This window comes from Impatiens glandulifera, chromosome 1 (genome assembly GCF_907164915.1).
Source record: "Impatiens glandulifera chromosome 1, dImpGla2.1, whole genome shotgun sequence".
NCBI classification, from domain to species: Eukaryota; Viridiplantae; Streptophyta; class Magnoliopsida; order Ericales; family Balsaminaceae; genus Impatiens; species Impatiens glandulifera.
In genome coordinates, this window is record NC_061862.1 from 74,110,115 (window position 1) to 74,182,203 (window position 72,089).

Below are 72,089 nucleotides of genomic sequence, written 5' to 3' on the forward strand. Positions count from 1 at the left end.
ATGTTCTTGAGGACTGAGGCTTGTTAGCCTAGGACCGATAATTAATCTATAACCGAGAGGTCCAACCGATGTTCTTGAGCTATGAGCGAGAATTCTGACCGATTTTCTTGAGCTAGGAACAAGAAATCGAACCGAGGATTTTCACCTAGGACCGAGACTCCATAACCCTAGGACTGAGAGTCATAACCTTGTACAACCGATTTTCAAAACTCAAACGTTATACAACCGATTTTCAAAAGTCAACTTTATAAGTACAAATAGTTTTAAAACGGGTACAGAGGATGAAACGCGAAAGTCTTTTCCCGAGTATCACCAAACTACGAACTAAAACAAAACTCTAGTCAATATGTCACTAGTAAAAAAACAACCTATACCGATCGGTATACTAATCGGTACTAACCTCCAAACCGATCGTTATAGGCCTATAACGATTGGTCATATACCAATCGCTCTCAATTGGCAGAAGTCTTTGTGTTATTGCCTTAATTGGAAATAACGATTGGTAGAGGAATAGAGTTTAGAGTTTAGGGTTTATTCACTAATCGCTACTTCTCATACAGGCTATAGCAATTAGTTTATTCACCGACCACTACTTCTCAAATAAGCTATAGCATTTGGTTTATTCACCAATCGCTACTTCTCAAATAGGTTATGGCGATTGGTAATTTAACAAATCGGGTATTGACCTTTAAAAAATAAAAATAAAAAAATTATTTAGTCTATTGAAACTAAATCTTGAAATCCTATATCTGCAAAACCTCTCAAACGATTTAACATTTTCAAATAACCAACAAGCTTCAAAATAACTCATACCCAACAAGATTAAACCAATAAATAACATAATCAAACTAATTATCATGTCACTTGATCATCAAATTCTCAAGAACACAGTCGATCAAAATGTCTAAATATTATTATGCCCATAAAAACAAGCAAATGTCTTACATTCCTATAGATCATTCTAATGAACCTGCAAATGTTGCACTTACATACAAAGTACCCAAGGAATGTCTTTTGGTCCATTAAATCAGTCTCTAACACCAATAAAATTGGTTAACCTATGTAACACTGAATGTCTTGGATACCCTTTCAAGCATTTCCTTGAGCTCAAACCACATGAGATCCAGGCTTAAAATTATCTGGATCTCATCCACTAACTCCATATGTTGTTGGGATATTACCTGTCCAAAAATGAGGCATATTGATCTTGAAGCAAGTCTTCACAGAGAAATAAGCAATACACGTGATAGATCCTCTTCTAATGAAACAATATTTTTATCCATATCTACAATATTATACATTATGTGTTAATATCCACCAATAAGTGCATATGGTAACAGCAGTTTTATCAACACTTAAAACTGCAGTATTCCACATTCTGTACTAATTTTCTACCTACAGTTTATAAATCATAGTGTTACTATCTATTTATAAGCCAAATTTCAATGCATCCAACTCTTCCTAATAATAATATCCCATCTATAGATAAGACATCACATAGTTGTAGAGTACGGTAAATAAAATTGAAATACAATTTCTAGCAAAACAGTTTAACTTGTACAATTCAAATGTATGCATTATTTTCATTAATCATCTAGAGAAGAAGAAATCTCTATTACCAAATGCAGTCAAAATCCAATTATCCAGAAATCATATTATAATCACGATCATCATAAATAAAAATGATACAATTTTCAAATGTGATTGTGACAAAGTAGCAACTTTCCAACAATACCTTATTAATGTTTAACCAGTTGTTTATGCATTCAGAGTGGTATGAATGCTTGCAAGAGAGGGCAGTTAAGGTGTCATCCTCTTCATAATCCAACCGACATATCACACACCTGAAATATTAACATGACAAACTTCAAAATCATTTGCATCCATCATCATCATCTCAAAAGTTCGTCATCTCATCGGTTCTTTTTCTTTTTTAAATAGTTACGAAAACCATGGACAAAAAGAATTTATGATGATAATATATTGTTCATCAAATCATAACTGTATAAAGTATCTATAACTCACAGGTTACATTAGAATTTTTTGTAGTCTTGTAACTAAATGAAGGTAAGGAGGCAATTACATCAGTAGAAAGTCCTCTTCTCTCCCTCCCAACTACTTCACCCATTGCAAGTAGTTCTTACAACAAACATAAATTGCTACATTAGATAACCAACTCAATACTTCAATTCATCTACCAGCAAGATTTCAATCAGGAAATAACCTCATACAAAAATTCATCAGGGTCAACTTCATCCCACTTGCCCTGAAAATGGAACAAAAGGGCTCTCAACACAATGGCATATATAAAAGACATCTCATTGATAATTAAAGTCTCTGCTTGAAGAGATCCTCTCAACAACAATAATAGGAGAGAACAGTACCTGGAAATTATTATCATCATCATCAGCATCATCTTGTTCATTGATATCCTCAACCACCTCGAATAAAACAATAGAGTTTATATATATATATAAACCATGATCTCTAAATGTAGATGGACATATGAATTTTAATAATTGACACTCACCATCATTTAGGCCAGCTAGGGACAATAATCTAACTGCTACATCTTGATCTTCAATGTCTTGTATGTCTCTAGCATACTCCTCATCATTTTCTACATCCTATTCTACATTAGGGGTGAGCATCAATTGGGTTTACCCAAACCCAAAATATTAATTTGGGTTGGTTAATTTTGGTTGGGTTGAGTTTAATTTGGGTTGGGTTAGGATTACCCAAATTACCCAAATTAGTAATAAGTATATTACAGCCAAACCGACCAACAAAAGATAGATATAGATAGAGTCGTACATATGTAGCCTACCATAGAAGCACGAGAGTCAAGGTTGTTGTACCTTTTGCATGCTTCACCATCTAAATTGATTTCTTCTAAAAGCTATCAAACTAAAAAAAAGCAACCAGAAAACACAAACAAATTTCATAAAGTGTAGAAATAGAAGTTGTCGATTCAATAACGAAAATAAGGTAGAATGAAAGTCTCACATCAACGGTTTTAGGAAGATCAAAAGCTGAACACTTGACAAGACATCGAGAAGACCAATCTCTAGTCTAAAGAGGTTTGATTCAAGAACGCATGTGTCAAGCCTATTCATGGAGATTAAAGTATGCAATAACCAGAAAACAATCCATATCGCTAGTATACAAAGAGACGAAATAAACCCTAAAAAATGAACTGGAAAACTGAGATATCTAATCCCATATGCATGATTATCAAAACTGATCAAAATTGGCTAGGACATAAAAGATTAAATCATCTTAATTTTAAAACCATTAACAATATTTGTTCGCATAATATTGTTCTTGGTTTACCTAATTTTAGTTTTTGAAGGACAAGGTTTGTCCTGCTTGCTAGTTAGACAAACAGAGCAAATCATCGTTCAAAAGTAAAGGGAAATCTCAGTCCAACCGATGCTTGAAACTTTTACATATGGATCTATTTGGTCCAATTCCTGTAAAGAGCTTGGGAGGAATGAGATTCCCATAGTCATTATTGATGATTTTTCATGATTTACATGGGTTGTATTTTTGCAATTTAAGGATCAGACAACTGATAATTTGATTAAGATCCTTAAGAGACTTCATAATCTTAAATCTTTAAGTATTATTCAAATTAGAAGTGATCGGGGAACCAAATTCACCAACAGACACTTAACTTTCTATCTCGAGAAATCTGGTATTAGACATGAGTTGTCTAGTTCCAAAACTCCACAACAAAATGGTATTACTGAGAGAAGAGTCAGGACACTAAAGGAAGCAGCGAGATCGATTCTTGCCGACCTAGGTGTTCCTTAGAAGTTCTGGGCAGAAGCCATAAACACATAATGTTATACACAAAAACGGTTAATAATTAACAAGCGCTTTGACAAAACACCTTATGAACTGTTTTATGGAAGAATTCCTACAGTTTCTTACTTTCGAGTATTTGGGTTTAATTGTTTAGAGTTTAGGGTTTATGGTTTAGTGTATCATTCATAACAATGAGAAAGAATATTTGACCGCTTTTGATACTAAAGGAGATGCTAGAATAATGATAGGTTACTTCTTAGTTAGCAAGGATTTCAGAGTGTACAATAATCGAACACAAACGGTTGAGGAATACTTCCACGTTGTTTGTGATGAATCTGTTGAAAACAATTCTATTGACCCCATTGACCTTGCTAACAAATTAGAAGCGGAAAGTCTTGAATCTGATAGTGAAGATGAAGCTTCTGTCCAAAGGACTTATCCATCTGATCAAATGGCTGATCCGGTTGAGAATCAACCATACGTCCAAACTCTAGTTCAACAGGTTGTTGACAGTTCGGACGTCGCGGAGCCAACTAATCCGACGTCTAATCCTTTTGGATCAAACTTCAGATGGAACAGAAATTATCCACCATAATTGATAAATGTTTAAATTTGTTGGTGTTTATATTTTTATATTTTGTTTTGGGGTTTTATACTTTTATTTTTAGTTTGGTTAGATTTTTAAGTTGTGTTTTGATTTAGAGGCTAACCTAAGATAAAACCAAACTAAAACTTATAAAAGAAAACCAAACATAATCAAAACAAATACAAAGTAAATGAGATCTTGGCCAAAAGAACCAAAACCATAACTAAAATAGGCAAAGGGGGTCGGTTGTTGAAGGAAGAGTTGGGAAATATGCGTCGCTGGAACGGGTCAGCCAAAGGGAGCGGTTAAAGCATCGGTAGTGGAGCGTCGCTGCAGTTCTTCAATTGCTGGAATTATTCCTAGGTTAGAAGAGTCACTTGAAAAACATAGGCATTAACATTGTTCCTTCTTCATGGAAGGACGACCCTAAAATCCAAATAACACAACTAAGTAACCCGAAACTGAAAGAAATCTAAAATATTTGTGTGTATAAACCTTTTTTTTTAAAACATACAGCAATAAAAATACATACATAATTCAGATCATAACAATAACAATCCAATACAATAACAATCCAATACAATAACAATCTAATTTAATAATATGGGAAGCATGCCCGCCTGTCATACAGGTGACCTGAGTTCGAATCTCACCAGGTGCAGAATTAATAATTAGAGTTTGCAATGTGATTTATAAAATAATTTCTAAACGATTTAAAAATATCATAGGAAAAATTATAAATCTTAACCAATCTGCATTCATCCCCGGTAGGACAATCTCTCATAATATTCTTCTCAAACAAAACCTTTTAAAAGGCTACGGGAATAAGAAAATATCCATGAGAATGACTTTCAAGATAGATATCAAGAAAACTTTCGACTTTGTTAGATGGGAAGCCATTTGAGACTTTCTTGTTGTATATGCTTTTCCTATGATTTTTATTGATTGGATTATGCAGTGTGTTTATCATCCTACTTTGTTGTTAGCGTCAATGGAGTCCACGGAGGCTATTTCAAGGGTGAAAACAGGGTAAGGCAAGGGGACCCCCTCTCTTCTTACCTTTTTGTAGCTATCATGGAGATCTTTGAGAGCATCTTCGCGATGTTACGAAATAATCGTCCATACATCTTTCACCCATTCTGTGAGGTAGAGGAGGTAACCCATTTATGCTTTGCTGACGATTGATTCCATTAAAATTATTAGGGCTGCACTAACGTTCTTTTCTGAGGTTACAGGTTTAACTATTAATGAAAACAAATGTGACATTTTATGCAGGTGTGAATGACGAAATGAAGCAGGACATCTTCAACATCTTGGGCATTAAGGAAGGCAGTTCTCCCGTAACGTATTTAGGAATTTTGTTAACTGCGAAGAAGATCAAAATCTCACACTACACGCCGCTGATTGTTAAGGTAAAAAATACGATATCTGGCTGGGCAGCGAAAAACTTTCTTATGCAGGGAGGATCGAACTTATCAAAATTGTGGTCATGGGCATAGTTGGCTATTGGGCGCAGCAAATGGTTATTCCGAAGAAGGTAATGAAGGAGCTCGATACACTGATGAGGAACTTTATCTTAGGCAGTAGCAGAAGAGGAGGAAACAAATTCAAATGGACCGCTCTCTGCAAACCGAAGGACGAGGGAGGCATCGGCTTGAAGAACTGTATCGAGTAGAACAAGGCTCTTACCTTCAAGCATTTGTAGGCTTTGGAGCGCAATCAGGAGTCACTATGGATCAAATGGGTGCATACGAGGTTTATGAAATACGAAACTAGCATCTGGACCTGCAAAATTCATGAAGGTATGAGCTGGTCACTAAAAAAAATTCTTAAACTAAGAAGCGATATTACAGATCTTTATGACATCCGGCTAGGGGACGGGAAAGGCAATCTATTCTGGCACAACCCCTAGTTCGAAAACCAGCCTATCATCCACAAGGAAGAGTTTCAAAATACCCGCATCAGAAGGGACTGCACAGAAGCGAAAATCAGAGACATTAAAGACGGGAATTGAGACTCACTCTTGAGAAGAAATCCAGAAGGACAGAGGATACTTGATCATATAAGTAACATACAACTACACGACAGACCGAATATTCATGAATGGAAAGATGAGGTCAATAGGAAGCTGGTATCGAAGAAAATATGGGAGGTAACATGGGAAAAAGATCAGAAAGTAGAATGGGCTCCTCTTGTATGGTCAACGAAGATTATCCCTAGACACCAGTTCATTCTATGGCTCGCCTTCTAGGAAAGACTCAGCATTTGTGATCGTATCAGCAAGTATATGAGCATCTTGGACACGAACTGTCTTCTATGTAGAGGAAATGAAGAAACCAAAGATCAACTATTCGGGAGCTGCTGTATTGCTTTAGAGCTTTGGGACAGATTCTATAAAAGTCTGGAGCTGATCAGTTTCCCGAGCGAATGGAATGAAATCAAAGATGCAACACTACTCAAAGCCAAGGGAAATAAATTTGCAACAAGCGTGTTCAAATGCGGTTTTGGAGCAGTGGTGTATAACATTTGGCAAGAACGGAATGCAAGGGTATATGACAGAACCCGTAGGAGCGTTGAAGAGTTATGGAAAGATATTGTATCTGATTGCAGCGCCCTCGCGAGACGTGGACAAAAATTCCAAGCACGGAGCAGAACTGGAATATCTGTAGGAACTGGAATTTACCGTTTTTGAAACTCACTAGAATTGAAAGCATTGTAATTAGATAATTCATTTACGTTTTTAACTTATTAGCTTTTATTCAGAATGTTACGACTTCAAAATCATTCTTGGCCTGTTTAGAATGATCTCTTAAACTCGTGTTTTTTTTCCATTTTTGGAAATTTTTAATGAAATGACGCTAAGTCGTTTTTTCAAAAAAAAAAAAAAAATCAAGCAAGAACACTTCAAGAACTTCAAAATTTGCATTTTTTTTTTGTCATTTCAAGCTTCTTAATTTTTATTTTCGGTTACTCTGAGAATTGTCTGATTTTTTATACGTTATCCTAGTCACATTAAATAGTATTCCTACAAATTCACCTAAACGTGATGAGAGAAAGGCCAAAAATAAAATACACAAAATCAAGAGCTTGACACATGTTTATATTTAGGTCAATTTTTTGTTTTATTTAATTTTCGGTAGAAACCTCTTAAAATTGTCTAATTTGTTTATATCTTATCCTATTCACATTAAATAACATTTCTACAAAATTTTTGATGTGAGAACGGCCAAAAAAAGAAATCACAAAATCAAGAACATGAAGAACAAACAAGTTCTGGGTCATTTCGGTTTTTTAATTTAATTTTCGGTCAAAGAAAACTATAAACAGTATATTATTGGTTGTAGATGGTTCTAGTATCATCCAATTATTTATTTTATTTAATTTTTATATTTTTAGATTGTTAAGGAATTAAAATATTTAGAGAAATATTGTTGCCACACTTTTTAACTACAGTAATTTATTCTCGTAGCCATCGTTTAGGGAGGGGGTCTCGTTCCTGTAACTAAGTTTTTAGTTACAGAACCAATAGTGATGGTTGGAAACATGCTAACTTACGATGACTATTGATTATGGATGACTGTAATGTGTGACATAGCGAGGATATTTCTTGTCGTCATTGCTTAATTTTGTACTAATATAATATGTTCGAGAAATAAATGCTTACATCATCGTAGAGTTGTCAATTCTACAAATACTTTATTAAATAATGGTTTAAGTACTTATGTTACAACGTTTATGTTTATAAGAGTACTTTAAAAATAAAATAAAAAGTTAAACTACTAATTTTCTAGTATTATTAAAAATTTATACTCATTACAATATAAATTATAATAATTTAATCCCAAAGCTTTAACATACCTATTAAAGGATTACAATTATCAAAACAACATTTTGAAAAAAACTTATTTTAGAATAGCAGAACCCTCTCCCTACTCGTGTAGAAAATTTGATGAAATGACCATGATAATGGGTTTAATTCTTAAAATGAAACACGCTTGATAATTGTAAAAATGACATTTTTGGCCTGCAAAATTTCTGTCTTGCCCCGTATGTGATGTGTAATATGTATTACACGTGAGGTGAATTATACATATTACGCGTGAGAAACATTATAATTCACCTCATGCGTAATATGTAGTACGCGTGAGGTGAACTATATATATTACGCGTGATGTGAATAATAATACATATTACACATGAGGAGCATTATAATTCAGCTCACGTGTAATATGTATAATTCACCTGACGCGTCATACATATAGAGCGCGTGAATACACGCGCAAAAATCTAATATATAAACCTAAAAAGGGCGTTCTGAAAACCTCTTGTTGCTCATACCTCCTAGACTCTCGAATCTCCAACTCTCAACGACTCTCTCCAACCCTAAACTCTCCAACTCTAAAATCCTAAACTTCGTTCAACATCACCATGACCCTTTCCTCACCAAGGTGCTCCTTCTCTTTATGTCGCCCTCGACCTCTCAGGTTTCTTTTCCGTGCATTACGCTTAAGCAGTAGTTGTTTGATCTCTTATTTTTTCACTTTTATCAATGAATGAATGAATTCATCTGATCAATTGGATTTAGTTTTGATTGTTTGAATTCATCTGATAATTGATAAGAGCACTAAAGATCTGAAATGCGTACGAATATTTATTATCTATTTGTAACCTTTTTTGGTTCGAGGATACAAATTATTAATATTGCGCTTAAATGACAAATGAAGTGGTTATAGATTGGTGATTCAAATGATAGATTAACATCAGCCTTTGCTTTACTTTTATATTGGGGAGGAATAAGGAAGTTATTTACTAGGGTTTTTATTCGCATGAGGATTTACTTTTGGTTATTATTTATCTTGTTCCATTACAACTAGAGAAAACCATGACATTAATTGAGCTTGTAAATTCTGCTACAAGCGAGAAGCTTCCAGAGATGTACTGGACAGGAGCATTAAAATTTGTGAATTAATATCACGGGATGATCATGCTTTACCGGCAGAAATTCTAAATCTCCATTGGATATTGAGAATATCTTTTAGAACTCATCCAACTATCTCGAATGCTTGTTTATTCCTAAGAAGACAGGCCAAAGAGATTATTAAAGTTATTAAAAAGAGGCTTGAAAGTAAAAATGAAAATGTACGGTTTGGTTTGTAGTTATGGTGATTAGAAGTTTTTTTTATATGAAAGATTGTCAATTTTATAATCGAACTATAACGGAATATTTATGTATATATTGAACTAATTTTTGTTCGTTCATACCACTGTAGTTGAGTTTAATGTTCATTTATGTCACTGCTAGATAAAAACATCCAAACCCGTTAAATTTTCCGTTAAATGATGACACGTGTGATTAACATGTCATTTTTTAAAAATTAATATATATTATAATTTATTTTTATTCACTATTTCTAAATAATAAAACTTAATTTACATTTTTAAAGACGTTAATCAAATAAATTATATATTTTGAGAAAGCATTAACAATAATTCACTTTTTTTTAATTAATATATTTTTAACATTTATTTTTATTAACATTTTTAAATAATAAAATCTGTTAATAAAAATAAATGTTGAAAATATATTAATTAAAAAAAATGAATTATTGTTAGTGTCTCTCAAAATGCTTAGATTATTTAGTTAATGTCTCTGAAAATATAAAGTTTTATTATTTAGAAATTATGAATAAAAATATAATAAATAAAAAATGACATATCAATGACATGTATCATCATTTAACGGAAAACATAACAGACTTAGATGTTTTTGTTAAATAGTGATATAAATCAACATTAAGTTCAACTACAGTGGTATGAATGAACAAAATTTTGTTCAGTGATATACGTGAATATTTTGTTATAGTTCGGTGATAAAATTGGCATTCTTCCCCTTTTTTATATCAATGCATTAATTAGAATAATAAATATAGATAGTCCACAAGACAGGTTTAATTAAACAATCATTTCATTATGTTATTATTGGAGATCTTGACGAATAATCTAGGAGAAGAGGTTCATAAGTATGTAATTGATGTAGGGATTCTTCTTTTTCTTGTGAAGATAGTGAAGAAGAAGGTACACCAACATTTTGAAAATATGTTTTGATCATTATATGAATAATCATCCATCAATGAATGTTGATTTTGATGATTACAGTTTGACTTGCCTGTAGGAAAGGGAAGGCTTGTATGCAATATGAGAAGGAAGAAGAGCATCATCATCGTCATTCAAAGAATCATCGACCCTTTTTGGATTGTTGGGATGACCTATCATAAATCGACCCATCTACCATTAAGCATTGATGAGCCTCAAGAGCAGCAACAACCAATTCGCCAGACCACCCGCCAAGCCTATCGACAAACAGAAGTTCTTTCAAGAAATGAAGGTGGATGGGTTGGGTTTAGATAATCATGTTCGTTGACTTTCATTCCACAACCGCAATGGAAGCGGACAACAGAAGGAAATTGATGTACACCCACCACACCGGCAACAAATATTTTCGCATAAAGAGCGAGATATGCTAATTTTTAGTAAGAGTATTCAATTTATATAATATCTAACATATGATATATGTATGTAATTTGTACAGGAGACAGATATGGGATACCCCCTAGTCAAGTAAAGTTCATCCTACAAACACACACTAGGAGAGAGACTACCGATGTCCAACTCACGCGCCTTCTCCGCTAGTTCAGAAGACCGTCGTAAGTTGGTATCTTTTCTATCGTTTTAGTTTGCATGTCTAATTTTCAAATTACTAAAATTAATGTTGTAAATGATTATAGACTGTGATGCGCGAGCGACTCGAAGCAAACCATAATTTGTCGTCGCTCAAGGTGTTTGAGTCTACTTTGGGATGATAGGGACACAGGAGGGTGACCGGGATGGGATCGAGAATATGTCCCACTCACTTTAGACCCGATCAAAGGGGGAGTTATTCCTCTAGCATCAAGTCACATGTGTCACAAAAAACGCTGATAGAGGAGAACATGATCCTGTGAGAAGAGATGGAGAAAATGTGCGCAAATCAGGAAGCACAATAGGAGGCACAAGAGTAGAGGATGAACGTTATACAAGCGCAGTTTGTAGCAGATCAAAATGCACGGAATGAGGCGTTACAAGCGAAGGTACGTGCATAACAAGAGGCCTTAAAGGCTCTTATGTCTATGATTCCCCCTCCTCCCCCAAATCAATAAATCACATACAATTTAATTTGAGATTTTTGTCGACTTTGGAACTGAATTTGATTTATGATATGTCTTTTTTTTGGTAAAAACATTTGAAAAGGTTTTTAAAATTCAAAAATAAACAAAAACCAGAGAGGGACAATTATTAACGTCGACGTTAAGGAAGGCCGACGTTAATAAAAGAACAATAAAGAACCCGAGAGCAATAATTATCAACATCGGCGTTAGGAGGAAGTCGACGTTGATATTCATTATTATTAACCATGGCTTTAGGGGAGGAAGACATGGTTAATAATTATGAATATCAATGTCGTCGTTAGGAGGAAGCTGACGTTGATAATTATACATTATTAACGTCGGCGTTAAGAGGTAGTTGACGTTGATATTCATCACTATTAACCACAACTTCCTCCCTTAAAGACGTGGTAAATAGTAATGAATATCAACATCGACGTTAAGAGGACGTCGACGTTGATATTCATCATTATTAAACACGACCTCCACCCCCTAAGCCGTGGTTAAAGATCAAAATATTTTAGCGTCGACGATAATAATTATTAACGTTGGCCTTAGGCCTTTTAACAACGGTTTTCACCGTCTTTAATAGTTTTTTCCCACTAGTGCCATCTCCCTTTCAAAATATTATTTATGCACGATAAAAATTATACATATATGAAAAACTATGATTGCAAACCATATAAATAAATAAACATACATAAACACAAAAGTTCTATCTGCAATTTCTTAAAAAATCTGATTTTTTGGAAAAAAGTTGATTATTTGGTGTTATTTAGATTAAATGACTAAAATGACGTTTATACGTGTTTTTTTAGGTAACATGGAAACGTATTTCTTCAGTATATTAAATATGAAAGAAGTTTCACTAAAAGTAACGTAATAGTTGGCCGCACCGCCATTGAAACTCTATTGATTAAGACGGACCATATTCATTTTTCTCCTGAAAGTGATGTGAAATGCATTTCTCTTGAGGAGACATACACAATAACATACCCATTTGAGTACCCATTTGAGAATGTGATGGTTCTTCTTCAACCACCGAAAAGGTGTGGGTCTTCTTCAACCGATGTTGGCTGCTGATGTTGAACGGAGAGTCGTGAGGTGGGGAGAATTGTGGGGATGAGGATTGAGGTTTCGGGAGAGGGAGAGTCATGGCGCTTGCGTTCAAGAGTTTAGAGTTTAAGGAGCGGTAGGGAGAAAGGGGAAGAGCTGTGCTGATGTTGAACGAAGTTTAAGGGTTTTTGAGTTGGAGGGTTTAGGGTTTTTAGGGTTGGAGAGAATCGTGGAGATTTGGAGAGTCGTGGTGGTATGAGAAACAAGAGGTTTTCTGAATGCCCTTTTGAGAGGTTTATAAATTAGAGTTTTACATGTGTAGTCACGATATAAGGGTATCCCTCGATCTATGTCTCATTCCATATCTTAACACGTGTTTGCGAGACATGTGACAATATGAAAAGACTACCGTGAGGAAGCTCGATGTTCGATGCGTCAACCTTGGTTTACGTGTTAGACATATTTTAAAATGAAACATTTAGTTTTTAAAAGATTTTGAAAATATCTGGAGCGGTAAGAAATTAATTATGTAAAAATAATTAATCATTTGTTCAAATTTTAATAATCTGGGAAGGTAAATAACAATTTAACATTAACCCGATTTAAATTAATTAAACATAATCAATTTAAAGATCATTTGTTTGAAAATCAGAGTCTCCAAGAGACTTTATGAAAATCAATAAAATGATACGTGTACAAACGTATTTATACAAGAGTTTCTGAAAAAGGTGGTTCGTTGTTTGTTTATGCTCGGGAAAGGTCTTTCACGCTATGTCCCCTGATAGGATCGGCTTTATCAATAGAGACGGGGGGTCTAGCGATTGATGAAGGCTTATGAAAAACGGTTTGAAAGAAATCTTGTTAGGGATTTAATTCGCTTTCTATTCTACGCAAACCCTTGTAAACAATTGAAACAGAATCAAGGCAGAATTGTTTACTTATGTTTGAAGCTCAACATGAAGAATATAAAGATGACAGAAATGAAAAACTAAGATTCTGAAAAAGTGTTGAAGCCCAGTTTACATGGATTCCCTTTGAGATGACGCACATATAGTCAAAATGATCTTGACTATAGAGATTGAAGGACCCAACCTTCCCTTGGAACGCTTTTACTATCACATCATTCAGCAAAATAAAATGAGGTTTGAGGACCTTCTTGCTTCCATTTACATGAATCGTCGAGCCATCGACAGAAAGAGCCTTCTTCATTTCTTTCATTATTTCTGATGAGAGAAGCCTGTTGAAGGTATGACCCTCTATCAGAAGTTCAAAGAACTCCGCATAAATAGCCTCCTCGAAGGATATTTCCACGCCATTAACGGTTGTTACGATAGAGTTGTCTACCATTGTTGCACATTTGAAAAACTCTCGAACTTCCTTTTCGTAGAATATGAATGGACCTCCAAGATTCTTTCTTAGAACAGAATACTCTAGGGTTCTGAACATATCCACCACCTCCGGCTGATCGAAAGTGTAGACTGATGGAAAATCCACCTGCAGTGTACAATGACCCAGCGTGATTTTTTTGTTCACAATTTTTCAGAAGAGTATGAACAAACACAAGATTAAGAGAGGTTTTGAGAGAGAGAGAGATGCAAAGAAAATTAGGGTTCTTAAGAATCTCGAGAGATGAAAAACTTTCAATCTCATGCAAAACTGTCCTTATATAGACAGAGAAAAGATATATAGAATAATCGTCGCTTTTCTAAGGGGTATGGCCCATCAATTAATATTAGACGTCCTTTTCAAAGAGTCATTATTAAAATGAGGGTATATTAGTCATTCTCTCATAACTTGAAAGACACGTGTCTTCATCTTGTTAGGAGATGACTATTTAATATTTGAGTGGAAAAAACAGATAGCTCTTCACGTGAGATAGTTATCATTGACCAGTCTAATCGGCACGTAGTTAGACGTTTTTCTTACTGCACAAATCCATACAACTAAACGTCTATTAGACGGATGGGTCCATTAGACGATTACGTCTAATTCCATGTTGTAGAGAATATGTCTAATTGTCTTTTAGACGTGTACGTCTAATTATGCATGAACATCACGTGTTATATGTGTGCTTGGTTAGACGTGAACATCATCTTGCTCATGACGTAAAAACGTCGAACGTTTATTAGACGTGTACGTCTAACCGCGTAGGTTTTAAAACCTCAACATATAGACTTAGATGTATAAATTGTGAGCAAAAATACGTCTATGTACAGACCGTTTCTTTTAGACACCCTTGTCTAATAGATCGATTAAGGTCATTCGTCTAGAGAGTATCTTTACTTTCAAAGTAATTTTCTCTCTCATTTTGTATTGGGACATAAAAGCATAAGAAACAGTTTTTGTGGTCCAAAGACCAAAAATTATTTTTAACAAATAAAAATATTTAATCTGCTGGAATGACAAAGGCCATTGTTGACAAAGGCCATTGTTGAGCTGTATACTCAAAAGAGTATTCTTCCTTCCTGCTTCCTTCCTACAATCCTCCTACATCACCTACAAAAGAAACTATTTACACACTTTGGTATCCATATTCAATTGGGTCCTCGATCAATTAGTCCCTTAGGAATCCATATTTGAGTTATTCTCCCATTTTGTGTTGTGATTAATGCATAAGATTTTGACTTAGCAGATGACTTCCTGCTAGCCACTAATCCCCTAGCTTTTGAAGAAGACTTTCTTTTAAAAATCCTTTACTTTGAGTCAGGTTTTAGATTGCCAGACTTGCTAGCTGCTTCTAGCTTATTCTTCATCCAGCTAATAATCGGCGGAACATAGATTATTTCGTTTTTCAAAGCTACTTCTTCCTGAATATGATCAGATTCAATGTCAGTCATACTCCCTTTGACAAAACTTATTGGCTTAAACTTATCAGTTGCTGAGTTTGACTTTTTGCAGGACAGGTTAGGGTCATCATTGTCAAATCCTAGACCGGATCTAGATCCAAAAGGTTTTAACATGCTGATCTGATGTTTGACAGCATCTCCAGACCTTGTCCATGCACTAACAACATAGTTTAACCTCTTGTTTTCAAATGAAAGAGTTTGAATCTGTTCTTTGAGCATCTCATTCTCAGATGAGATCTTTACAACCTTCTTTTTGAAAACATTTGACTCTTCACTTTGAAATAGAATCGGTTTATGTACATCTAGTGAAGATTTAGTTTCATTTAGATATTCTTCTAGCTTTCTGTACTCGATAATCCATTTCATCTAGTGCAACTACCAGTTGTTCCCTTGAAAACCTTTCGGAAGAGAAGTCAAATACCTCAGTCTCCTGAGTCTTTTCTTCATCTTCTCTTGCCATGAAGCAAGCCACCTCTTCTTCATCACTTTCACTGGATGAGAAGTAGGAATCACGGTTGTTTCGTTGGTTCTTCCCGTCACCTTCCATAAGATCCTTCAGCTCTTTTCTATCATCCTTTGCATCTTCACGTTTCGGCTTCCGGCATTCCGATGCATAATGACCTTTACTACCACAATTAAAACACGTAACGTTAGATTTAGATTTCTTATTGTCATTAGAATTTGAAGAGTTAGAGTTAGAGTTGCTCTTCTTCATGAAGTCGTCAAACTTCTTCACGAAGAGAGACATGGCGTCGCTGCTCAGTTGTTGAGCCGCCGTCTTCACATCCGGAGCGGTTGGTGGCTCTTCAGCAGTCACCAGCGCCTTGGCAATGATAATGGATGTGGATTGATCTTCTTTCATCCTACAGTTCAGCTCGAACTCATAGGCCTTGAGATCAGCAAAGAGATAAAAGAGAGAGATCTTATTAAGATCTTTAGATTCTCTCATTGCCATCGTATTTATGTCCCATTCTCTTGGAAGAGCACGCATGACCTTAATAGCAAGCTCCCGGTTGCTATAGGTCTTGCCTATGATGGCTAGGGAGGAGACAATATTGCTGAATCTGGTGTCAAAATCGTTCATTGTTTCACCAGGACGCATCTTGAAACTATCAAACTGATGAGTGGCAACCATAATCTTGTTTTCCTTGGTTTGCTCGTTGCTCTCACACAGTTGTGTGAGTCTGTCCCGGACTTCTTTGGTAGTATCGCATTCGATAATATAGTTGAACATGCTATCATCGAGAGATCTGTATAGAACATCAAGAGCCATGTTGTTGAGGTTGTTCTGCCTCTTTTCTTCAGCAGTCCAATCAGCTTTCTCCTTATCAATCTTGATAGGACCTTCTGTGACGACACTCCACATGTTGTCATGAAGAGAAGAAAGATGAACACGAACTCTTTTCTTCCATACAATATAGTTTTCTCGAGAGAATGTTGGAATGGCTGTAGCACTGGCATCTTTGGTTATGGTCGACATTTTTCAGGAAAAGCTTGAGAATAGAAACAGAGTTCTGATACCAATTGATAAAATTGGCTTTATCAATAGAGACGAGGGTCTGGCGATTGATGAAAGCTTATGAAAAACGGTTTAAAAGAAATCTTGTTAGGGATTTAATTCGCTTTCTATTTTACGCAAACCCTTGTAAACACTTGAAATAGAATCAAGGCGGAATTATTTACTTAGGTTTGAAGCTCAAGATGAAGAATGTAAAGATGACAGAAATGAAAAGACACAGCAGTTTGTTTATGGATGTTCGGAGCTCTCCTACGTCACCCCTTCTTCCAACCACCGGAAGGATTCACTATAATATGATTCGAATCAAATACAGTTTGCACACACTTAGCTCACTATTGAACAGAACGCACTCTGTTCAATTTACAAGATGAAGAATATCACTCAGTTAAAGGTGTTTTTGATTCTAGCTCTCTCTTGATTCACACATAGTACAATTAGGAAAGCAGCTCACAACTTTTAATATTCAAAGAATTGATTACACAGTAATTTCAGCAAGATGATCGAGAGATTGTCCGTTGTCATTGAGATTTGATAAATACTGGGCAGAGACCAACGGTCGAATCTTCAGAGTGATACGTGGCACTCTTCCATTGGAAAGCCTCCATAGTACAGAGCAGGTTCTGAGCACAGGGATCGTGGCCGTACATAACAGGTAGTGCACCGAATATTCCATCAGAGATGTACCTACAAAACAAGTAATGTGAGGGATATTCTCTTACGTGTCATTCGTTGGTTGGTTGTGTCTAGCTATCGTACTGATCTTCACTAGAAAGTGGAGCAGGAGTAGAGTACAGCTATAGCACATGGGTAGGCGGGTGCTAGCTTCAAGCATACTGCTTAAGCATAACATTATACGTATTTCAGTTAGATGACCTCGTCTAATGAAATCAAACATCTAATTACAATCACTTCAGACTAATCTGAAAGAGTTAGACAACACGTCTAACTTTCACAAATTAGATTTCACATCTAATCTTTCACAAACCATTAGACTGCACGTCTAACTCCACGAGTTAGACTGCACGTCTAATTCCGGTTCTACTTCAGACTTGTCTGAAGGAGTTAGACTCCACGTCTAACTTTCTCTTTCTATTAGACTACACGTCTAACTCCACGAGTTAGACTACACGTCTAATTACGGTTCTATTAGACTACACGTCTAACTCCACGAGTTAGACTGCACGTCTAATTCCGGTTTTATTTCAGACTTGTCTGAAGGATTTAGACTCCACGTCTAACTTTCTCTTTCTATTAGACTGCACGTCTAATTCCGAATATATTAGACTGCACGTCTAATTACGGAGTCTATTAGACTGCACGTCTAACTCCACTAAGTTAGACTGCATGTCTAATTCCTCTAGTTAGACTGCACGTATAACACCGCTTAGTTAGACTACACGTCTAACTTCGCTAGTTAGACTGCACGTCTAACTCTGTGCATCTAATGCCAAATTGGTCTAATGAATTTCATTTGAACCAAGCCTCATGACATCTGATTTCGATACACCTTCATCAAAACGCATAAATCATTTCACCATCAAAATCCCAATAGTCAAACTATTTCAACACTTAGTCAAAATAATTTGACCCAACATCCCCTACGCACGCTTAAGGACGGTTTTCAAAATTCTTCTAAAATAAACAAAGTCTGGCTTCTATAAATCTAATTATAATATTTCTTATCTGTAATTAGTACTCCATGGGTCCTAAATAGAGATAGATTTTAAATAATTGTACAAAATTGTTCAAATAAGAGGTGTACATGTTGTGTCAATGTTCAGATTAATTAAAACCTGAAAATATTAGAGGAGAATGTCATAATTTAAACATAAATTCTAAACGAGCCCTTATCCAAAACATTGGTTTAGGAGATATCCCGAAAATGTGACAAAATATCATTTTCTGATCTTTTAAAAATGAGTTTGGGTTCCAAAATTACAAAAATAACTTTGAATTTTAAAAAGTGGAACTAAACATGCCTTAGGACTGGATTCTTAGGGTATGAGTTCGTTTTGGCCGATGTAGGCTCGGACAGGATCGGTTAAGACTAGGGTAGTTCGGACCATGGATCGATCTTATGGGTCAAGGGATCGGAGAGCGCAGTCTTGGGCTCGGAGGCTCGTTCCCAAACTCGGATGGCTTGGTCGAAGACCGAGGAGACTCGGTCCCGGGTTGAGTTTGTTGGTCTAGGGGCTATGTCCTAGGGTTAGGTAGATATCGGTCATATGTCTAGGGTTAGGTTCAAGTTTGTTGGTCCTAGGTCAAGGGTTAGGTTCAAGTTTGTTGGTCCTAGGCTAAGGGAGGCTTGGTCCTAAGGTTAGGTTTTCTCGGTCCTAGGTTAAGTGGAGGCTCGGTCCTAGTCCTCGGTCCTAATAGGTTAGAAAGCTCGTTCCTAATCCTCAGTCATAGCTGAAGAACGTCGGTCGTGGCCCTCGGTCTTAGATGAAGAACGTCGGTTGCGGCCTCGGTCCTCACTGAAGAACACCAGTCGTGGCTCTTGGTCTTAGCTGAAGAACATCGGTCGTCTTCCTTGGTCCTAGATGAAGAACATCGATCGTGGCCCTCGGTCCTGACTAAAGAACACCGGTCGTGGCCCTTGGTCTAAGCTAAAAATTTTCAGTCGTGGCCCTCGATCCTGGTCTATTTTCTCGGTCCTAGGCCAAATTCTTAGGACCGGGTGTATTATTTTGGTCCAAAATTTTAGAAGTCCGTAATTTTTTATTGGAATGATGAAATCAAGATTTGTAAGCTACAGTAAGTTCATATGATCATGAAGAACAAAATCCCTAACATAAATCATGATTTTTAAGTCCTTACAATGATCAATTTTAAAACATCATTTCTAGATCAAAGTTTGGGATATTTTAAATTAGGCATTTTCAAGGCCTAATTTTTCTACCATTAGCTTTGAAATGATGAATATAGTTGATTTAAACCAAACAAGAACATAATAACATCATTAAAACAGTTTTTAAAGATTGAATCAAAATCCAACTTTTTTCAAAAACTCAATTCGATCAAACATGATTAAAGTGATGAAACATTTGCTTAGAATTCATCCTAACATGTCAATTAACATGTATAGCAACTAATTGGATCAACAAATCCAGATTAAAAACAAAAAACATGAAATTTCAAAATTCCAGATTTTAAGCTTCTTTTTTTTCAAATTTTAGTTTGATCAAACATGATCAAAACTTGATTATAGTTGTTTGGAAATTATTCAAACATGTTTACAAACATGTATAACAAATATTTGGACCAACAAATCTAGATTTAAACCAATAATAGAAATATTTAAAAAAACAGTTTTCAAATCAAATTTTTCGAATTTTTATTTTTGGTGGATTTGATCTTCTTTCTTTCTACAAAAAGCTTATACATGACATAGATAATGATTTTCAACAAAGAAAATATATGATAAAGCATAAGAACAAGATCAAACTGATCAAACAATAAAATTTGAAGAAATTCAAAATTTTCAATTACAAATCGGAATTCAATGCTTCTGGATTCATACCAATAGCCGGAGAACACTCTTGAGAGGTATTGGAAGTGATCAAAAAACCTGGATCGAAGCTTGACTCACCGGAGAAATTTTGACAAAAACTATTCTTTGCCGGAATTTACAGGTCTTCGTCCGAAGTGGATTGGGGTGTAATTGATAGCTATTGTTTGATGATTTGATCTAAAGACCTTGGGGGAGTATTTATAGGGAGGATAGGTCGGTCGAGGAGGGATAATTTGAGTCAAAAATACCCTCCGGCGCTCTTATACCTAAACTTATCTCCGGCAGCTAGCAGCCCTATCATAAGCGCTAACAAGAGGAACATGCAGGTGAAAAAATCAGTGAATTTGATCACATGTGGCCAAAGCTAGAGCTTTTGAAAGAAACGCGTCGACAACGAGCGAATCCGACGACCCCTACGTCCCAGCGAAGAAGACGAACAAAACAACGTCATTTTGTGTAACGAGACGCCGAGTTCCATCTGATTCCATCTGTAGTCAGCCCGGTTGACTAACAGGGTTAGTCTTTCCCGTTAGTTGATTCAGTGCGGGTGCGCGCACGTGGCTCCGCTACATCTGGCTGCGTAAGAGCGTATGGGTTGTTAGATGAGATCTGGGCGCTCATCTGATGGTCCAAAATCCTGCTGCATAAATTAAACATAATTTCAGCTACACATGATTATGTATTATATTTTATTTAAAAGGTTATTAAAAATCGGTTTTTAATCCTTTTTTAAATCTATTTTATCACCCAAAAATTTACAAAAAATATTTCTAGACACATAATAACAATTATGATCATATTTTATTTTTTTTGGAATCTTTGGGAATTTTGGGGTATTTTATTTAATTGCCTTAAGTAATAAATTAAACATAATTTATGTTTAAATCACAATCAAATATTTTAAACCCATTCTTTGGTCTAATTTGAGTAAAATATATACAATAGTTTATCCTCCAATTACTTTTAGCATTTTGGAAAATCTTCTTAATTAAGGTTTAATTATCACATTAATTCATCTTTAATTAGGTTTTAATTACTTCTTTGAGTTATTTTGTATAAAAAAATCCAAAATACTATTTTAATATTATTAAACATAATAGTATTATTTGGAAAATAGGGTAAGTCAAATTTTCATGTTTACACACGCGTTCTGTATGTATTACATGTGAGGTGAATTATACATATTACGCGTGACGTGAATTATAATTCACCTCACGCCTAATACATATTACGCGTCACTCACGAGGCAAGATGGACATTTCGTAGGCCGAAAATGTCATTTTTTTTTTGTAAAGTTTATCAAGCGTGTGTCATTTTTAGAATTTGACCAATTATCAGGGTCATTTCATCAAATTTCTTAGTCATGTTTACTCATGGACTAGGGCAGACTCAGTCTTGGTTTGGTTTTGAGTTATTCAAATAACTCAACAAAATCAAACATCACTTTAATCTCCCTCTCATCCATTAAATCAATCAATTACTTAACCAAAATACTAAAATAATTTCTATTTAAAATTATTATTTTTTATTTTATTTACATATATTAATATATTTTATGTCCTTCTATAAAAAAAACATTATCACCTCTTCAAAATCATCATTAATCATGATTTTTTCCCACTCTAAATTATTTTAATAACCTCAACTGAACAAGGCCTCACCCTATAAGTTCAAATATCTTTAACTAAAAAAATATATATTACGTTGAGTCTAGTCAAATTGATTAAAATAAACTAAGGAAATAAGTTTATTTAATTCAACATTGTTCTAATTATGAGTTGACATTATTTTGATGATGTGCAGGTTAATTAAATTAAAACTTACTTATGCACAGACAAAGCTGAAGAGCTTAATTCAACGTTGCAAACGAGCAAGACTAAGATGTGAAATTGTCTCTTCGCAGATACATTTCAAAGAAATGTAAATAGACGTCTTGGCTAATAGACGTCTCAAGTTGTGAGGCGCGAGTAGACGTCGTCTAACTTTTTTAGACGTGGTCTAAGGAATGCGCTAGTACACGTCGTCTATCTCCTTTAAACGTGGTCTAAGGAGTGCGCGAGTAAACGACGTTTAACTCTTTTAGACGTGATCTAAGGAATGCACGAGTAGACGTCGTCTAACTCCTTTAGACATGGTCTAAGGAGTGCGTGAGTATGCGTTGTCTAACTCCTTTAGACGCGGTCTAATGAAGAAGTGTATTTAGACGTCGTCTAACCTTCTTAGATGCAGTCTGAAGAAGAAGCGTAGTTAGACGTTTTCTAACCTTGATTAGATATCTGAAGGAGCGTTTGTTTCTCTACTCAGCTCGTCTTCTGTGTTCGTTATCAACGGTCTTACAAGTCAGTTGTCCTTAACAAATGAAAGACTGCCATGTATGCGTTTATCATTCAAATAGCCCATGTTGTATCTCTTTAGTACAACACAATATCAGAGGATATTCGACGCACTATCAGTCTTGTACGACCACGATCCCAATGATCAGAGTCTACTGTACTCTCGTACTATTGGAGGTTGTCCAACGGACAAATGACACGTGTCCAAAAGAAAGATTGGACCATTGGTGTACTTCAAATATAAATAGAAGCTCAAGGACAACGGCCGAAAGACACACACACTCTCTCTCTCTCTCTACAAATGGCCAGAATCTCAGAATTTGCTTTTGCTATCAATTATCTAATCTCTCTCAAGCTGAAGTGCAAATTACCTATTGTCTAGCTGTGATCATATTGTAAATCGTATATTGTTCTTTTTGTGTGAAATTTCAGTATTGTAAGTTGAACAGAGGTTGTTCTGATCAATAGAGTTAGCTAGAAGTTCAGAAGCAGACAGTTGTTATGTCTTGTGTTTTTTGACTGGGTTTGTGTAGTGGGTTCTATACCAATTAAAGTTTTCTAGTGAATATCTTTCCTGTTGAGGAAGAAAGGGTGACGTATGAGTTTTATCTCCGAACATCCATAAAACTCTCTGTGTTCTTTACTTTCTGCCATTGATATTCATTCATCCGAAACTTCAAATCCAACAAACGATTCCGCACTTAAACTTGTTCAAGAGTTTGTAAAGATTTGCGAAGAATAGAAACATATTTTAACTTCTAATAGAGTTAACATCAAATTGAAGTTTGTAAGTTGTCACAATAGTCAGACCCCGTCTCTATTGTCAACACCGATCCTAATATACATATTTTTTTTTCTTTCATTTTCCCTTCTACCTTTCTCGTTTTTTATTTATTATTTTTGTTTATTTATTTTTCAGTGTTTGAATCAACCAACACTACAACAAAAAAGACTTTCGGCGACGCTTAAAAAGACTTCTGCCAACTCATAAAAGCGTCGCCAAAAATATTACCGACACTTATTCTTGCGTCGCCATAAGCAGGGTGGGCGTAAGTTTTAACGACGCTAAATTAAGCGTCGATAACCTTAATTTAAGCGTTGCTAAAAGTCTGTTTAATTTTTAAAAATTCTTGTATATTATAATATTGATTTTTTTTTTTACAATTTTATCTAAACATTTTTATTTTACTTTTAAATTGAATAATTATTAAGAAAAATTATTTTATACGAAATTTTTAATTATAACAAAATTAATAAATTCTCAGTACCAGAACCAGAAGATTAAGAGGTTTCATAATCGGTTAAATACTCGTAAGCCTCTTTACAACCATTACAATATCCAGTACCATTAGAAATACAATCCAAATAACAATCTTTACAAATTCTAAACCCACATTCACACTGACCTTTCCAATTCTTATCCTGTGCATTATCATCACAACCTTCGATTTCACAAATCAATTCCGATTTCACAATTGTTGATAGACGAAACGATTACGTGGGAACGTGTCACCGAATTGAACCCGCCGGTATAAAGCGTATCCTTTACATAAGACCCGATGTGGGGTCCTCCGGCCGCACTCTTTCTGCTCTCCAACGGACTATTTTGAGATTCCGATGTCGTTCCTCGGTCGGGTGTCGGCGGGATGTGAACTGTGTAAGCTACGAATTCATCGGTGTCTTTTGAAACGGAAAGACGACGACTTCCTCCTCCCCCGCCGCTAGAAGCTCTCTGTCCTCTGTTTCCACTCAGAGGTGAATTAACATTGTTTGAACCTGAAAGTCGCCGGATCGGACTGGTTAATCCGATTGTACGAAATGTAGAAGATGAAGAAGAAACTGTTATCTTCACCGGAGATGACGACAGAGAAGTGTGAGAAGTCACCTTCACCATCTTTCTTCTTCAGTATATTCACGACTACCTATGCCAAAAGAAGTAAGATAAATAAACAATACCTGTCAGTAAATAAGGTTCAAATACATATACAATTCTCAAAATATTTTAACTTTCAAATACATATACAATTCTGAAAATATTTTAACTTTCAAATACATATACAATTCTGAAAATATTTTAACTTAATTAGCACAAATGTGGCATGAAAAACAGATTAAGAATTAAATAAACTTACACAATCATTAAGAACCAAATCAACCATATTCATTTCCATTAATCAATATTATCTTCAAACAACCAGACGAGTATATTAAAGATATAACCTACCAGAAATATAAAAGACGAGTATATTAAAGATGTAACCTACCAGAAATATAAAAGGAATCTTCAAATACTGAATTCAAGAATAGTCATCATGATGCAGGGTTTTTAGGTGACTCATATAACCACAAGTTCCAACTTTCTCCAGTCTATCAGGTCCCTACAAAAATAATCAAGGACGGTTCTTGATCAAGTTTAAAAAAAGATGAATATGACTAAAAGGTCACCTGAAGTCCACCGAGATCACATAGCACAGACACTGTGATTGAGCAATTGAGTTGAGAACCAACATTCGACATTCGATATTCATTAAGTTTATAATCAGAAAGGAAAAGGAGAAAAATGACATTTTTTTTACCAAATAATGAAAAGAAAAATCTTACCAACAACATCAATAGTCATGCTCGAGGTATAACCAATGGAAGAAGACATATAGCAGGAATTGATGTGGTTTCATGAATATATGAACAAGAATATTAAAAAAAGGTATCGTATCTTTTTCTTGGGTTGAATGAGTTTCTACGTGAACAAGAATATTAAAAAAAGATGGAAGCGGTTACACTAGTCAAACTATACAATAGCTTAGTTTGCTTTACATTTTTAAGCAAAAATATTTAAATTAGCTACAGTTCACATATACTAACCTAACTCACCAAGACCTCCACCAGCCTCTGTACCTTCATCCCGGTGTTCTCTGAATGGAGAAGAGAGCAGGTAAAAAATCCAAACATTGAAACAAAAGAAAATAGAGATATCGTTATTATAAAACATGAAGATATTAACCTCTCAAGGATGTCTTCAGGAGAAGAACCTAAGACATGATCGCCACTATCATCACCATCAAATATCTCATTTGGACATTGGATTTCATGACAGAGTGCTGCGATGGCAGCAGAGGCCGCAGAGGCAGTGATATGTGGACCAACTAAAGAGGATATGAGAGCTACCAAGTTTGCAGAAAGTTGATATTCAACATAAGAGGAACTGATAACAAACTATCCAATAAGAGAACAGGGAAGCAAACTATCCAACATAAGGGTAATAAAAATTTGAAACCTTCAAATAATCCTTTCACTGAAAAACCTCTTGAAATGACACAGTCGAGTAACATGTCATTTGAAATCTTGAATTTTTATGATTTTTTAACCTTAATTGTGTATTATAACAGAAAGGCGAGTAATTTATTCGTTGAATCAAATCAATAAAACTTCAGAAACTGGATGATTGATTTGAAATCACCTTGTTCTAATTAAACCATCTGATACTGATTTTAAATATAGTGTGTGTGAATGTTTTAATTTAAATTTAAATAAGTAAAAATGTCCATGATGTATGATATACAAATTTCTAGATTTATGAAGAGAAAATAGTAGTAACCTGTTCCATCAATGCACCCCTATTGTCTGAAGGTGAAGCACTTCGTCTTCTCTTCAGAGTTGGTGTCTCCATCTCAGTATCTCCATTCTGTTCACCCTTATGCTCAAGCTCATTGTCTTGGACTTTTGCTTCAGTTTTCTCAAGAGAATGAGACTCGTTTGGATTTAGTCTTGTTAATAATGTTTTGAATGAGATTGAAATCATCTGCAGACCTGTTCACCCCATAGTTCCCATTCTTGTAGCATTTTGAACAGATTATCGTGTCCTCTTCCTGAAGCACAAAAAAATCTCCAGTTACAGTCAATACTTGATGAAGAAAATCTCCTGCTATGGAACAATCTGTTCAGAATATATCCAGATATTTTTATTCTACTTGAGATTATCAGCATCTTATTCTTACCTTCATTTGACGAATTTAACTACTCCAATCCATGTTACCACGCAACATCATGAACAGGCGGTGCTAGAGCAGAAGTAGGAGCTGGAGGAACAACGCTCTCTGCAGGATATGATGGCTCATCAGGAACTGCAAACATTTGAACAAAAAAAAGTAAAAAACATTAAACTCTGTTTCAATCAAGCAATAATAGATTAAGAAATCAAAAAGAATGATGATATTGATAAGTACCTGAATTTAAAGGAATATAGTAAATAGATCCAACAATAACATTATCAGAATTAACAATTCCATTAACAGATTCAATACTAGCCATACTAACCCCAAATCTACTGCTAAAGATTCAATATTATCACTCTCTCGCATCACGTAACTCATCGGGTAGTTCCACAGCCCACTCGAACATCCACAAAACAGATTTAACGAAACGATTGATCCAGTTAACTAGCTTCAAAAGAAAATAAAAGATTGTAAATCAATTTCGGAATCTCATTGCTAAACAGAAAAAAAGACTCCAAAACTCATTTGAGAAACTTGACTTCATGTTTTTGATATGAAATCATCACAATGGAGGACAAGATAACACTGCTGAAAGTGATAGACCAAACAAAATACAACTTGAAAATATAATCATTGTTTTTGCGCCTGCAAAATATAGGGGTAAAAACAATCAAATTTAAATATCTGTAGTATAACATGTACTCCCTTTATCCCATTTTATATAAAAACTATATTATTCCTTTCTTTTTCTCACATATTCAAGTCTAATAAAATCAAAATTCATTACCGTACCATAGATTTAGGGGGAATGTTGGATTGAAAACAGCTCTGTTTTTCATATGTTTTCCCTGCATTATCATAAAAAATACAATCGATTAAGACTAGATAAGATTGATAGAAGAAGGTGCGAAATAGATGAGGAGAATGATATAGACCTGGTCTACTCTCCCTAAAACTGGAAGCAACAACAGCTGTAGGAGGGAAGAGGCTTCGGAAAGGGTTTCAGACGGCAGGGACAGCAAGGGAGGGTTTTGGATGAACATATTTTGTCAATTTCATACCCTCTAACAACAATTAATATCCTAAATCAACATATTACCGCAACATATTCGTTAATAATGTAGAAAGAGATAGAGTGAGTGAAAGAGAGACCTAGAAGTTACGCTGGAAACTATAACGGAGTTCGGGATTTAAGCGAATCATCGGAATCATGTGATGAGATTTTCCAAAGTTGCTAGCTGGTGACCTTCATTTTTGCGTCTTTAAACTTATCCTCTTCTTCCCCTCTCCATGAAGCGGAAGAAAGTTCTTCGTCATTACCCCTGAATTCCATAAATGACCTCTTACCTCTCTAATCTTCACTAGCTAGATTGGAATACAAAATCAAGGTAAGGAAGCTATAGGATTCATTTACCTGCTAGTGTGAGCTACGGGAGCAATGCTGGTGATGGCGCGATTGAGGAGAACGACCACATAGAGATTGGGAGAACGACCACTAGAGATTGAGAAAACTTTCCAATTCCATTTAACCTAACTTCATATATATATATATATAAATAGCAAATATTTAAAGTTTAAAAAAAAAATTAATTTATTAAATTATAAATACATTTAATTTAAACTTTAATTATTTAATAGTTAATTTATTATAGTATTTATTTAAAGAAATTATTTATTATATTTCATCTAATATTAATTTTATTTAATTAATTTTATATTAATAATAAAATTATATTTAATTAACTCAAAATATAAATAAATGTGAACTTTGAGATAAAAAAAATAGACAATTTAATTTTAATTTTATTTATAAAATTAAAATTAACAAAAATAAGTAAAATAGAAAACAAAGAAACAAAATATTAAAAAAAATGTTATCTAATTATTGTTTGAAGGTTTTTAAATATAAATAAAAATAATAAAGGTTGTCAAAAACACTTAAAGGTTGGCAAAAACTTTTTTTCTCCTTACTTTTGTCAACGCTTAATATGCGTTGGCAATTATAGGTCACCGAAAATATATTTTGTTGTAGTGCAAAATATTTATTTTAGAAGTATTTGTCTGTATTATATATAGTGTCGATAAAAATATTATATTATTCATATCTTTTTAATTTTTGTTTTTAATATATGATATAAATAAAAATTGTTTAAGCTTAATAATAAAAATGTTAGTGCCCAAAGTATCACCATTCACCAACAATACTGTTTAAAAAATAAAAAAATAACTCAACAACAAATAAACATACAATGTTAGCGTTAATGAGTTTTTCATTTTTATTGCCCTAATATAGGCTAGTTCATAGCCAAAAGAAATACTAGAATATACTTTAAGATATCTCTGTCATATTTTTTAAAATACACTAATGTAATAAAAGAGATCAAAAATAAATTGACTTATGATATTCCAATATTTCAGAATGATATATAATCACAAATGCCAAATAAAAATTATCACAAAATATAAATATTTGTAGGCAAAATGTTCATGAAGTTCAAAGATATAAATTATTCAAACAAATTATATAGGCAAAGCTAAAACAAGTAACCATATACAAGTTTATGGTAAGTATATATAACTGAATATAAGAACACTTTAACTAATTTTCATTCAAAAGAAGAGAGTTTGGCTTGTTGAAAGAATGCTCCCGAAGGCCCATCATCAGGCAACAAAGCCACTCTAACTAGGTTTTCGGCTCCTTCTTCCACGGAAAGTAATCCAGTATTCTCGTTGATGTCTGTCTTAACATAACCTGGACAAGCACAGTTCACGAGAATACCCAGAAATTTCTTGGCTATAACTCTAGTGTAAGCATTCAAAGCAACTTTTGACACTATATAAGAACTGAGAATCTTTGGCCAGCATTTGGTTTCCAAATTAGTTCCATCTTTAAAATCATTGAGGAACACTTTCACCACCTCATCTATTCTTTCTTCAGTGAGGTTGTCAACGTCATTTAGCACTCCTTTAGCCCATTCATTTGACAAATACTGAAAAAAAAAATTGTATGCAAGTCGAGACAACTTAAGTCAATGGGCAAATCAGAGTAAAAATTGGTTTTAGTAGTGTTTGAGTTAAATACGGAGCATGACATGTAAATGCCAAGTATGTCAACCATGAAAATAAATAAATAAAAAGCTCAAAGTGTCCCAATTCAGAAACTGGAAAGATTGTGGCTAATTTTCATCTGTAATAATCAAGAACTATGTACCAAATCAATTTGAATTTGAATGAAATGAAGACACGAAAAGTCTTACTTCTAATTTTCCAGCGACTGAAGAAACGTTCAAAATTCTTGGAGAATCAGATAGTTGGAGAAGGGGAACAAATGCTTCAATCATCTTTTTCGTGCCGTAATAATTCACTTGGATACATTCTTCCGCCATCTCGTATGTTTGAGAATCTATTAATTCATTGAGTTTGTCTTCAGTCCATCCGGGCTGCCAAGTAATTAACATATTAAAAATAGAACATTTTCTAACATTAAATAAGCATTTTGTTATTAAACATTTCTTTTTGTTGATCGAAATTAGCATGACAAGTACACATAACAATATTTTTGATAAATAATACAAGTTTTGAATTAATCACACAAATTTAAATTCAAATTCAACCTATTTATGTAAACAAAATAACATCTAGAAAAATTAAAGTTAGACAAAGTGGGAGACATAATAGAACAACACTTTTGAAATTCAAAGGAAATTCAGAGGAAAGTGACCAACCAAAGTTGGACGGATTGGCAGGCCAAAGCTAGAAATTAAGAGTAAAACATATTTATGTTGATTTTTCCATAGTTATTCCCGACAATGGTTTTGTGGTAGAGGAATAATGAATGGGACACGAAAGACGTTATCCAACATACTACTTTTGGGCGCGATTGCGACCTTAGTAAGTTTTCTAACTAAATTAATATTTCGTTGGTAGTAATAATAGTGTTTTCTTTTGGTTGAAGAATTTGGTTTGCTATCAAGAGTTTGTGATATCAATTGACGTCACTGGTGTTTGTCCTATTTTTTAAATTCTTCAGTGAAACGATGAAAATCCTGCCCAGAAACATGTAAATTACGACATGAAGTCGGATAGAAGTCGGATACCACATAAAGGATTTTCTATGAGTTTACCTATCTAGTATGGAATGGAGGACTTCGTGAACCATATATATTTTTTCAAATGATAAAATCTAATTTCATTGATCCATTAAATCGTAAAAATTACAATTTATTTGTGAAAAATCATCAAAAACAGAAGTTAGAAATTTGTCAGAAGTTAACTGAAAAAAACAATACTCCCATCCTCAAAAATTTATCGCTCACCAAAAGACTAGTAGAAATGATCAACCGGGGACAGTTATATTAGATTTATCATGTTTGAGGATATATGTTTCATTTGCATATATACTTTTTTGTCACCTTTTCTAGTTAATGTCCATTTATAAAAGGATAGTATTATATTAGAATTAGACATTACCTTACCAATAATACCTTGCAGGGATTCCCAATCAACCTTGGATCCTAGAATACCAGCATTATTGATCTATGGATCACAGCAAAAATCATAGTCAAATACAAACAAGATTTCAAATTTCCATTCTTTTAAATAAATAACTAATTCAAAGGGGATAAATGTGAATTGAATATCTAAAGAGATCAATAGTGTTTTTCTTTTTGCTTTCTTTTTATAGATAAATCCATTAGATATTATCAATGAAATTGTGAAAAAATAATTCTAAAATATAAAAAAGCACACAAACCGTTAAAATGTTGGGGTGAGTTTATGATTGTGAAGGATCATACAAATTTTCAACACTAAATAGACTAATCTTTAATAATTATTAAATTTTTTAACGCTAAAAGTTAGCATGACCTATATAGTTATTATCTCAATCTCAATTTAATATTTTTTTAAGTATAAATCAAATTCGTGACTTTTAATCTTTTAGTTATCACTGGTATCTTAATGGATTAAAAAACAACTATCATCATTTTTTATTACAAGATTAAGTCAAGTATATATCACCTAAAAACAAACACTTACCAATATATCAAGCTTTCCAAACATGTCCTTCACAAAATCAACAAGAGGTGTAATTGTAGAGGGGTCGGCCACATCAAGGTGATGGAAGATGATATTAGTGATATCATCACCGGCCAACCCTTTGAGCTTCTCCATAGCTTCAAGTCCTCTTTTCTTATCTCTAGCAGTAAGAATCACTTTGATGCCAGTTGCAGCTAACTGTCTGCATACCTCGAGCCCTAATCCTTTATTCGCGCCGGTCACAATCGCACACCTTTTGCCGTCCATCTTTCTCTCTATATTTGCATTTGCTTATAAAACACAAAAGAAGATAGGAACCTTATATTGTGTATGAAAAGAGAAGTGATATTGATGAGGTAATGGTTACATAATATGTATTTAGTAACAAGAAGTTAAAATGGAAAAAAGATTGAGACATAAAGAAGAGAAGAAGAAATTGTTTACAAATGTAGTGGATATAAAGTCTTCCTTATCTAGACATAGTGGGGACATATTATAAATGTGATCAAGTCATGTTTGGTTTGAAAAAGTTATTATTATTATTTGGATAACTCATATATTATCTTCTCTTTTGAAATCGAAATATATATTTTTATTTACAGATAGGATGCCATTTGTGTTCATGGAAGGATGTTGGGTTTTTTGTTTCCTTAGTTCATGATGAAAAGCCCACCAAATAGGCTCATCTTGGGCCCCCACTTGATTCACTTATTTGGGAGTAATATAAAATGGGAGAAATCTTCTTTTGCAAGAAATAAGAGCGAAAGAAAGAAAAGAGGGAAAAACTTTAAGTTTCAGCAGCTTAGTGTTTTGATGATTGCCGGAGTTTGCACCGTTGGATCGTCCTAATTTTTGGACAGCAGCTTCACAACTTCTGGGCCAACAATCTGGACGGTGGAGTTCGGATTCTGAAGTCTGGAGGTCGGGGTTTCGTTGCCGGAACAGTAACAGTTGTTTTTGGTGATATTCTTCTTTTTCTTGTTCTTTGATTGTTTCTATATCCTTGATGTGCATGTTTCCAAGGGTATTATGAATTTGTATGCCTCTAGTATTGTCTAGAGAAGACTTTTGAATTACTCTCTTGCTGGTGATAGTGGATTTTAAGCGGCACTAGGTGTCCCGTGGTTTTTACCCATTGAGGGGTTTTCCACGCTAAAATTCTGTGTTGTTTGTGTGTGCTTGCTTGGTGTGTTACTCACTGTTTTAAGGGCTGTGTTGATTGTATTTGTGCATACCTATTTGTTATCTTCCTCACAGGTTTAAACAGTTTGGGAAAGTGTTGCCAAACGAAGGATAAATTCCGCAGTTTGTAGTTTACCGTTGTGGTGCATTTCCATCAAAGTGGTATCAAAGCCTTGGTTGCTTATTTGTGAATTGAACTGTTTGAACGATGGAAACTAATACAAGTAGGATGATTAATTTGAATGGTTCTAATTATCATGTTTGGAAGGCAAAAATGGAAGATCTACTATATGTGAAAGATTATTACTTACCTGTTTTTGCTACCGATAAACCTGAGAATAAAACAGATGCAGAATGGACTATTTTGCATAGACAGGTTTGTGGATATATTCGGCAATGGGTGGAGGATAATGTACTGAATCATATTATTGGGGAGACACATGCTCGTACTTTGTGGAACAAGCTTGAACAGTTGTATGCTCGGAAGACTGAGAACAATAAATTGTTTTTGATTAAGCAATTGATTAAGTTACAGTACAAAGATGGCACTCCTATTACAGATCACTTAAATGCGTTTCAGGGCATTGTAAATTAGCTTTCAGGAATGGGTATCAAGTTTGATGATGAGATTCAAGGTCTATGGCTACTTGGTACATTACTGGATTCTTGGGAGACTTTTAGGGAATCCTTGTCCAACTCTGCACCGGATGGTATTATCACCATGGAATTGGCTAAGGGCAGTGTTATGAATGAAGAGATGAGAAGAAAGTCACAGGGTTCCTCTTCACAATCAGATGTCTTGGTCTTTGAAAAGCGGGGGAGAAGTTAGAGTAGAAGTCCGGGTAACAAAGGAAATTAGCGTGGTACTAGTAGCTCCAGTAAAGGGAAATATGTTAATATTGAGTGTTACTATTGTGGTAAAAAGGGGCACACAGAAAAGTTCTGCAGACAGGCAAAGAAAGAGAACAAGAAGAAAAACTACAACAACCAAAACAACAATCAAAAGAAAGATGACGATGGCAGTGACAAAGTTGAAGTGAATACTATCACTAATGATTTCTTTGTTTGTTGTGATGATAATTTGGTGAACTTTGCACATGATTAGGCGAGTTGGGTTATTGACAGTGGAGCTTCGTGTCATGTTACATCACGAAGAGATTTTTATTCATCTTACACTCCAGGTGATTTTGGGGATGTCAAGATGGGTAATAGTAGGATATCAAAGGTTGTTGGCATTGGAGAAGTCTGTTTGAAATTTAATACTGGGATGGATTTGGTTTTACAAAGTGTAAAACATGTCCCAGATATGAGATTAAATTTGATTTTTACAGGTTTACTTGATGATGATGCGTACAACAACTACTTTGGTAATGGTTTGTGGAAACTCACTCGTGGTTCTTTGATCGTGGCAAGAGGTAAAAGGTGCTCAAAGTTGTATGTGGTACAACCGAAGATCTCCAAGAGCATTGTTAATGTTGTGGAGAATGCTGACATGACTAAGATATGGCATAAGAGACTTGGCCATATGAGTGAAAAATGCATGACTTTGTTGTCAAAGAAGGAAGTGTTATCAGGTGTAAATGATGTCCAGTTGAAGAGGTGTTCTCATTGTCTTGCAGGTAAACAAAACAGAGTTTCCATCAAGATCCATCCTCCCTACAGAAGAGAGAACATACTTGATCTTGTTCATTCCGATGTTTGTGGTCCTATGAAGACAAAAACACTTGGTGGTTGCTCATATTTTGTCACATTCATTGATGATCACTCCCAAAAGGTATGGCTTTATACTTTGAAGTCTAAAGATCAAGTTTTAGATGTGTTTAAGCAGTTTCATGTCTCAGTTGAGAGAGAGACTAGAAAAAAACTCAAGTGTATCCGGACAGACAATGGAGGTGAATACATTGGGCCATTTGATGCTTACTGTAGAGAGCATGGTATTCGGCATCAAAAGACTCCTCCAAAGACACCACAGTTGAATGGCTTAGTAGAGCGGATGAACAGAACACTGGTTGAGAGAGTCAGATGTTTGCTTTCACATTCAGGGTTGCTGCGTTCCTTTTGGGGTGAAGCGTTGAACACGGCGGTGCATGTTATTAATCTAACCCTTGTGTTCCTTTGCAGTTTGATGTTCCTAACAGGGTTTGGAGCGGCAAAGATGTTTCTTACAGTCACTTGCGAGTCTTTGGATGCAAGGCATTTGTGCATATTCCCAAAGATGAAAGGTCAAAGCTTGATGTGAAGTCTAAGCTTTGTGCGTTCCTCGGCTATGGCGATGATGAGTTTGGATACAGGATTTATGATCCAGTTCAGAAGAAGCTTGTTCGAAGTCGGGATGTTGTATTTATTGAAGATCAGATTTTGAAGGATGTTGATAAGACAGAGACAACTCCTCGACATAATGATGATCTTATTGATTTGGGTCCAGTTCCTCTACAACATGTTGACACACAGGTTGAAGATGATGTTCCTATTGATGACCATAGTGCTGATGATGTTGATGTTCAAGAGCAAGATGTAGATGAAGTTGTTCATCCAGAGTTACCAGTTCCAGACATGCCACCATGTGTTCCACTCAAACGGTCTAGGAGAGATCTCCATCCTTCTGTACGTTATTCTGCTAATGAGTATGTTCTTCTCACTGATGAGGGGGAGCCTGAGTGTTATGCAAAAGCTATTGAAGATGAGCACAAGAAAGAATGGGCTGAAGCTATGCAAGATGATATGGATTCCTTGTATAAGAACAATACTTATGAGTTGGTGAAGTTGCCTAAAGGCAAGAGAGCATTGAAGAACAAGTGGGTTTATAAGGTGAAGACTGATGAGTTCACCTCACAACCCAGATACAAAGCTAGATTGGTGGTCAAAGGATTCAGCCAGAAAAAAATGTATTGATTTCGATGAGATTTTCTCTCCGGTTGTGAAGATGGGTTCTATTCGGGTGGTTCTCGGTTTAGCGGTCAGTCTTGATCTTGAGGTTGAGCAGATGGATGTCAAGACTGCTTTCCTTCACGGTGAATTGGATAAAGAAATCTATATGGAGCAGCCTGAAGGGTTTCAGGTAGAAGGGAAAGAAGACTATGTGTGTAGACTTCAGAAAAGTCTATATGGGCTGAAGCAGGCACCGAGATAGTGGTATAAGAAGTTTGAGTCTGTTATGAGGGAGCAAGGCTACCGAAAGACTACTTCAGATCATTGTGTTTTCTTTTAGAGGTTTGGTGATGATGATTTCATCATTTTATTGCTTTATGTTGATGACATGCTTATCGTTGGCAAGAATGCAGGAAGAATTGCTAAGTTGAAACAGCAGTTGCGCAAGTCTTTTGCAATGAAAGACTTAGGGCCAGTGAAACAGATTCTTGGGGTACGGATCACTCGAGATAGAGCTGCCAAGAAGTTGCATATGTCACAAGAGCGATACATTGAGAAGGTGCTTTGAAGGTTCAACATGGACAAAGCTAAAGTGGTTAGTTCTCCTCTTACTACCAACTTTAAGCTAACAGGTAAAGATTGTCCTACTTCAAAGGAGGACATTGAAGATATGGATAAGGTTCCATATGCATCAGCGGTCGGTAGCTTGATGTATGCTATGGTATGTACAAGGCCGGATATAACTCATGCAGTTGGTGTTGTTAGTCGGTTTCTGTCAAATCCTGGTAGAAAACATTGGGAAGCAGTTAAATGGATTCTCAGATATTTGCGCGGTACTTCCAAATTGGGTATCACATTTGGAAATGAAAAGCCAGTGATTATGGGATACACAGATTCTGATATGGCTGGAAATAAGGATAACATGAAATCCACTTCTGGATATTTGATGACATTTGTAGGGGGAGCTGTTTCATGGCAATCAAGATTGCAAAAGTGTGTGGCCTTATTGACAACCGAGGCTGAGTATATGGCAGCAACGGAAGTTTGCAAAGAACTATTGTGGTTGAAAAGATTTCTGCAGGAGCTTGGCTTCAAGCAACAGCGCTACGTAGTTCTTTGTGATAATCAAAGTGCAATACACCTTGCTAAGAATTCCATATTTCATAAGAGAACGAAACATATTGATGTGCGATATCATTGGATTAGAGAATCTCTTGAAGATGGGTTGTTTGAACTTGATAAAGTTCACACTGATGATAATGGTTCCGATATGTTGACAAAGGCATTGGCAAGAGAAAAGTTGAAGGTGTGTTGTTCGATCGCCGGGATGGCGAACTCTTCCTCATAGTCAGGAAAAGGGGGAGATTTGTTGGGTTTTTTGTTTCCTTAGTCCATGAGGAAAAGCCCAGCAAATAGGCTCATCTTGGGCCCCCACTTGATTCACTTATTTGGGATAATATAAAATGGGAGAAATCTTCTTTTGCAAGAAATAAGAGCAAAAGAAAGAAAAGAGGGAAAAACATCAAGTTTCAGCAGCCTTAGTGTTTTGATGATTGCCGGAGTTTGCACCGTTGGATCGTCCTAATATTTGGACAGCAGCTTCACAACTTCTGGGCCAACATTCTGGACGGTGGAGATCGGATTCCGAGGTCTGGAGGTCGGGGTTTCGTTGCCGGAATAATAGCAGTTGTTTTTGGTGATATTCTTCTTTTTCTTGTTCTTTGATTATTTCTATATCCTTGATGTGCATGTTTCCAAGGGTATTATGAATTTGTATGCCTCTAGTATTGTCTAGAGAAGACTTTTGTATTACTCTCTTGCTGGTGATAGTGGATTTTAAGTGGCACTAGGTGTCCCGTGGTTTTTACCCATTGAGGGGTTTTCCACGCTAAAATTCTGTGTTGTTTGTGTGTGCTTGTTTGGTGTGTTACTCACTGTTTTAGGGGCTGTGTTGGTTGTATTTTTGCATACCTATTTGTTATCTTCCTCACAGGTTTAAACAGTTTGGGAAAGTGTTGTCAAACGAAGGATAAATTCCGCAGTTTGTAGTTTACCGTTGTGGTGCATTTCCATCCATCTAGATATAATGGGGACATATTATAAATGTGATCAAGTCATGTTTGGTTTGAAAAAGTTATTATTATTATTTGGATAACTCATATATTATCTTCTCTTTTGAAATCGAAATATATATTTTTATTTACAGATAGGATGCCATTTGTGTTCATGGAAGGATGATTATGATCAATTTTTTTTGACCAAAGATTTATTCACTAGAGGAGACTTGCAGGGATACTACCATTAAGCTTAACACTAACAAGTATTAAAAAACATACACAGAGATTGTGTGGGCAAATTTATAAAAAAATAAAATAAAAAGTCACCTACATAAAAATTTATATCAATCAAGATTATTGAAATAATTTACAATTTATTTCAATCATCCTCCGAATTAATATTTTCACTGACTTTAAGAGGAAATTTTAATATTGTGACAAGTAAAATTTGTGAGGTGGATAAAAGGGATAAGAGCTTGTGTTGTCTTTTTCATTCCATACTAATTTGTCTTCAAACATTTAATGTTATGCCATAAATAGTCAGAGAGATTGGTGTCCTCTTTCCAATTAATTTATACACCTTTATGTAAGATTCAAGTCAATTATTGAGATTAAAATGATAAATTTGTTCTAATAGAATGGAAAGTGAATAAAAATTATAATAATACAAACAATATTTAGATTATAAAATCTTGAGCACAACAAAATTTCATAATATAAAATGAACCAATAGCGAAGGTTAAATGATGTAGTTAATCAACCAAAATAAAATTAAAATATCGTTAAAGGCACATTTTAGGACTTGTTTGAGGAAAGGGTTTTTTGGGTTTTACCTGGGTTTTATCCTAAAAATACTTGTTTGGTAAAATTAGGAAAAAACTAGTTTTTAAAATTTGAAAACTAATTTACACTTAGACTTTAGAGTATATAGCGTATGTGAGAGAATGATAGGTTAGAGAGAGGATAGAATTTGTAGGTAATTTTAATATTTAAATGATAAAATTATTTAATTTAATGATTGATAAAATGTTTGAGTTTTGAGATAAAAACTGGGTTTTATCCCAAAAACACTTTCATCAAACGAGCTCTTAATAAATCATGTGCAAAAGGCACATTTAAATATTGCTGGAGAATATTAGTTAATCTGTCCCCAAACAATTGGTTAATGAGATCATCTAATTGTACAACCAATTTTGGACTTTACTAACTAATGATACATATTTGATACTATGATATGTGATGTAAAAAAAGTAAAGAGAAAGCACACAATAGAAAGAGAACCCGTACATATAGTTTACTAACCTTTCTCTCGAATTAATCTCGGAAATAAATGGTGAGATGAGAAAACAAAAACAATGGTTCGATTGTCTGTTTTTTAAAGTTTGGATTTCCTAATAGTCGTCACTTAAATTTTTTAAATAGAAACCGAGAAAATTTTAAGTAGCAATTTAAAAAACGCAAGTAAAGGAGATTATTTTTGTTTGATTCGGTGTTTGATGACTAGAAGGCTGAATCGCTGTCATTGTGTCCGCTTTCGACGGTATCTACTATTAATTAAGCCATTTTGTAAAAATAATGCATTTACATTTATTTATAAATACAAACCTAACAAGTTTTTAAAAATAATTTTGGTTGTAGATCATTTTTTTTCTAATATGTGTTTATATTATAATGATGGTATATCGAAAATAAATAGAGAATAAGTTGAGAGAGTTATTTAAAAGATTATAAAAATTTAATGAGAAACTGTGATGTTAATATATCTGGTTGAAAATTTAACTAAACATTTTTTTATACTTAAAAATGAGTTTGAGTTTTTTAAGAGTGTATATTGTTATTTATAAAATATATCAAATTACTTTTCAAATTCGGAATATTTAATTTACAATTAAACTTGGTAGGTCTAACAAGAGGCACACCATGTGTTATAGCTGCAACTAGTACTATAATAAGGAGGGCTAAAGAGTGATCCACGCTGAAGGAGTGGAAATCGATATATATTGTAGTGAAACAATTCATTTTTCTCAATATTTAACCAAAACATGCAACCACCTTATATCAAATTCCCAATATCACCATCTACTGATCTACACTACTGTCATTCGCACACATTGGCTAAAATATGATGTTCTTCAATTAATACTTTCCTCCTGAAAAATAATCTCGATATTTATACTGTGATGATGACAGCGAATTCACTTGAAAAATAAGCCATAAGAAACCAAATTAATAGCTTCAACTTACCTAACACTGTAATTTCTATCAATTGAGCACAATCCAATTTGTGAACACATTTTCTTATTGTGCATATTAAAAGTTCAAACTTAAGAAAAAGTATATATTTACAACAAAAATAACCACCTCTCCTAAAAGCATGTTAAAAAATATTTGTCCATACTTTCCAACCATGGACTTTCATTCACTACTAACTAATTGAGTACTCAAATTTTATGGTTTATCATAATAATCACAACCTTCACTTAAAAAAGCCATAAAGAGGTGGATATTCTTCTGGTTTGATCCTGTTAAACAGCATATCTAGTTAAATTGACTGAGTGTGCGAAAAGGAACTCCTCGTTCTAAACAAAATGAATTAATTATTTTTCGTGAATTGTATGAACAATAATGTAAAACCTTTTTTCAATTTCGCATATTGTTGAACCTGCCTACAAAAAAGTTCCAAAATTCACATTTGCAGAACATCAAATCTGCAAATAGCTGATTAATGAATTTTATAATCATAAATGATATTTTCTATCTTTTTCTTTTTTCATCTCACCACCATGACCCAATTACGACATCATCTCTTAGTTTAAGAAGTGAAATTTTCTCCTATCAATTACGGGAGAAAGTTAAGAAATGAAATGTTCTCCTATCAATTATGGGAGAAACGACATAGATGTTGGTTTACCCTTGACAAAGAAAGATTAATTCCTAACATGACAAAAGAATAGTAACATTGAGTAACGAGCAAATGGATACTAAGAAGTTCAAAAGAACATGTTTCGACTTTCGATTGATTTGAAATGTATAAGGAATTTGGTTTGTAAAAAACATAAATAAAACAAAACTCATAATTAATGAAAAATAGTCAAATATAGATATTTATTTCACCAGATTTTAATTTGACGGAATGACAATATTTGGTTGCTGCATAGAGACACACCAATTTTTGAAATATAGACAAATTGAAGCAAAAATAAAATATTTCCCCTTTTTTAATCTTTTTATCCAGAGTTCGTGGGAGAACACGTCGATTGCCCACTAACGTTTTCAATTGTAAGAGCCATAGTTTCTAATCTCTTCTTGTATATAAAAATTTTACTTTTAAATTTAAGCTACAAACTACTACCACATAAATCCAATAGTTGCTTACAATTAAAATTCATCAACCAGTTATGGAACTTATAGTAGGTGGGAGGAGTAAACTAACTTCCATAGAGAATACCCCAAGCATGTCAAAATGGGAACATGTCGATCCATGTTTTAGTTATCAAATTGTGAGTTGTACGAACTTTTATACATATTTGAGATGTCGTTAACGGTCTCCAACAACTTTTCCTTCACCTCATTGATTTTCAGTGCAACATTTTTTCTTATATTTGGAAATCGAATCCATTGTTACAAAATGTTCACGGGCACACATATGACTATATGTGTCTTCTGATATTGTTTTCTAAAACTCTAGTTTTGATTCTTCACACACACACACCGAATTCATTATTAGTGTCCAAATATAAAGAGAAGTGTTAATAAAGAAGAGAAATTAAGAGTTGCTTGTTTACGTTCAAAACATTTTTGCTTATTTTTGGAGAGCTTTCAATTTATTAGCATCTACTTCAACCTTCTCTACTATTTTCTGTTCTTGGGTAGCACATCTTGAAATATAATCTTGGTTTTCCTTCTTCAATCAATTCGTTTGATCTTCTACCTAGGTGGTTCATGAAAACAATTCAACAAATGTCATAAATTGCAACACTTTTTTGTTGCAAGAGGTTAGATTTTGGAGATTCAAATCATAATAACTGGTATTAAAGCTACTAGGCTAGATCGAAGCATTTAAAACGATGAAATACGAGAATAGTATAGTACATGACATTGGAAGATTCGATGGAACATATTATGCGTTCTAGAATATATGCAGATTACCTCTACAGAAAGAAGTTTCATGTTCTTTTGAATGAGAAACTAGAGAAGATATATAAACTGAATGAAAACTTCTTGATAGACAAGTTTTGGGAGTTGTCTGATTGTCACTATCCAAAACTGATGCTCACAACGTAGTAAAGGAGAAGACCACCATGGGTCTGATGAAAACTCTTTCTGATATGTATGATAACCATCTACTAACAACAAAGTACATTTAATGAAAAAACTCTCAATTTAAGAATGGTTGATGACACTTCTTTCACTACTCATTTTAACGAATTTAATATAATTAACAAAGTACTGCTTGCTATACACAAAATCGGTCAATAATTAACAAACGCTTTGATAAAACTCCCTATGAGCTGTATTATGGGAGAATTCCCACAGTTTCTTATTTTAAGATATTTGGGTGTAAATGTTTTATCCATAACAATAGAAAGGTTTATTTGACTACTTTTGATGCTAAAGCAGATGAGGGATTCATGTTGGGATACTCATCAGTAAGCAAGGCTTACAGAGTATACAACAAAAGAACACAGACTGTTGAAGAATCCCTCCATGTGGTGTTTGATGAGCCTGTTGAGAGCAAATCTAATGAATCCATTGATCTTGCTGACAGACTAAAATTGGCTAGTCTTGAGTCTGTAAGTGAAGAAGAAGAAACCTTGGACAAGCGAATGGCTCTATCTGATCCCGTGGCTAATCCGGTTGAAGTTCAACCAGACGTGCAAACTCCTGTTCAACAAGAAGTTGAGAGTTTGGATGTCGCGGTGTCACCGGTTCAGATGACCAATCCCCTTGGATCCAACTTCAGATGGAACAGAAATCATCCACCAAAACCGATAATCGGAAATCCTTTTTCTCCTCGAAGGACAAGACGTCAACTAATGGATGAAATGGCCAATTTTGCATTTATTTCTCAAATTGAACCTAAGAAAATTGGTGAAACTATAGTTGATCCAGATTGGATCAATGCTATGCAGGAGGAGTTAAACCAATTTGCTAGAAATAAAGTGTGCTATCTTACTCCTAGACCAACTGACAAGTCAGTTATAGGAACAAGATGGGTCTTTAGAAACAAGCTCGTTTAGTTGCTCAAGGATACAAACAAGAGGAAGGTATTGATTTTGATGAGTCTTTTGGACCGGTTACAAGACTAGAGGCAATTAGAATCTTCCTAGCATATGCATCATTTAAGAATTTTAAAGTCTTTCAAATGGATGTGAAAAGTGCATTCTTAAATGGAAAATTAAATAAAGAAGTATATGTCGAGCAACCCCCTGGTTTTATAGATAATGCTTTGCCAAATCATGTTTATAGGCTTGACAAAGCATTGTATGGTTTGAAACAAGCTCCTAGAGCTTGGTATGACACTTTAACCAATTTTTGTTTGATCATGATTTTGTGGTTGGAACAGTGGATAAAACCCTGTTTAGATTCACTAAAGATTCTCACATTCTACTTGTTCAGATATATGTTGATGACATTATTTTTGGCTCAACTAACCCCAAATTGTGTGAGAAATTTGCCAAGTTGATGCAGGACAGGTTTGAAATGAGCATGATGGGAGAACTTACATTCTTCCTTAGGCTTCAAATCCGTCAGCTAGAAAATGGAACTCTTATCAACCAGGCCAAATACACCAAAGAATTGCTAAAGAAGTTTGGTTTAGAGAACTGTTCTGCAGTAGCTACTCCAATGAGCTCTTCAATTAAATTGGATAAAGATGAAGGTGGTCAAAGTGTCGATGTAACAGCATATAGAGTACTCATCGGTTCTTTTCTGTATGTAATTGCTAGTAGGCCAGACATTCAATTTGATGTTGGTGTTTGTGGCAGATTTCAGGCTGATCCTAAACTCTCTCATTTTACTACTGCTAAACGTATTCTTAAATACTTAAATGGAACTCAAAATGTGGGACTGTGGTATCTGAAGGATTCCAGTTTCAATTTAATTAGCTTCTCAAATGCAGATTATGCAGGATGCAAAATTGATAGAAAAAACACAAGTGGGACTTGCCAGTTCCTTGGAGATCGTCTAATCACATGGTTCAGCAAGAAGTAGACGTCGGTCGCCACGTCTACAACTGAAGCAGAGTATCTTGCAGTTGGAAGTTGCTGTTCTCAAGTTCTGTGGATTCAACAACAGCTCAAAGACTATGAGATTGAGGCTGATTAATCTCCAATTTTCTGCGACAACACAAGTGCTATTGCAATCACCTACAATCCAGTTATGCATTCTCGGACAAAGCATATTGAAATCCGGCACCACTTCATCCGAGAACACGTCAATCAGAAGCAAATTCGTCTTGAACATGTTCCTACAGATCAACAAACTGTAGACATCTTCACGAAACCCCTACCGGAAGCTAAGTTTTCTCACTTCAGAAACATGTTAGGTCTTATTGATCTTGATTGATGTAATTACGTGCATAAATTAAGGGGAAATGTATTGTTTAAAACAAAACTAAACAGACATGAAAGACAGAGGTCTTAATTTGTCCTAAGGATTCAGAGTTTGAGAAACACAACTACTTAGACAAACGTCTACTTTAGCAGTTTCATCTTCATCGAAAATTATAGTCTAGGTTATTCTAACCTGCTTGGTTAGATGGATGCGTTTAATAGACGGACACGTCTAATAGACGTTAGACGTTTTTACGCCATGAGCATGAGGATGCTCACGTCTAACCAGACACGCGTGTCTCACGTGCTGTTATTGCATAATTAGACGTACACGTCTAATAGACTAATTTTCAAAAGAAAGTTGAAAATGTGAAAAGGAGAATAAACGTCTAACTACTGATGTAATTAGAATCTTCATCTTCTGGCTAGTTGGACAGCTGTCCTTTACTAGTTTCTAATCAAGTTTATTTTCCCGCCGAAAATCAAATCAGTCATTTCTCAAAAGAATTGAAGACACATGTCTCTCAATATACAAAGAATGACTAATATTTCTGACAACTTTTGCTTGTACACTTAGTATTAAACGTTCGGTTTCATGCTAACATTAAATGTTGTGTTTATTGGGAACTGACTTCTGAAGTTCTTGACGATAGGAATAATCATTAGTCTTCCTCTATATAATTAAAAACCCTGATATTTATAGGATTATTCACTCTAAAAGACAGAAGATCTTTGAAATCAATCTTTCTCTGTTTAGAATTCGAATCGTTCTAACCCTTTCTCATCAAAATCGTAAGGTTGCCTTTCCGTCCAAAGTCGATTCAAGTGGACTTTCAATCTGTATCCACTTTACAATCTCCAGGAATGCATAGGATGTTCGAATCGTTAAAAGCTTCTGGACTGAAAATATTCTTCACCCCTCATGAAACCTATCACGAACATTTAGTTAACGAATTTTTCGAAACTGCCGACTTCTATCAGGACAAAGTTATTGCTGGAGCCGTAATGTGCCAGATGATCTGTATCACCGAAGAGTCCTTCGGTACGTTTTTCCAACTTATAAAAGTAGGTATCGATGATTTCTCAACCACTCCTCCTGATCTAATGATTTCTATGATGAAAGTCTTTTCCGATTCCCCTCTAGTAGACATTCATGGAAAGAAAAACCTCCTGAAGGTTGAATATGCTCTATTAAGCGATATCGTATTGAAATCCCTTCTGTCTAAAGAAACTTCTTACAAGTACTGTACGAAGGTTTTTCAGATAATGGTGGCCATCACCAGGGGTGTTCCTGTCAATTGGACAAGGTTCCTCTTCGGAAATTTTGTCAGGATGGTTGTCGCTAGGAAGAAAATATTTGGGTTTGATGGTCCTCTCAGCTCTCTTCTTTGTTTCCTTCTAAATGAACCCGGTAAGAGCTTTCCCCTTCCTTCTAAGATCTTGAACTACCAGAAAGTGGTAGATTACATTCAAAGGGTGGAGACGCTTAAGTCCAAGAAAAGGAAAAGAGAAGACTCCAACTCCCCTCTAACGGCAGTCTTAGAGATCTCCTAGGTTGAAGTCTATCCTTTCCAGAAGTTATGACTAGGAAGAAGAAGATTATAATAGAGATTATCTTCATTTAAGATGAAAGTTTTTGAAACATGTGTTTTTAATATTTTGATGTTAACCTATTTTAGTTATTTTTGAGAACAATGTTTTGTGTGTTTCTTCTGAAAACACTCATGTTTGGCTAATTATTCACGTGATATTTTTGTATGATGAATATGCATGTGCTTTGTTTATTTATATGATGAATGCATGTTTTGATATATGTATGCAAGTTTGCAATTTTTTCATCAAAAATGGGGAAATTGTTGGGTCAAATTATTTTGACTGTGTGTTGAAATAATTTAACCATTGAAATTTTGATGATGAAATATCTTATGAGTTTTGATACGGGTGTATTGAAACAATATTTCATAAGACTTGGATCCAATGAGGGTCATTAGACCGATTTTTGGCATTGAATGCATAAAATTAGACGTATAGTCTAACTCATCGGAGTTAGACGTGAAATTAGACGGGTGGTCTAATAGATACACGGGATTAGACGTTAGTCTAATGCATAGAATTAGACGTACAGTCTAACTCATCGGAGTTAGACATGTAGTCTAATGAATGCACAGAATTAGACGTACAGTTTAACTCATCAGAGTTAGACTTGTAGTCTAATGAAGGTAAAGAATTAGACGTAAGTCTAATGAATACGGAATTAGACGTACAGTCTAACTCATCGGAGTTAGATGTGTAGTCTAATAGACTTGTAATTAGACGGGTAGTCTAATTGATATTCGGAATTAGACGTACAGTCTAACTCATCGGAGTTAGACGTGTAGTCTAATATATTTGCAATTAGACGGGCAGTCTAATTTATGCGGAATTAGACGTGTAGTCTAACTCAATGGAGTTAGACGTGCAGTCTAATAGAAAGTGAAAGTTAGACATGCGTCTAACTCCTTTAGACAAGTCTGAGGTAAAACTGGAATTAGACGTGCAGTCTAACTTAGTGGAGTTAGACGTGCAGTCTAATAGTTATTGGATAATTAGACGTGTAGTCTAATTAGTGAAAGTTAGACGTGAGTCTAACTCCTTCAGACAAGTCTGAGGTAGAACCGGAATTAGACGTGCAGTCTAACTCAGTGGAGTTAGACGTGCAATCTAATGGTTATTGGATAATTAGACGTGTAGTCTAATTAGTGAAAGTTAGACGCGAGTCTAACTCCTTCAGACAAGTCTGAGGTAGAACCGGAATCAGACGTGCAGTCTAATGGTTATTGGATAATTAGATGTGTAGTCTAATTAGTGAAAGTTAGACGTGCTTCTAACTCCTTCAGACAAGTTTGAGGTAGAACCGGAATTAGACGTGCAGTCTAACTCAGTGGAGTTAGACGTGTAGTCTAATGGTTATTGTAATTACACGCGAGTCAAATTCTATTAGACTAGGCGGTCTGATAGACGTTTTCTATTATAAGGAGATGTTTTATTTCATTAGACTGATTTTCACAATCCGTCTAACTGAAATACGTCTAATGCTCAGTTTAAGTAGTACGCTTGAATCTAGCATTTCACCTACCCATGTGCTATAGCTGTACCCTACTCCTGCTCCACTTTCTAGTGAAGATTAGTACAACAACTATATGCATCAAATCAAGGAATGCCACGTAAGAGAATTTTCCTCACATTACTTGTTTTGCAGGTACATCCCTGATGGAATATTCGGCGCACTACCAGTGATGTACGACCACGATCCTTGTGCTCAGAACCTACTGTGTACAATGGAGGCTTTCCAATGGAAGAGTTCCACGTATCATTCTAAAGATTCGACCGTTAGCTCCTACTTAGTATTTAACAAATCTCAAGGACAACGGACAATCTGCCTCAAAAAACAAGCGAATACAACGAACAAGCAATCTGATTTCGCAGAGAGAGAAACTACTCAATCATCTTGCTTACTGAATTCATACTGTGAAGCTTCTTTCTGATTGTACTGTGTGTGAATCAAGAGAGAGCTAGAATCAAAACACCTTTAACTGAGTGATATTCTTCATCTTATAATTAAACAGAAAGTGTTCTGTTCAATAGTGAGCTAAGTGTGTGTGTAAACTGTATTTGATTCGAATCATATTATAGTGAATCCTTCCGGTGGTTGGAAGAAGGGGTGACGTAGGAGAGTTTCTCCGAACATCCATAAACAAACTGTTGTGTTCTTCTTTTCTATCATCTTTTCATATTTCATCTTGTGCTTCAAACCCAAGTAAACAATTCCGCCTTGAATCTGTTTCAAGTGTTTACACAAGTTTGCATAGAATAGAAAGCGAATTAAATCACTAACAGGATTTCTTTCAAACCGTTTTTCATAAGCCTTCATCCTTAGCCAGACCCCCGTCTCTATCGATAAAGTCGATCCTATCAAAGTTTATTGTAAATGCATGTCTCCCAGTGTATAACAAATATAATAGTGATTCTGTACTGAAAATACTACGCAATAAATTTGACAACGTACATGAACTATCACCGTGTTTTAGCGAAAAATATAGAGTCAAGAACACAAAGAACACTCACAAACATAAAGAAAGAACTTTTAGAATTCTAAATTCTAAAATGAGAAATGATAAGATGATGTGGTGGGTTTTAATATTATGTTGAAATTAGACAAAAGTGTTCTTTATATTTTTTAAATAATAAACTGTCATAAAAATAAAACCAACCATTAATCATTGATCCAACGTTTGACATTGATAGTCTCTTTATTGACCTTTGCATTTTTTTTTTATTAAAAAAAATGTTAAATGAATTTTTCTAATTACTAATAAATTTATAGTAAGAATCTTATGAAGGTTATTTATAATGACAAATAATAACATTTATTAATTCAATTGGTTAATTTTTCTCTCAAACCATTAAATTTTAATTAAACGATTAACAAATTAATTAGAAGAATTCAATTATTTGAATCAAATTTTACTTTAATTCACGTTGAATTTCATTTTAAATTTAATTTAATTTAATTTACCTAAATTTTCATTTCCATTCATTAATGCAATTATAAATTAGTTTAAAATTTCTAACACTCCATCCAAAAATAACTAAAGTTTTAAAAGACATAATTTTTTGCCTCAATCTTTTCTGCAATATCACCTAAAGGTTGAAAGACCGATATACACCCTTCTCGATTTCCCATTTAGTTGTTCTTTATATCATTAGCTACAGAGTTGATTAATTATATTCCTTATATCATTAGGTACAGAGTTGAGAACACACTTTAGAGTTGACTTATAATCAATTCTCAACCCCTCGAGAGGCGTTGAACATCTGTCATTTAATTAATACTTGAATATACTCCCAAGCATTATCTTAGAGACGATAAAAAGAAAACCACTTAAGAGCTTGATTGTCGTCCATTGAGTGTAAAAACTCTTTTAATTTTTTTCTAAAATAATAATCGAGATAGTTTAGACTATCTATATCACATGTACACGTAATCTCAAAGACATCGTCGAATGTGACATTTTTTATGATGTGATCGGGTTTAAAAGTTTTGAAAGGTCTACAAACATATGGTGGAAGTTAGATTGGAAGCAACTTTTGCATGCGATTAGCAAAATCATTATGGAGGCTATTGCGTTTTTTAAAATCTAGAAATGTTATGAAATCCTCTAAGGAATGAGGACATAAAAATAAAAGAGAAATATTTGGGCAACGAATTTAAACGAAGATAAGACCACAAATCCGACGTGGCCTATCACATGTGCAGGAGAGAGAAAACAAAAAAAAAATAAAAAAAAAAATATATTGTCAGCAACTTTCTTTGGACATCATAGAATTAACAGTACAAGTATAGAGTTATTCCCAAAACTTATATTTCAAAATTATATACACTTCTTTTACCTAAATTTTGTACCCACAAGTATAAAATCATTAAATCTATATTTAATGTCAATAATGTCCGAAAATTGAATTGGTGTCAATTCACAATTAATGATTTAGTTGATGCCTACAAGAAATGGAAGATCAATAAAAAAAGTCATTTTCACGGACCGCCAAACATTTCTCATTGTAAGTCATCTTTGTCAGTACTTTAACTCGGTGGTTTATTCAAATATAAATGTAAATGTAAATGTTCTAACATATTAATTATTATTTCAAAAATTTCAACTAAACTCCAATTCCAACTACCTTACGAACAGAAATTTCCGATATTGTCATATTGGAATGACAATAAACTGAAAAGTATGATGAAAATAGAATTCAAACGAGAAGGATTCAGATTTGAAAGGGATGTTGGATGCCTTCCACTTCTAAGCACCCACCTGAATGAGCCTAAGACAATGACAAAAGAGGTGGAAGATCAGGTGGAGGAGCCTCAAATTGTAGAGGATGAGCCTCACGCCACGCCGATATTAACCTCCTTCATCATTAAAAATGCATTAGACACTATTGTTATATCTGCAAAGAACATGGCTAGATCTACATAGAATATGGTAAAAGTCACACAAGTGTTGGCAGATGTAGCAACATCAGCACAACAACATAAAATGAACACATTTGTCCTATTTGATTCCTCAATCCATGTCTTGTACGAGGCTATGGACTTAAAATGAATTTTTCAGGGATGTCATTCACAAATATTATACAAAGACACCTCTTGTAGAAGAACCTCAACCTCAAGTGATGGTAGTTTCCATACATCCTCAACTCGCAGAAGTTCGGGTTGAAATACCACCTAAAGTGGTGGTTTAGGGTTGGAAAAGATGCCTAAATCAAAACAAAGTCTAAGAGAAAGTTTATAGCTAAATCACCACCCGAATATTTTAGTCCATAACATGTCCATTTTTGGGACATTTTAGTCCTAAACATGTCTATGTTTGGGACTTTTTGTCCTAAATATGACCATGCTTGGGAAATTTTTGTCTCGAACATGGCAATGTTTGGGACTTTTTTTATCCTGAACATGGACATGTTTAGGATATTGTTTCCCAAATATGGACATGTTCGAGATATTTTTGTCCTAGACAAAGCTATGTGCGGGACTCTTTTCAGAAAAAATCAACTTTTTTAATGGATCCTATTTTAAGTTCTTTTTTAATAATCAATACAAACATTAAAAAGAAGTCCCTGAACATACTAAATCAACACAGACAAATTTTTAAGTATCCACTATATTATGAGTTACAACATTAACATGTTGACAATATTAGCATGCTACAAAATTGCCATTATAGTTACAAATTACAGCTCGTTTACAAAATTAACATTTTTAATCTTCTTTGTTGTCAATGAGGTAGTAGGCATTCACGTATGTTTGTGCATTCATTGTCGACCCAATTTGCAAAATTTACAATGATAGAAGAAACGTCAATGAAGGGTCATTCATGGTGTAGTAGGCATTCACGTTTAGTTGTGAAGTTGATGTTGGAATTGAAGTTGTAGGCTAAAAAAACATTTAATTTTTTTATGAAACATAACATGGTAAATATTAAGATAAAGAAAAATGCAGTCAAACCTTCTTTTAGGATCTCGAGTTGGTGGTCGACTTCCTCACAATTTTCTCAATGAAAGATTGTTTCCTCTTAGTTGGTGGTCGACCTCGAGTTCTTACTTTCATAGGAGATTGTATAAAAATTCCTATTGATGGAGATATTTTTTTTCATTTGTCTGGAGATATTTTGTGCCTTTATTTGTCCTTTCATGATTATCTTCCATAGACATAAATTATTCCTTGAAGGATTTTAAGTCGTTGAGCAATATAGAACAATTTATTTCAAATTTTGCTCAAATGTGTTGAACCTCTTGCATTAATGAGTTAAACTATTGTAACAGTTTTTTTCTTCCACAGACATATCCGAATCATAAATGTTGGTGATAGTTTGATATCCATGCTTAATAACTTTACGTCACTGGTCCATGATAAAACACATTGGTACCTCATTCAACATCAACTTTCTCAACATAGACAAGATATGTCTACACAAAATACTTCTAAACTCAAACATTCGACATGATATTTAAAATTGCAGTTCAGTTCGGTATAGTGCACTTTGTAAGAAATATATCTTAAATTTTCTCCATTAATCCTCAAACAACTCTCCTTAACTTGAAATATAATAGTTGTTATTTCCTCTTTCAATACGGAGATATTGCAGAACATCATCCCTCTAACTTCTTGTTGGAACAACTTAAATATCTCTGGAGTATAAAAGCTTTGAAATTTCCTTTTAAAATCATAACCACTCATAATTGGTATTAGAGAATTAAACGATTAAAAATCCAGTTTCTTCTCTTTCTCAATATTCTTCAACAAAGCCTTATCATATTGCTCCACGAATTGTTTGAGAGATGTTGTATAGTGCACAAAGTCGTCAAAAAAGAATTAATACTTTCACTCAGTTGAGATGTGGACATCTATTCCCAAAACTGCCATTTCACATAGACATGTATCAATTTAGATCTTTCCAAAAATAAAAAAATTCAACTAGACATTATCTTCCAACGGATAATCATCTAATTGTCTCATCAAATTTTCTTCGCATTGTTGAATAGTAATGAAGTTGTATATAATGTTTTTCACCATTTTATTTTTTTGTTTGTATTCAGTATGGATTCCAAATTTTGTAGGAAGTTTCTTCATGATATGCCACAAAAAAACATTGATGAGCTAGGAAATACATTCTCAATTGCAATTGTCATTGATCGACATTGGTCTGTGATTATGGTATTTGGATCTCGATCAAGAATACATGTCAACCAAGTTTTGAACAACCAAGTGAAAAATACTAAATATTCACTTGACAATAAGCCACATCCAAGTAAAATGGATTAACCATGATGATTGACCCCAACAAATAGAGCCTAGAGCATGTCATAGCGATTAGTCAAATAGGTTGTATCAAAAGTGATAACATCAGAGAAATACTCATATATAGCCCTGCACCTTCCATATGCTCAAAACACGTTTCTAATTTGGGATTCCTTGTCCAAATCAACCAAGTAGAAAAAGTTAGAGTTCCTTCTATGCATTCTTAAGAAATAATTACTAAGTGTTTTAGCATCCTCACTCCCTAACCTCAACATTCGAGCTTCTGTAATATAATTTCTACATGTTCTCTCATAAAAAACAAGTTATCATACCCTCTAGCTTCCACTACAAACGATTGAAAACTTTTAGCCAAAGTTATTTCGGCTTCATCGTTTAATTTCAATCTCCTCTTTGCATGTATGTAAATTACTTTGTAGGATCTAACATGTCTTGTCTTCCTAGGTCTTAAGACACACGCTTGTTATCACAAATTCTCCTTCATTCATATTAACTAAATTAATATTATCTTTACAGTTTGTCTTAGTCTAGGTCTAAGTTTAAAAATATTTTTGGACCACGTTAATTTTTAACACTCTTCGAACAAGCAATGATGAAGTAGTTATGTTTATCATATACATCATTTTTGGTCTCTGCTTTGCAAATTCTGAATCTAGTTGATTCGACATGTGATTTATCAAATTCACGATATTTTCCTTTAGAGGAAAATGTCATTCCAACAATTGGAATATTGGGTATTTGGCTGCGAAAATTAGTCCAACAAATGTCATTATAAAAGTTTTTTAAAATGCATACATTATTTGACTACGAAAATGTCCTAAACACGACCATATTCGGGACATATTGGTCCCGAACATGAGAATATTCACATTTTGGTTCAGGACATGTTGGTACCATAATTACCATAATGGCCATGTTCAGGACATATTTGTAACATATAACCATAATGGAATGCAGAATAATAGAAGTAATATTATTTTTCAAAGTTATGGATTCATTTCTACAACATTGTCTTTGTTGGATTCCTAACATAAAAATAATTTAGGGTTCATTAAACCTGAACTGAAAAACTTGGTTCATTATACAAAATTAAATAAAAATAAATATTTTATATAACTGAAATTGAAAAACATACCGTTTTGACAAAAACAATTATGTTTTTTATAAATGAAATGAATAAATCTAGGGTTTAAGTATTGAGAAAATTTCGCCAAAAAGACTTGAGAGAGAGAAATGATTTCAGGACAATGACAATGAGAGCAGTAATTGAATTTAGACAATAAAATATTATTATTTTTTAAAATTTTCTCTTTCTTGCACATGCGACAGACCACGTATGATTCATGGTTTTACTTTCGTTATAAATTCGGTCAGTATCATTTCTCAAAATAAAAAATAAAAATAGAGAAAAAAAAATGAGTTCTATTTTTTTCATTTTATACTTGGACACGGATATATCTAAACAGATAATCCAATATAATAAATGTCCTATCCAAAACTCATTTCATGTATATCCAAATTAATTAATCATTGATTTCTTTATGGGTAGTAATGAGTGTGTTCGGTTGATATTTATTTAAAAAATATGTTGATGAGGGTTGATTTTGAGGAAATGAATTTTTTAATAAAATGATTAAAAAGATATTAATATATAATGATAAAATAATTTTATTGTTTTTAAATAGATAGTATTTTTTATGAGTGATAAAATTGATGAGAGGATGTATGCAATTATGTTTGATTATGATTGATTTTTTGAATAAAATCAAACCTAACAAATCTACAATGTTTTTAGTTAATATTGTAACTTTTTTAATACAAATTTTTGTGTCTAATAAGATTTTGGGATTAATCTTGGAACTATTTAAATATTGAATGAGTTATACCTAGTTTAATTAAAAACATTTAAGAATCTTGTCCTGGGTTAATGTTGGTTAGGATTGATAATAAATGGTTTTCAATTTAGATTGTATTTTATTAGATTATTTGAGTCAAAAATAATTAAACAACTTTTTATAATAGTGTTTGCCCTTTGGTACTCATTGATTTCGAGTTCTATGAAAGACTTTCGATAAAGTGGTGTCAATATCCCTAGTCTCAAGGACTTGAATACCGTCCTAATCAATTTTAAAGACAGAAATAAAATTTCGTCATCAAATATTGCGAGAGAACCTTTAATAATAATTAGTGACGGATCTATATGTCATGTTGTTAAAGTCTAAAAGGACGAAATTTGAGTAATGACTTTGATATTTTGGTAGACATTTATACTTTTCCTGATGGTAAGCTCAATAACTATTATATGTTTTTCAAAAAATTAAAAACAATTAATAAATTATTAATTTGTTTTGTTTTCTTAATTACGATGGTCAACAAAAATCAAACGGCAATCACATAATAGGAAACAAAATACAACCGTCATATAAAATTTCATACTTAAAACATCATATAAGAAAACATAATCACACCAAATAGTGTCCTTATCCCATAATTTAATTTGGGCCATGAACGTCTATTAATTTTCATTCAAAAGATGAGACTTCATCCCAACAATATAATGTTCCGGAAGGTCCATCATCCGGCAATAAAGCCAATCTAACGAGCCTTTTAGCTCCCTCTTCCACAGTCAATATACCAGTATTATCATTGATTTTGGTATTAACAAAACCCGGGCAAACACAATTCACAAGAATGGTCGGAAACTTCTTGGCCACAACTCTTGTGTAAGCATTCAAAGTTGCTTTTGTTAACAAATAAGAAGTGAGTGTCGTGGGCCAACCATTGGCCTCCCACGTCCCCTCTTTGAAATCCTTAAGAAACTCTTTCAACACCTCATCTATTCTTTCTTCATTAAGATTGTTAGCATCATTTAACACTCCTTTAGCCCATGCGTGCGGTAAGTTCTGAAATAAAGGGTAGATTGAAAACATTTAGAATATATTAAGCGAACGTCTTTAACATCCTTTTCAACTTCTATGAATGCGAAATTTACTTGTAATTTTCCCGTGAAAGAAGAAACATTCACAATCCTTGGCGAATTAGAGTGCTTGAGGAGGGGAACAAATGCTTCTACCATTCTTTTCATGCCATAATAATTCACCTGGAGACATTCTTCTGCATTCTCATAATTCTCTTCACTCAACTTGAGTTTTGACCATTCAGGCTGCCAAATAATATATATATAATGTCTTCTAAGGAAATCTTGTAATATATTATGAGAATTTAGTAACGGCAAATTTTGTTATGAGTTTCATTTTAGGGAGACTTTGAAAGGGTTATTCTTGGATCTATTTAGTTTTGTAGGGTTGGCTGTAAAATAATCACAGAAAATCAATAAACAAGGTAAAAACAAAATTTTAATATTATTTTTATAAAATAACCCTTATAACTTTTTTAACAAAAAAAAATAAACCTATAAATATATATATATATATACATATTGAGAAACAAATTATGCTGAGCAGTACTACCCACGTAACCTAATTTCAACATTTTTGGGTCTGCAATTTGACATTAAGAGGGTCTACTGAATAAAAGAGGAGTTACAAAAAAATTTATATTCATAATTTATCATCTAAATAAAATATGCATACCAAACCCAAAAATTGTTTCCAAATGAGGAACACATGCATATGTTGACTTAATTACCTTTAAAATGTAATCTTTTAATGACTGCCAATCAACCCTAGATGTTACAACAGCAGCATTATTGACCTGTGAGGATTATAAACATCTATCATCAATTTTAGTGTTTTATAGCCAACAACAAAATTTAATAATTCCAAACTGGATTAACTACAATATGATTATATTAAATACAAAATTGCAGAAAGAATGATATATAGAGTTACCAAGATATCAAGCTTCCCAAACTTAGCCTTTATAAAATCAACAAGAGGAGGAATGGTTGATGGGTCGGCCACATCAAGACGATGGAAGATGACATTAATGTTCTCATTACTGGCAGATTCTTTAAGCTTTTCAAGAGCTTCAAGTCCTTTTTGTTCGTCTCTGGCAGTCAAAACCACCGTAATACCGGTGATAGCCAATTGCCTGCATACCTCAAACCCTATTCCTCTATTTGCACCGGTAACAATTGCGCACCTAATTTTATGTGTATGGTTTTGATATGAAACAACCCAGTCAGAAATTTAGTAATGTTTCTTATACTATTAATGAAAAAAAAGAACAAACTTAATACCTCCTCGTTTTGAACTCCATTATTCTCCCTTTTTTTGTTTTTTCCTTTTCTTTCAATCTCTCTAACTAGTCTAAGTCTGGAACACTTATATATAGAAATCGAGTTCATGTAGATACATTAGAATTGTAAATTGACCCTATTTGGCTCTTTGGATTAGTTTTGATCTGTTTTGTGTTTTATATTGAGTTCAAATTATAAAAATTTGGTTTAATATTTAATAAAAAATATTATTTAAAAAATAAATAAAAATTATTTTAATATTTTGATTTATTTAATTGATGAAGAGATAAAGTGAAAAGATGGTAAATTATTTAAAATATAATAAACTAAAAAATAAACTAAAAGTTAAAATATAAAAAATGTAATATAATTTATTTTATTTTATATTTTTGTAGAAAATTTTAATATTATAAAATTTGTTTATCCTAATATTAAACTTTTGTACTATTAGGACGCGTCCTCTTCCGCATAAAAACAAACGGGGAATCTCGAGGTGATAAGGATTATTGGATTATTGGATTTCATTTATCATATGTGTCAGGTGTCTAGATGAGGAGAGAGAAAAGATTATTTTATTGTTTTTTAAAAACATTATTGGATTTCATTTATCATGTGTGTTCGGTGTCTATTGTTCGAAAATGGTTTGGACTATTAAAACAAATAAAGATAAGTAGCAATATAGCAGTGACTAACTCACCATTACTGATTATTTTTTTATTAAATTATTTAATATTTTAATTCAAAAAATAATAATTTAGAATGATGCGGAACAATGATGTCAATATTTCATAAATGTGATCATAACAATGATGTCAATATTTCATAAATGTGATCATATCATGTTTGGTTTCATAAAGTTATTATTATTAATGGATAACTCCAGTGGTGGCGGATCCAAAGGATGCAAGAAGGGCTTAATGTCACTCCTATTTCGATGGGTTGAAGATATCAAGTCCACAAGGTATATTCTTTAGAAGTTTTTTGATTTTTGTGGTGTTTTCTATTTTGTGGAACTCTCTAGAATTTAATAGAAGTTCCAAGTTGTAGATAAGATTATGAAACTCTTTAGATTTCTTTAAGAGTTCCTTTTTGAAAGAAAGGTCATGGAACTCTCTAGATTTCTCTAGAAGTTCCATTTTGTAAGAAGGTTATGGAATTCTCAATAATTCTCTAGGAGTTCTTAAAGTATGTAGATAGGATAACTCTCTAGAATTCTTTAGCAGTTCTCAAGAGTACGAGTTAGTAGAATTCTCTAGAAATCTCTAGGAATTCTTGGGTCTAGGTTAGGTAATAGAAGAGTCTAGAAAACTCTGGTCAAGGAGGATATAAATTGATCTCTCCACTTGTATATAAACAAGTCTTGGCCATAAACCAAGCAACATGTACAACACTCAAAACTTATAATACATCACACTTGTAAAGCAATACACAAGATATTCTCCAAGCTCTTTCTCTCTAAAGTATTCCATCTTCTTGCATCCTTTAGAAAGCTGACTAACTAGGATTGTGGAAATCTAGCCTAGTACTGTGCGATACAAGGAAATATTTGGTGACCGAGTTTTAGACCGTGACAAGTGGTATCAGAGAGAAAGTGGTATCGTATCCACGTTTGTGCTTCCGCATTTGAAAGAAGATTGTGACAAGAAGATATGGATTCAAGCTCCAAAGTCACGAAGGTTTCGACCGGCGAACAGAAGGACAAGAGGCCTAGGAGGGACAAGTCCATCGAGAGGTGTGCCGACATAGAAACGCGAGTGACCCCACTTAAGGAAGGCATGTGCGAGCACCAGGAGGCTCTTAGAGTGTTTAGTGCGGTGACTGGTAGGGTGACGTTGTTGGATGAGGTTGGTAAAAAGTTGGAGAATGAGGTCATGGGGATCATTAACAATGCGAACCATAGCATTTGGGACGAAGTGCTGGGATCGGTTCGAGGGGAGATTAATGAAATTCGGAAGGAAGTGTTCGAGACAATCCGAGGAGAGGTCCATGTGATAGTCGACGCCCTCCGGAAGGAGATCATGGGGAGGCTAAAATCGATGGAAGGTCGGATTGGGAGGAATGGAGGGGAACTTAGAGGTGCGACACCTCATCGGATAGAAGTTCCTAAGCCAACTTCATTCAAAGGCTCGAAAAGTGCAAGAGAAGTGGATGACTTCCTTTGGAATATGGAAAGGTATTTTCAGGCATCAACCATATTTGATGATCGTACCAAGTTGGAAACAACACCTTTCTTCTTGTAAGATATGGCACTACTGTGGTGGAGGAGGCGGGAAGAATATATTGAATGAGGTACACCGCAAATTGAGACGCGAGAGAACTTCAAGACCGAGTTCAAGCGCCAATTCTTCTTAGAGAACGCTGATTTTGGGGCACGGGAGAGGTTAAGTCAACTTGTGCACAAGAGGCCATCAAGGAGTATGTGAAGAAGTTCCAAGAGTTTATGCTCGAGTTATTTATTCTAACCAAACAGGAGGTTCTGTTAGCATTTCTTAATGGCCTAAAAACCTAGGCTCAATTAGAACTGCAAAAGGCCAAGGTGCAAAACGTCTCCGAGGCAATTGCAATTGCGGAGAGGCTGATAGAGCTCAAAATTTCTGTGGACAGGCCGAAGCTCATCAGAGGTGATGAGGAGAATGGTGTGGGAGACCGCTCACCTAGAAAGGGGCATGCACAAAGCACTCGGGGAGGCAAGACAACAAAGCGGGTAAACCAAGAGTGTGTTATATTTGTGGTGCTCATAATCACATAAATTTTATGTGCCCGTTCAAGGGGAAAATATTGCAGTAGTTAAAGGAACCAAGTCTTCTAAGGAAGAGGAAGCAACTCGAGTGGGGTCTTTGAGACTGCTCAATGTTGTGATAACTAGGGTTGCAAAGCCGGTCAAGGGAACAACAAGGGGCTCGATGTTTGTGGAAGGTTTGACCGGAGGAAGGCGCATCAATGGACTAGTGGATACAAGTGCTACTCACAACTTCATGTGTGGAGGAGTAGTTAAGGCATTGGTCTGCGCATCAACCCAATGAGAGGGATGGTAATGTCCTTTAATGTAGCCAAGCCGATGGTCGGGGAGGCTAAAAAAGTGCACACTAGGATCAAAGACTAGTATGGGACAGTCTCGTTTACCTTAGTCCAAATGGAATACTACAATGTAGTGCTGGAACTACAATGGTTTGATTATGTACATTCTTACATAATGCCTTATTTTGACTCCTTAATCATTTTGGATCACGGAAAGACTAAGGTGATAATAACAAGGAGAGAATTAGAGGGAATGAGCATGTTCTCGGCAATGCGATTCAGCCGAAGTCGTAAACGTGGTAAAGAGGCATTTACCACTTTTACTAGGAAGGAGGATGTGGACGATTCTAAGGGGAAAGGGGACGTACCGAAGGGAGTATGGAGAGCGTGCGAGAAGGCCTTCGAGGGGCCCAAGGCTAAAAGCACCAAAAAACCATCATCTCCACAAGGTTTGGCCAAAAGTAATATTGGCCAAAATAAGTCCTCCTTCACACTCGCCAAATCCGTGGAAGAGGAAACAGATCGATCTCTGGCATCTTTGGAAAGAGTCACCAAGAAGATGAAGAGAGGGGCAGATCTAAAGGGGCGTGTATTCAGGAAAGGGGACCAAGGAAAGGGGAAATTTTCCCTGCAACAATTAAAGTCTTGGCGGTCTGTGCTCAAAGGACTTGTGCGCAGATACGAGGGATCGATCAAAACGGAGGGACGTGTGGGAAACGTCTCATATCGGTTGGAGCTGACCGATAGAAATCGATCCGAGCACCCGTCTAGGGTCGTGCTGAGGACGACAATGACTTAGATGGTGGAGGATGTCACTACCCATTCAAATGGGGCGAAGATATCAAGCCCACAAGGTGCATTCTCTAGAAGTTTCTAGTTTTTATTGGTCTTTTCCATTTTGTAGAACTCTCTAGAATTCTCTAGGAGTTTCAAGTTATAAGTAAGGTTATGAAACTCTCTAGATTTATCTAGGAGTTCCTATTTGAAATAAAGGTCGTGAAACTCTCTAGATTTCTCTAGGAGTTCCGTTTTGTAAAAAGGGTCAAGAAACTCTCTAGAATTCTCTAGTAGTTCTTAAAGTATGTAGATAGGAGAACTCTTTGGAATTCTTTATGAGTTCTCAAGAGTAAGAGTTATTAGAATTCTTTAGAAATCTCTAGGAAATCTTGGGTCTATGTTAGGTAATAAAATAGTCTAGAAAATACTAGGTCAAGGAGAATCTAGAATGTTCTCTCCACTTGTATATAAACAAGTTTTGGCCATAAATCAAGCATCATGTACAACACTCAACACTTGTAATACCTGACTATTATAAAGTAATAGACAAAATATTCTCCAAACTCTTTCTCTCTAAAGTATTTCATCTTCTTGCATCCTTTAGAAGGTTGACTAGCTAGGATTGTGACAATCTAGCCTAGTGCCGCACGGGACGAAAAAAATATTCGGTGGTGACGGAGTTTTTGTCCATGACATTAAGCACCCCTGAATTTTATAAGAATAATAAATAAATTATAAATATATATATTTTTTTTTTGTTAAAAACTATATATGAAAGAATGAGAAAAGGGAGGAGGATTGTAGACCTTCTGTGTTTATGTTTGCCGCGAGTGGTGGAGGAAAATGCGGCATACCAATTTTTCTACCTCACACACATTTCTTTCCTAAAAACAAAAATTAATAAATGATAGACTATTATTTGGGGATAGATTCAAGCTATTAATCCAAATTTAATATATCTTTTTAATTAAAGGTCAAAATTTCAGTTTGTCTGTCTCTATCTATAATTAAAATTTAATAAATATATAACAATCACTTTCAACTATAAGCTGGCCTCAACCTAATTCGTTATAACAATCACTTTCAACTATAAGCTGGCCTCAACCGAATTCGTCCTCTCTTAATAAATATATAAAATTTCAGACTTTAGGCTAGTTTGAAGCTCCCGTCAGATAATAAGTTCTACACACCTAATTAAATGATTAAATGATTAAATGTGTTTGCAGTTCATATGCTTAACCCGCGAGAATTAATCGCATTTCAAAGAAGAAACAAAACACAGCATTTAAAAAAAACAAATTTAATTAGTTTGCTTATGTTAGCTAGATTAGTAGTATCTGCTAATCTTTTTTTTACCTAAATTATAAGAACTAATGATAAAAATAACTATTTGTTGGATTTTATAGTCTTATATTTAATAAGAATTTATATTAGTGGACTTTAAATTTTAATAGGTTGAATGGAAGAGGAGGCCCAAAGGTGAGCTAATTGGCTAAGATCCAGAACTACACAAACCAATAATTTAAGAGATGAACAATCGTTTTTCGGAATCAACTATGGAGGTATTTACTTGCATTGTTAATTTAGATCCAAATGACTCATTTTCTCAATTTGATATTGGTAAGATACCCTACCTTGCTGAACTTTATCTGGATGATTTTTCGTTAACTGGCCGTATAGTACTTGAGAATCAGCTTCAGACGTACATTTAAAATGTACGAAATGAATTTTCTATCATTCAAGATTTGGGAAGTCTTTCTAAGAAGATCGTTGAAACTAGATACAGGAAACATAGAGTTTTTACATTGGTATATCGGTTGATTGAGTTAGCATTGGTTTTACCTTTTATGACTGCTTTGGTTGAAAGAGTCTTTTTTGCGATGAAAATTATCAAAATTGATTTACGCAATAGAATGGGTGATGAGTGGATGAATGACAGTTTGGTAGTATAAATCAAGAAGTAAATTTTTTCCATAATTGAAAATGATAAATTTTACAACATTTTCAACCAATGAACACCCGAAGAACTCAATTGTCTCCATTTGTTTGTACGTCTAGTAGTAGTTGAATTGTAAAAGGATAAATATTTTATTAGTATCGGCGTGATTTTGTATCTTTATTATTATCATTATTAATTATACTTTTATTTTTGATATAAGTGTTGTATAGTAAAAAAAAAATTATATTTGATAAATTTTGGGTGCAATTTTGGAGCACCCATTATATATGACTCTGAATTGGCCACTTGGTAACTCATATATTATCTTCTCCCACATTTTGAAATCTTCCCTTTTGAAACCGATATTATATATGATATTGATTAACATTCATTTTTTATTCATTTAAAAAACTATAATATGTTAGAATACAAAGGAATCATCGGTTTGTGGATTGAGATTTTTAAATAGTTTTTTTTTGAAAATGGTTAAAACCATTTCATTAAAATTCCAAAAGTGGGAGGGTGAAAAATCAAAACTAGACAAGCCTAGCTATGATTAAGTATGACAATTAAAAGTTTCTAAAAAAACTGATTAGTAACCACTGGTGAAAAAGTGGTCAAAACCGAGAGTTAAAACTCTCGGTTTTGACCATATAACTCTCGGTAAAGAGACCTTACCGAAGGTTTTAGTAACTCTCGTCATCCCTCGGTATTGACTCTCTCGGGATTTCCACAAAGAGAAAAACCGAGAGTTATATGAAAACTTTCGGATTTTTCTCTTTTGGAAAAACCGAGGGTTTTACAAAGAACTTTCGGTTTTTCTCTTTGAGGAAAAACCGAAGGTTGTACAAATAACTTTCGGTTTTACTCTGTGTGGAAAAACCGAGGGTTTTGCAAACAACTTTCGGTTTTTCTCATTGTGGAAAAACCGAGAGTTTTCATATAACTTTCGGTTTTTCTCTGTGTGGAAAACCCGAGGGTTTTGCAAACAACTTTCGGTTTTTCTCTTTGTGGAAAAACCGAGGGTTTTACAAATAACTTTCAGGTTTTCTCTTTGTGGAAAAACCGAGAGATATTACAAAACTTTCGGTTTTCCCACAAACAGAAAAAACCGAAAGTTATATGAAAACTCTCGGTTTTTCCTCTTTTGGGTAAAAACCGAGGGTTTTTCATATAACTCTCGGTTTTCTCTTCGGCTAAAAACCGAGAGTTTTCTAATATCTCTCGGTTTTTCCACAAAGAGAAAACCCGAGAGATTTCATTTTTACTTTCGGTTTTTTGCTGTAAATTTTTAAAAATGTGCGGATTATTTTGTTCGCAACCAAAACCTGTTCAACCAAACCAATATATCAATGATAAAAGAAATGCAACATACATTAAACGATCACATTAATTGATCATGAACATTACAAAATTCGACACCAAACTAATATTCCGAACAATCTGTTCTAAATTCAACCACTAATGAAAAAATGTTTTGAATCGAAACAACCTTAGCTTGTGGGGGGAGGATGTGGTCCTTGCCTCATATACAATTCGATTCTCTCCATTCTTGCGTTCATCTCTGACTTCTCCCTCTCCATTCTTTCCACAATTTCTTCATTTTCCGCTTGCATTTCATCCATTCCGCGCCTTCTTTCTTCATCCCTCTTCTCCAGTTCCTCCAGCTTGAGCTTCATCATTTGATTCTCTTCTAACAATCGCTCATTGTTTCGCTGTGAACTGTTTCCACTACGACGATCCTCACGAAAGTGTGTGGGCCGGACGCCTGATCCCATTCCGAAGACTACCCCGTGTTTTTGTTGTCCGAACACCCTCTCCGTCAATTCAAAATCCGATATTCCCGGTTCGTTACTAACAACCTCTTCCATCTCAGCCTGCACAATTCAAATAAAATATCATTTCTATAATAAAAAACTAGGCATATTCAATTCACTTACAATTTTCTCTTGCACGTGTTCGTCCGGGACGGGTGTTGGGTTTTCTTGTGTTGGTTTTGGTGTACGGGTCCTCTTGAATACTTCAATTACAGACGGTGGCCGTCCCATTTCAATCGCCTGTTGAAATAAATGATTTATATAATTAATAACAATTTTTATATTAAGTTATTACAAATAATGTACTTATCAATTCGTCTTCAATTTGTGCAAACGGTCTACTTCCCGTTCGATGCGGGAATTTCAGATTCTTCCGGTTCTTCATATTTGTAGAACTGTGTCTCTGTATTTGAAATAACAAATGGAGTTAGATTAATTAATATCAACTTTTATTTTAATTATGAAACCGTACCTTAAACGTTTCTGTGAAGAAATGGTTGCGACACACAAACTCCCAATCATCTCGATCGTAGTCCGGTGGAGGATTAGCCAGTACCGCCGCCTCGTCTCCTTTGTGGACGCGGATATAATTATTGTTCAAATCCGACCGCCATCTATCCCATATCTGATTGGCGTGTCCCAACCCGGTCTTTCGAAAATACTCAATGTCACCATTAGTCGCTTCGAACGGATCCTTAAAAAATTAACATCCAAATGTTACAAATAATTATTTAATGACGTAATGTATAATCAAGTTATAAGTATTATCTTGATAGCAGTCCACAGTGAATCCAATTGGTCTGCACTTAAAGCCTTCTACTTGAGAAGACGGTGTGAGACGGCTGTGGGGTCCCGGATAATCGACCCCACATGTCTAGACCACCGTGTCCTTCCCACGTCTGTACTGCATGGCCTCCCATCCTTCTCTCTAAACGTTAGAGGGATCCTCGTCCCCGCTAGACTCTTTGACAGCGCAATATTCTTGTTCTTCCTCCGTCTCTTGCGGGCAGAAGATTCTTCAAAATTATCAAAATCTTAATTAAATATGTCAATCAATTGAAATACTAACTAATTTGTAAACGAAATACCTGTCGATGATGGGTCGGGAGTGGTCCCGTGCTCCTCCTCGTCATCCTGCTCCTCGATAGGCTCCTCAAGACCCTCGTCTTCAGCCTCATCGCTAGGCAGGTTATCATTAAATGTGCTCTCTATAAACTCTGCAAGATCATCATCGTCTTCAGTCTCGTATGTTCGGGGAGGCGCAGTAGCTATCGGGACAACAGGAATCGCTGGTTGGTCTCTAGAAGACGATCCTCAAAGCTTTAACGACTCGGATTGGGCAAGTAGGTTTTGGTAACTTTTATCCAATTTCTTGGGTGTCTTCCTCATACTCTTCCAAGTTGTTTTAGGATATTCAGACATTCTTAATTCACACCATTAATAAAAATGAGTGAATAATTGAAATAAAGTAGTAATAAAAATGAATATAAAGGTAAAAACATAATTAAATCTACCTAATTAATTAATCTGAATTCATACCTAACATAATTTCTACCTATTCTATCATTATCCAACCAAAATTCAATTTAATCTAATATTATAACCAAAATTACACATAAACAAACAATAATAAAACCTAACATAAATTTAACTTCAATCTAACATACATATATTCTAACATTATTTCATTCATACACATTTCAAAACCTATTTAAATTATAATTCAACATTATTTCATTCATACACATTTCAAACCTAATCTAACATAATCTAACATAAATCAAACATAATACCTAATCTAACATACTTCAAATCAAACATAAATCTAGACTTAAATCTAACATGAAAATCTAACATAAATCTAACATGAAACTAACCTAATCATATAATAAACCAACAAGAACTAACCTTGCACAAACAGAGCGACGAACAAGATCAGTGGATGTAGATCGACGGGCGGGCAGCGGGCGACTGAAATTCCCAATCCAAACCTAATAACAATAACCAACATTAATATAACCAAATTTTCATGAATCAAATCAAAATAACCTAATGTATAACATATCATTACTTAATCTAACCAACATTCAAACCAACAAACAATCAAACCAATCAAACCAACAAACAATCAAACCAAATCACAACCAAACCAAAACCTAAATCAAACATCAATTAAACCTAAATCAAAACTCAAATATTTAACCCAAATCAAAGCAACCAAAATCAAACAAATAACACAATCCAAAACAATTTCTAAACTTTTTTAACAAAAATATAAACCTAATCTAACAATAATCCAACATAATCTAAGCAAAAACAAAATCCAACAACCAATTTGAAAAACCTAATCCAAATCCCAATCCAAAACCAAATCTAAAAATCCAATTCAAACAAATTCAATCCAAATCATACAAATTTCTAAAATCAAATCCAATTCAATTCTAAATCAAATATCTAACATAATTTCAATTAAATTCCAAAAACTCAAATCCAATCTGACCTAATCTAAAATCTAATAGATTCAATCCTAAAATCTAACTAATCTAACCTAAAATCCAATCTAACCTAAATTCAAACTAATATATATATAACTTCAATAACTAACCTTCTAATAGCGGAAGTCTCCGGCGGCGGTCTTCAAACTTCGGCGGAAAGAAGCGGTCTTCGAACAGCGGCAGCGGCGATCTTCGAACAGCGGCAGCGGCGGTCTTCAATCGGTCTTCAAGCCGCGGGATCCTCGTTGTCTTCGGCTGGATAGTGGGCGGCGCGGAAGGACGGTCTTCAATCGGCGCGGAATAGGACGGCGCCGGAGGGACGGCGCGGAGGAAGAAGCGGCCGGAGAGATGAGAGCGGGGAGAGAGAAGAGGAAACGGGGAAGAAAAGAAGGTTTTTTTTTTAATTTAAAACGTGATTACCGAGAGTTATACCAAATCCTCTCGGTTTTTATTCAATTAAATTCCGAGAGTTAATTGAAAACTCTCGGTTTTTGATTGTTTGAATCCCGAGAGTTTATACTAAACCTCTCGGTTTTATTTTTTGTTTTTACCCTTCCCCATACTTAGAAAAAAATCAGAATTTTTTAATGAGGGGTCAAAACCGAAGGTTTATTTGAAAACCTTCGGTTTTTACCCTTCCCCATACTTAGAAAAAATTCAGATTTTTTTAATGAGGGGTCAAAACCGAAGGTTTTCAAATAAACCATCAGTTTTTACCTTTCCCCATACTTAGAAAAAAATCAGATTTTTTTAATGAGGGATCAAAACCGAAGGTTTTCAAATAAACCTTCGGTTTTTACCCTTCCCCATACTTAGAAAAAAATCAGAATTTTTTAATGAGGGGTCAAAACCGAAGGTTTATTTGAAAACCTTCGGTTTTTACCCTTCCCCATACTTAGAAAAAAATCAGATTTTTTTAATGAGGGGTGAAAACCGAAGGTTTTCAAATAAACCTTCGGTTTTTACCCTTCCCCATACTTAGAAAAAAATCAGGTTTTTTTAATGAGGGGTCAAACACGAAGGTTTATTTGAAAACCTTCGATTTTTACCCTTCCCCATACTTAGAAAAAAATCAGGTTTTTTTAATGAGGGGTCAAACACGAAGGTTTATTTGAAAACCTTCGGTTTTTACCCTTCCCCATACTTAGAAAAAAATCAGAATTTTTTAATGAGGGGTCAAAACCGAAGGTTTATTTGAAAACCTTCGGTTTTTACCCTTCCCCATACTTAGAAAAAAATCAGAATTTTTTAATGAGGGGTCAAAACCGAAGGTTTATTTGAAAACCTTCGGTTTTTACCCTTCCCCATACTTAGAAAAAAATCAGATTTTTTTAATGAGGGGTCAAAACCGAAGGTTTTCAAATAAACCTTCGGTTTTTACCCTTCCCCATACTTAGAAAAAAATCAGAATTTTTTAATGAGGGGTCAAAACCGAAGGTTTATTTGAAAACCTTCGGTTTTTACCTCAACATTTAAAAATAAATGGGTAAAAACCTCAAGATTAAAAGAAAAAATGGGTAAAAACCGAAGGTTTTCAAATAAACCTTCGGTTTTGGCGATGCGGTTTTTTTTTTAAAAAAAAAGGTGAAAAGTCAACAAAAACATAATTATTTAAAACATATTCAACCAAACAAACATAATAACAATAATTCATAAAAATTAAAACATAACTGTCATAATCCCATAATAAATCCATAATAAATCTAGAAATTAATTATTAGATGGGGTGGAAGGAGGGGGTGGTTGATTCAGTCGACTCCTCAACAAGACAAGTTCCTGTTCAAGATTCTCTAATCTCTGAGACATTTCGGCCCGGTCCGCTTTGATTTCACTGAGCAAACGACCTCTTTCGGCATCCCTTAATCGGATTTGTTCCATTTCCAGCGTCATCTTTCTGACCTCTTCCTCACGTGCCGCAATTTCTGATTGTGTTATCAGATTCTGGTAATACGGATGCAGTTTCTCCGGTGTACGCCGAAGTCTCTTCCATGTCGAATCACCCATATCCTAAATGCATTTCAGATATATGTATATATATATATTAATCAAACAAAATAACGTAAACTAACATAAATCTAGATCTATATATAATATGCATATATATATATATAATATAAACTAATTAAGATATCTAAATCTTACAATAAACAAAACAAAAAAAACCAAATCAAACAAATTACCGGAAGAGAGGAGAAGAACCCGCGGCTTGGAGGAGGCAGGCGGCGGCGGCGGTGGAAGAGAGAGAAAGGAGAGATGAGCGGAATGAAAAAGAGAAGGGTTAGGGTTTGTATTTATAGAGGTTGAGGCCGAAGGTTTTCATAAAACTTTCGGTTTTGATATTAGTCAAAACCGAGGGTTTATTAAAAAACCTTCGGAAAAACCAATTTCAAAAATTAGAATTTTTTTTAATGAGCATAACCGAAGGTTATTTGTAAAACTTTCGGAAATGAAATTTTCAAAAAAGGCAAACCCGAAGGGTCTTAGAATAACCTTCGCAATTAAAAAACCAAGGGATTTTAAAACCGAAGGTTTTTCCCAAAACCTTCGCAAATAACACACATCCAACACTTAGAATTTTTTTGGGTTTTTTGGGAAGGTAAAAACCGAAAGTTCTTTGTAAAACTTTCGGTAATAATGAAGAAACCCGAAAGTTTTACACCCCTCTCGGAATCTATTTTTAATAGCGAAAGATTTGTTCCTCTCGGGAGTATTTAGGAGAGGTTTACAAAACCTTCGGGAGAAACCGTCGGTAAAGGTCCTTTTTTTACCAGTGAACATTCATACCTTCTAAAAAAAGAGAGATTACAAACAGAAAAGACTACATTCAAACTTAACCATCCTATCCTGACATTTTCGCATGTTATCCGATTTCATTAAGAGATATTCTTCCCTTTCCTCTTCCTCTTACTCTGATGATGAAAGGAGATTGTATTGAAAAGGATGATGAGTATTGTTGTTTCTAATTTTGAATTCTCTCTTTGTCTGAGTCTATTCTGATTTGATAGAAATAATTGTTTACGAGAATTTCAGAGTTTTTACCTTTGTTATCTTCAAATTAAATTTATGTGTTCTTGTCTTCCTTATCTTCAGTTTCAGCTTCAGACTCCACATTAGTCTTCTTTATCGACTTCAGAATTCTCTCTTTCAACTTTGAAATTCTGGGTATCTTCCTCTTAAGTTTCCTCAACAACAACTTAAGGTTCATTTTCCATTTCCATCATGATTCTTCGCATTATAGCAAATTTTCTTTTCTTCTTTACCTTGATTTCCTTTACTTTCTTTCCTTCACATTCTGATTTTCTTTACCCACAATCCTTCTTACTTTCTTTTACAGTTGTTTGAACTTTGAGTTTAGCCTCCTCTATTTTAATAACCTTAATTATTTAAAAAATGATCGATGATAATTATGAGTAAATAAATTTTTTTCTTTATATAAAATGACTTAATAAAAAAATTATCTTATTAATATATAAGGATAAAATAAAAAATAATAATTTAAAATAAAAATATTTTAATAGTTTAATTAATTTAGTAAATAATTTTTTTAAAATGCAGTAAAATAATATTTAATTAAGTTGAATTATTTAAATAAACCCAACCAAAATATCATGATATCCATCCTTATGATTACATACAATATTATCTCTTAAGAAACGACTGAAGGAGATATTTGGAAGAAAGAATGATGTAATGCTAAAAAAAATAATAAATTTTTTCTCTTTATTTTCTATCATTATACTATTTCATTTTTATAATCAATAATATGTGCACGTCATTCAATCTTTCATTTTCTCTCCCAATTTATTAAGTTTTGAATATTAAGCTATAATTTTGTAAATAATTTCAATCTAATTTCACATGTAAATGATTATGTTCAAATTCTTGCAGATGGTGGAGAAAACTTAATATTGTGCATGGTCAAATTATGTGTAAATGATTATGTTCAAATTCTTGCCGACGGTGGAGGAAATGTTAATATTGTGGGCAAATTTGTGTGGTGGAAAAGGGGGTTAGCTTCATTTGTCCTTTTCACTAATTCATACTAATTTGTCTTCAAGCATTTAGTGTTATCCCATAAATCATTTAGTGTTATCCCATAAATAGTCTCTAAGCATATCGTGTGTCCTCTTTCCAATTAATTTATACAATTTTATGTAAGATTCGAGTCAATTATTGAGATATTAAATTGATAAAATTTGTTCTAATAGAATTGTAAGTGAATAAAATCTTGAGCACAATAATTATTATTTTTTTGTTGCTAATCAACCAAAAAAATAAAATGAACCATTGGAGACGGTTAAATGAATTGTCGCTAAATCAACCAAAAATAAATTAAATATCAACAGTATGAGAATATACAAGTGTTAATTTACCATTACTATATCAATGACCTTATAGTGTTCTTTTGAAGTAATTGTTTAATAAGGTGAAACTAATTTATAATTAAAAATCCGAATAAAAAGAGGGTTATTTAATGAGAAAAAAGTTTGATAGTGAATCTGAATAGAAGATAAAAAGAGTGGTTTATGACCTCACTAAGATAACTCAAGTTCAAGTTGTAAGTAGTTAATAAGAGACCAAAGTTTATAGGTTTGATTTTCTCTTATAACGCTTTAAATGGAAATAAAAATGATTAATATGGGTTAATGTTGCCTTCCTATACTAAAATAAATATATATTAGTAAAAAAAAAAGTCATCAACCAATGGGTTACAAAACTTTGAATAGTATATAACGTACTTATAAAAATATAGTATTCCTTCCAAGTTAATTTGATAATATGTGACTTAAAATTAATTATATTAATATTAAAATATCTAAACACTATTTTAAAACAAAATTATTGACTAAATAACGTATTTAAAATAAAAATTTAATATTTTATTATATTTAGGTATTTAATGTTTTAAACTTTTTATATATTAGAGTAATTA

General features: G+C 34.2%; 3 protein-coding genes across 4 annotated transcripts; all 3 read right to left on the minus strand.

Moving 5' to 3' along the window:
* Positions 1–25,160: 25,160 nt before the first annotated feature.
* LOC124932530 (SWI/SNF complex subunit SWI3A-like) lies at positions 25,161–27,075 on the minus strand. Its single transcript, XM_047473182.1, has 6 exons — positions 26,859–27,075; positions 26,459–26,729; positions 25,865–26,076; positions 25,735–25,775; positions 25,309–25,340; positions 25,161–25,241 (listed from the first exon to the last, which is right to left on the minus strand). Exons 2-6 carry the CDS (start codon positions 26,660–26,662, stop codon positions 25,161–25,163), a joined length of 570 nt encoding a protein of 189 aa, XP_047329138.1. The 5' UTR covers positions 26,663–26,729; positions 26,859–27,075.
* A 2,268-nt stretch (positions 27,076–29,343) lies between these two features.
* On the minus strand, positions 29,344–32,280 carry LOC124918909 ((+)-neomenthol dehydrogenase-like). Of its 2 annotated transcripts, none has more exons than XM_047458984.1 (4): positions 31,893–32,280; positions 31,331–31,391; positions 30,113–30,258; positions 29,344–29,845 (listed from the first exon to the last, which is right to left on the minus strand). In XM_047458984.1, the coding sequence occupies exons 1-4, from the start codon at positions 32,157–32,159 to the stop codon at positions 29,462–29,464; spliced, it is 858 nt and encodes a 285-aa protein (XP_047314940.1). In that variant the 5' UTR covers positions 32,160–32,280; the 3' UTR covers positions 29,344–29,461. The 2 variants fall into 2 exon arrangements, with proteins under 2 accessions (XP_047314940.1, XP_047314939.1); XM_047458983.1 differs by having other exon boundaries at positions 30,113–30,295; positions 31,326–31,391; positions 31,893–32,274.
* Positions 32,281–55,283: 23,003 nt separating this feature from the next.
* Positions 55,284–57,250, minus strand: LOC124918910 ((+)-neomenthol dehydrogenase-like). Its single transcript, XM_047458985.1, has 5 exons — positions 57,111–57,250; positions 56,761–57,013; positions 56,558–56,623; positions 55,902–56,072; positions 55,284–55,812 (listed from the first exon to the last, which is right to left on the minus strand). The coding sequence occupies exons 1-5, from the start codon at positions 57,128–57,130 to the stop codon at positions 55,432–55,434; spliced, it is 891 nt and encodes a 296-aa protein (XP_047314941.1). The 5' UTR covers positions 57,131–57,250; the 3' UTR covers positions 55,284–55,431.
* Positions 57,251–72,089: the final 14,839 nt, after the last annotated feature.

Coding starts and splice junctions, on each gene's coding strand:
- LOC124932530 (XM_047473182.1), bottom strand. CDS start 26,662: ATGATTTCAATCTCATTCAAAACATTATTAACAAGACTAAATCCAAAC. Junction 25,341..25,734: donor AGAGGCTGGTGGAGGTCTTG/GTGAGTTAGGTT, acceptor GCTCAATCACAG/TGTCTGTGCTATGTGATCTC. Junction 25,242..25,308: donor GTGATCTCGGTGGACTTCAG/GTGACCTTTTAG, acceptor TTATTTTTGTAG/GGACCTGATAGACTGGAGAA.
- LOC124918909 (XM_047458983.1), bottom strand. CDS start 32,159: ATGGACGGCAAAAGGTGTGCGATTGTGACCGGCGCGAATAAAGGATTA. Junction 31,392..31,892: donor TTGGAAAGCTTGATATATTG/GTAAGTGTTTGT, acceptor TGTGATCCATAG/ATCAATAATGCTGGTATTCT. Junction 29,846..30,112: donor CAGTCGCTGGAAAATTAGAA/GTAAGACTTTTC, acceptor TTTTTTTTTCAG/TATTTGTCAAATGAATGGGC.
- LOC124918910 (XM_047458985.1), bottom strand. CDS start 57,130: ATGGAGTTCAAAACGAGGAG. Junction 57,014..57,110: donor ATGGAGTTCAAAACGAGGAG/GTATTAAGTTTG, acceptor ACATAAAATTAG/GTGCGCAATTGTTACCGGTG. Junction 55,813..55,901: donor CTTTCACGGGAAAATTACAA/GTAAATTTCGCA, acceptor CCTTTATTTCAG/AACTTACCGCACGCATGGGC.